The 67,809-nt window shown below is 36.2% G+C and overlaps 6 protein-coding genes across 7 annotated transcripts in view; 3 read left to right on the forward strand and 3 right to left on the reverse strand.

The window, feature by feature from the left end:
- Positions 1–6,136, reverse strand: part of LOC112002312 (oligopeptide transporter 4) — a 6,472-nt gene extending 336 nt beyond the window's left edge. Inside the window, exons 1-6 of one of the 2 annotated variants that reach the window (XM_065765234.1) lie at positions 5,566–6,136; positions 4,723–4,820; positions 2,122–2,685; positions 1,544–1,796; positions 948–1,130; positions 1–425 (exon numbers count right to left, since the gene is read on the reverse strand). The exon at positions 1–425 is cut by the window's left edge and continues 336 nt beyond it. In XM_065765234.1, the coding sequence (XP_065621306.1) occupies positions 1–425; positions 948–1,130; positions 1,544–1,796; positions 2,122–2,685; positions 4,723–4,820; positions 5,566–6,087 (2,045 nt within the window). In that variant the 5' untranslated portion in view covers positions 6,088–6,136. Of the gene's footprint in view, positions 426–947; positions 1,131–1,543; positions 1,797–2,121; positions 2,686–4,722; positions 4,835–5,565 lie in introns of both variants that reach the window. The other variant, XM_065765235.1, reaches the window with a different exon arrangement.
- A 22,177-nt stretch (positions 6,137–28,313) lies between these two features.
- LOC136064062 (uncharacterized) lies at positions 28,314–29,348 on the reverse strand. Its single transcript, XM_065765232.1, has one exon. It carries the CDS (start codon positions 29,346–29,348, stop codon positions 28,314–28,316), a length of 1,035 nt encoding a protein of 344 aa, XP_065621304.1.
- Positions 29,349–35,112: 5,764 nt separating this feature from the next.
- LOC112006025 (J protein JJJ2) lies at positions 35,113–37,176 on the forward strand. The gene is made up of 4 exons (XM_024038337.2): positions 35,113–35,402; positions 35,523–35,574; positions 35,658–35,725; positions 36,447–37,176. The coding sequence occupies exons 1-4, from the start codon at positions 35,256–35,258 to the stop codon at positions 36,975–36,977; spliced, it is 798 nt and encodes a 265-aa protein (XP_023894105.2). The 5' UTR covers positions 35,113–35,255; the 3' UTR covers positions 36,978–37,176.
- Positions 37,170–46,131, reverse strand: LOC112006024 (pumilio homolog 24). Its single transcript, XM_065765233.1, has 18 exons — positions 45,975–46,131; positions 43,535–43,605; positions 43,382–43,435; positions 42,933–42,994; positions 42,750–42,831; positions 42,534–42,657; positions 42,324–42,407; positions 41,715–41,829; positions 40,820–40,970; positions 40,579–40,692; positions 40,356–40,427; positions 39,471–39,521; positions 39,326–39,376; positions 38,844–38,951; positions 38,556–38,750; positions 38,270–38,344; positions 37,743–37,987; positions 37,170–37,645 (listed from the first exon to the last, which is right to left on the reverse strand). The coding sequence occupies exons 1-18, from the start codon at positions 46,129–46,131 to the stop codon at positions 37,510–37,512; spliced, it is 1,947 nt and encodes a 648-aa protein (XP_065621305.1). The 3' UTR covers positions 37,170–37,509.
- A 5,276-nt stretch (positions 46,132–51,407) lies between these two features.
- Positions 51,408–60,285, forward strand: LOC112005985 (topless-related protein 2). The gene is made up of 25 exons (XM_024038281.2): positions 51,408–51,853; positions 52,006–52,185; positions 52,327–52,440; positions 52,564–52,722; positions 52,951–53,125; positions 53,235–53,364; positions 53,741–53,856; positions 53,980–54,115; positions 54,274–54,383; positions 55,423–55,492; positions 55,569–55,642; positions 55,726–55,821; positions 55,912–56,004; positions 56,402–56,529; positions 56,637–56,871; positions 56,954–57,112; positions 57,212–57,307; positions 57,608–57,760; positions 57,873–57,983; positions 58,180–58,356; positions 58,492–58,620; positions 58,713–58,808; positions 59,257–59,439; positions 59,523–59,698; positions 59,875–60,285. The coding sequence occupies exons 1-25, from the start codon at positions 51,774–51,776 to the stop codon at positions 60,086–60,088; spliced, it is 3,390 nt and encodes a 1,129-aa protein (XP_023894049.2). The 5' UTR covers positions 51,408–51,773; the 3' UTR covers positions 60,089–60,285.
- Positions 60,286–65,884: 5,599 nt separating this feature from the next.
- On the forward strand, positions 65,885–67,482 carry LOC112006075 (probable polygalacturonase; the record flags this gene model as incomplete). Its single annotated transcript, XM_065765236.1, is given in 2 exon segments — positions 65,885–66,348; positions 67,168–67,482. Coding segments are annotated over 2 exon segments (327 nt in total), but the record flags the coding sequence as incomplete, so codon positions are not given.
- Positions 67,483–67,809: the final 327 nt, after the last annotated feature.

Raw genomic sequence — 67,809 nt, forward strand, 5'->3', positions numbered from 1 at the left:
CACCACTCTTTGCGGTATCGATATACAAAATAATTAAAGATTGTTCCAACTACAACCCAGGCATTGTAGTTCAAGGCTGTTGCTGGAGGCATATTTCCTGTTGCTCCTAGGAGAACTGGAAGGTTAATGAGTGGAATCCAAGTTTGCTTTGGGAATGCCTTATGCAACAGCCAAACAATAATAGGTCCTATTGCACCTCCAAGGAAGAACCAATTTATTGCCTCATAGCTTCCAAGTCTTCCAAAGATCCGTTTAGGTCCCACCAAACCCCATATAACAGATGCATCAAAGAAGACTCGATCGCTAGGGCATGTCCAAGGACTATTAACAGGAAGGAGTTCTGGTTGGCATATGTTCTGAATTGAGTTTAACAACCACCATGCCACTCCAATGTTGATGGTTCCAGCAAGAATTGTTCCTATGAACTATGCATACACATGCAAAAGCAGCAGAGTAGATAATAAATTGAGTAATTGTACAAAATATGTGAAAACTAGCAATATGTGAGTGAGTCATGAATTTATGGCAGGTTCCATTTTAATAACATTAGACCAATACTTGCATCACATAGTTGCTCTCGTGATAAGTCTAGACTTAGTACATACGCAAATTCTTATGTGATGTTTCCATCAGTATCATGATTTTGGAGGTACGTCTTGCTATGTAACATGAATGTGATAGCTCGGAGAGTGAAAAAATGGTATTAGCATAAAACCACATAGGCTAAAAAATTAGAGGTATATCATTGGCTATGAGCTTTGGTATTTTTTGAAGATGATTATTGCTTATATGTATCATGATTTCTTTTAATTTGACTCGAAAATCTGGATGATCATAAATTGATATTTTGACTCACGTTAATTTCAGTTGTTAAATTGATTGTAGTTAAGAAGTGTGTTTTTTTAAAAGGTTGGGAATGAGGGGGGAGCAAGTAAAGAAGTGTTTACCTGAACTAAGAACATTGATCTTGGAGGAATCTTCATGTAATGTCCTAGCTTGAAGTCATTGAGGAAAGAGACAGCTTGAGCCATGCTCATATAGCCATAGACTTTAAAACTTACATTGGCTATTGGTCTTCCTGGATATATGAGACCCATCATGTACTCCGTTATTATGTTTAGCCCTGGTGTCTGCAGATTAGATAGAGTATCACAACAATGGTGGAAAAGTACTAGATAGTTTACGTTGATGGTGACCAGGTAAACTATGTAAATTCTTATTAAGGTACTCTGACAAAACTATAATAATAACTAACATCAATCAAAATTCACAAAATGTGATCAAATAACTCAATTTAATGGGAGCTGGTTTGATCACATATAACCTGTTATTTATAGCCATTTTAAAATGTATTAGACTATTGGTGTTGTATATTTTCGAATTTTCAGTGGGACATGAAAAGTTGTGACTGATATAGCTATAGCCAACAAATTAAGAAAATATATTGTAATCAATGAGAGGAAAAACAATTTCAAGTTTTTTTTATTATATCAATCTTTTGTTGCAAGAATAAGGTGAGGTGAGAGAAATTTAGCCCAATAACCTGGTTTGTTGTGGCAGTTATGATACTTATTGGAAGGGTGAAAGAAAAAGCTATGACACATGCAAAGAGCAGTCCCCACCATGGCATCTGGACTTGATTATTCAAAACGGTACAGAGTACAAAGGAAATTGCAATTGTCACAACTAGCAATAAGTAAAACCACCACGAAGGTATGTCCTTGTATTTCCTCATCAATTTTGTATGAATATCCTCCCTGCCCTTGTAAGAAGCTTGGAATCTCTCATAAATTTCTCTGTGAATTAAATTTGTATCAAAATGTGAATGTTTGGGTATAAATTTGAGTTTTAGGATATAAGCACCAGGAAATTAGCATTCAAGCTTACGAAATTTGAGATAGTAAATATATGTACCATGCACAAATTTAGCATTTACATTATTATTATTTTTTTCAAAAAAACAAATAACAAACCCTAAAACATACCACATTTAACATATCTTAGTATATTTACCTAAATTTTGTTCTTTGTTGCATGTTTTACTTGTAGGATTTCTTGCTCATCTAATTTATGGTATTCACATTGAAAACTCATATAAAAAGCATTTTGATAATACATTACCTGCCATAGAAGAGTGTCACATGTGAAAGGGTGGCAGCAATAGTGGCAAAGCCAAAGCCATAAGAGAGAGCGAAAAACATGCTTAAATGAATTGGTCCTTGCTCCTCATACTTGGCTAGATCTAACTCAAACTTGCTATTGACAATGGATGATATGTTGTATTGTTGACCTTGGGATGTAAACAACTGAGAAGAGAAAATGGGAAATCTACTTGCATTGTATAAGTCAAATCCCCAATATGCTATAGGGGTTGCAATGAAGACTATCAATACATAGCCTGCAAAAACGTTCATAATGGAGAAGAAGGGGCTAATGAGGGGGCTAAATAGGAAGGATGACACTGCAGCCCAATCGAGTGTCACTGCTCCTAGTCCAAGTCCCTGCATGCCTGAGCCAATTTGTTGGGCAGTGACTGATTTAGAGAATGCCCAACAGATCCATGAGATGTTTGTTAATGTTGAAAAGAGGTACCCTGGTATTGTGTACCATGTAAAACTGCAAATTAGTGCAATTAGGAAGAACTTTGCCCGTGAGAACCGCTTCTCTTCTTTCTCATGCAAAGCCCTGCATAATTCATATCAAAATTTTATGTTAAAACTAAGTAGTTTATTGTTATTCATTTATGGAACATAGAGACATTGGTAGCTGTTTATGTTGATCCAGTTTTGGATTGCTTGGAAGTGATGACTCAAAATATTACTTTAAAAAATGGAGTTAGTTTGACATAATAATGTTGAGAGTGATGAGTCTTTAAAATATGAGTTAGCAATGGAAGTAAAATTTTATGAGCCATCAGGAAAATGTGTGATGACAGGACGACTTTGTATGCGACACCAATTGATAGTAATGAGGTTTTTTCAAGTTGATTTGCATAACTGGATTTTGTTTTTAGTCATTCCACCACTGTTTAAGTTCTTTGTGTAGAAAATACCACTGTGGTTTAAAACTAAAATGCTATGATATGAAGGATGTGGATTAATTACCAAACAAGAAGTAGCCTATTTCATGCTTAAGGATGAAGAGTGATCTAGAATTTTATTTGCGTTTCAATATATATTTTTGTAAGAGTATTTCTTTTGTCCTTTCAAAATTAAAATCAAACCAATAATAAAATTAATTATTATTACTCCATATTTTAATATTCATGGGACTTATCTAATTTTTATCAAGAAGTTCACATGAATTTTCATGTAGAGAATATTGGACTTCCAGAGACTATTTGAACCAGAATCTGGTATAAGGCTAGGAGCATGGTAAAGGGTGGAAAGACTGTGGTAGATCTTGGATTAAAAAAAAAATGCCAGTTTGGTCTAAAAGTTGGTCTGCAACACATTATTGCAGAATATGGATGTGGCACTCTAATTATGATGCTTAATTCTGACACTCTTTGTTTTATAGAGTTAAGTTTGATAGTAGATCCATTATATATAAAAAAAGGTTTGATAGTAGATGACAATGGATAGATGGCTTTGGCCTTTTGAGAGGTTAGATTTAGTGACACCAGTGAGCTTTGTAATAGAGCTTCCAACATTTTAGCCATGGTAACTCAATACAGGGAGGGGTTTAAAGTTTAGTTGAAGAACTGACTTAGTTTTATTCTATCCATTATACATGTTGATATTAGAATTGAATAATAATGAAACTATCATCCCCCCCTCCCCAAAAAAAAAAAATTCTATTTTTTTTGAGACCAGAATTTTTTTATTTTTTTTATTTTTTTTTATTTTAATAAAACTATCACTTGAGATGGCAATTGAAAGACTGATGGCGTTTGTTGCCACCACCATTACACCCCAATTGGTTGAGGTGATTTAGGGGGATGGAAAATGGGGAGGGAAAAATATGGGAGAATTTGGGTGGTAAGTTGTTTGGTTGGGGGAAGGGAGGGGATTTTGGTGGGACCTGGCCCACCAAATTCTTATCCCCTTGATTAGGGGAGAAATGAAGGAATGAAAGGTGGCTTGATGGGAAATTATCGATCCATCCCCATCTCCCTCAACTTTGTGTCGTACGTTTTTTTTTTTTTTTCTTGTAAACTTTTTTTTTTAATGTAATAGGGGAATGAAAATAAATTTATACAAACTACATTTTATACTATCTCATTTTTCTTCTCATTCAAATAAAAAAGATTTGCATCCCTCTATTTTTTTCATTCTTTAAACCAAATAAGAAAAATTAAATATTTTCTATTCCCTAAGCCCCAAACAAACAAAAGGTCAAAGATAAACTTGGTAACAGGTCAAGTTTTGGTTTGACCCATTCTAGATAAGGTTTTAATGTTTGAGTCAAAATTTCTTGGATTTAAACAAGCCATTATTCTACCACAATATTCCTTTCATGCGTTAGTCACTCCACAAGTATAAGTGCTTGTGGGGTGTGAAGGAAAAGAGCCGAGTTTCAAGTCTTCAGGAGAAAGACTCACACACATATATATGATTAGGATAGATTAGAAATTCTATTTTTCTCGTAAATAATATAAAAATAAATTAAGCAGTTAATTAATAACGTTAAGGGAGTGGATGAAGGAGGCAGATCAAACCCGTGACATAAAAGATAGAGAGAGGTAGATGCCAATTGGCTATAAGCTCATTGGTTACATACCGAAAAAGTGAGACTTGAACGAGAGTTGATGGCCACCACATGTGGGCTGGCTCCACCACGTATTTCCTCAGTAGTCCAGCCCAACCATAGCCTAATACCTGAATTAATCAAACTTCAAAAAAAAATATTACTAATATATATTTTTTTATACAAGTAAGAATATTACTATATTTTTTATAAGTAACAATTTGATGTCTTGTAGTCACGATCTTTACATTTTTTTAAAAAATATATATACAATACAATATAATTTTATGTAAGTTTTCGCGTGTATATGTGTAATGTGTGTGGAAATTGATTTGACAAATTACAAAAATTGGGTGAATTTCCATGTCATCCTAGAAACTACTCGTATTTCTTATCAAGTTAGTCATTATGTTTGTTCTTAATGAGTCAATTTATAGTGTCTTGACATAGTGGCGCCACATTTTGTTATAACAAAAGCTGATATACACGAAATTTATATCACTTGGCTCATGATAAGCTATATATCTTGCTATTTAGAAGGGGAAAATAAATATAAATAGACGGGATGTAAAGAATTTTTATGGAATGTCTTATTCATTCCTCTGTTTGAGAGTATAGTGAGAATGAATGAAAAGAGTCAAAAGACCATTCAAGAAAGAATAATACTTATAAAAAGGACAGTTTATAATAGTGCCCAAAAAAAAAAAAAAAAGAAAAGAATTTACCTTGTTACACTTCTCAATGTTAAAATGAAAACCAACTCTTGCTTCTAAAGTTTCTCAACCAAAAAAAAAAAAAAAAATTGCTTCTAAAAAAGTAAAATACTTGTTAAATTTTTTATTTTTTTTAAAAGGCCATAAAAAAGGAGAACATTACCTGAGTAGTGACAATAAGAAGCCAACCAGCAAGAAAGGAAATTTTCCGGTGATAAAAGGCTTTGATTATATCAATAATAGAAACACCATAAGCTGGTCCATTTCCGAAAGCAGTTCCAGCATTAGCAAAGATGGTAATGAGTACATGCTCCTTCATGTTAAACGGACCCGGGTTAAGAGAGAACAACCCGGATCCAAACCCGGGTATTCGGAACTTGGTTGTGGGGAGAGTGGCAGCCATGAAGCGGCCAATGGGGAGAGAGGCCACTAAGACAGTGATTTGGGATACAAGAAGGGGCTCAGTCCTGTAGGAGAAGAATTGGTTTAGGAAGGAAAGGATTGCACATGAGAGTAAGCCTAAGGTCCACATTCGAAAGGTCCATACAGGTTGGGTCGGGTCGTCGGTGTTGGGCACGGTTAGCCTGACTTGTTCGATGGGCGAGAGCTCGTCTTCGTCGACATCATTAGGAGCTTTGGTGGTGGTGTTGTTAGGGTATGTTGTTTGTACCTCTAGGGCGGCCATGGGTCAAGGGAGTAGAGAGGCTTGGCTGGAATGTTGGTTTTGGAATGAGTTAGGCAACCTTGGCTTGATGTTTATGCATATGGGGTTTTGATTGTTTACACATCCAATTTTCACACTTTTATATAATATGATCCACATCACACGTGAAAATGAAATATTAGACATCTGATGTAAAAATATGAAAATTTAATTAACAATAATTAGCCCTTTGGAATGACTTATTAGTTGAGTGTTTGACACTTATTAGAGTGGACTGGTCACTAGTGAGGAAAAGTAGACAGATTGTGTTGGGAGAATGTGGGGGAAATATGATCTTATAGTCTCCAAAGTGAATTGACAAGGCATATGAAAGGTTTGCGCACAGCCTCACGGCAATCACTGCTGGTCGAGTGGGGAAGGTTTGGTCTGGGGATTTGATATTCAAGATAGCCAAGTTGTCTACGGTTTTGAGATAGGTTTCTTCCACTGACACACGCACTTTAGAGTGAATAAGAAATTAATATTTTTTTATGTTCATTTAGATGTTATTAAAAATAGTAAAAATCCTGAGACCCACATAAGAAAAGAAATAGATAATAAAGAGTTTATATACTTATGAGTTAGACATTGAGTTGAATTTTTAGTATATGTGAACTGGGCTTATTTGTTCAAATAATAATATTTTATTATAAAAATGCCTATTTGTCTAAATAATAATATTTTATTATAAAACTCTCCTAGAGTGATAATATTTTTGTACATGTGTGTTGTTCTTTTTACTTTATCACACAAATAATATCCAACAGTCTTAAAGCATATTTATATTTTAATTTATTTTGTGATTCACGGTGAAAGGAATTTTGTGATGGTTGAAAAACGATAAGTACTCATTTAGATTCAAATTATTGTGGCGTTTGCATTTTTGTTCTGTTTTTTTTTTTTTTTTTTTTTTTTGTTCAGCCCGTATTTGTTGACTTTTTCACGGTAAATAGTACATTTATGCACTGTTTACGGACCCATATATTTTACTTTTCAATAATTTTTTATTAAAAATAAGTCTCACGATACTATTTACATGTTAAAATAAATATTTTTAATTTTCAGTTCAACTGTGTCTAAATATCCTTAAATCGCGGTTGTATAATGCTGCGGAAAACTTGGAAAAACTGGGGTTGTGCTTACCGCTTAGCATGAATATCTACTTGTTTATATTATAAATTAATTGGTGATCTGCAAAAGTTGATTACGTGTTTGACTGTGCTGGTCATATTGATTTTTTTCATGGCTATCTATCTTCTTTAATTATATTATATAATATTAGGATATTTGTCTCTTTGGATTTTTAATTGGCTGGGCATGGTGTAGAGTCATGTGTGTAGACTGTATGATTAATGTTTGCTTTGTTTCTAGCCTTTCACGTGTATCAGTTTCAATTCTGACGCCAGTGCTATGTGTTCTGCTTTCGTAAACCGTATTTGTGTGAAACATGTATTTGATTTACGGTTATTAAATTCTGGTTTTGTAATTCTCTTTTGGCATTGATTCGAAGACGGTTCACTTTGTTGATCTCTGGTATCATGATTTTGTGTGAGTTTGACGTTAATCAGACAAAAGTAACAAAACGAAAGACTGCATTTGACCTGAATTCGGTGATGAAGTCAAAGCAAATGTTTTATTTGCATCTCTTTGTAAGCGGTGATTGGTCATTGTAGGACATACACTCGTATATGGAAAGGAATTGAGTAAGACCATCCACAGCAGTGGATGCAAAATCATGTAAAATAGAAAAAGATTTAATTTTTACATATTTTATCTTAAAAATGCATTATATCAGTACTTCTAAAAGTGTGTAAAAATGTGTATATCTTTACATGAGCTACAGTAACCGTGTAATTTTACACGGTTACTGTAGCTCATGTAAAGATTATTCTATTAATTTTCGTTAGCTCATTTTTTTTTTCTCTTTTACGTGCTTAACAAACTCAGTAGCTTCTCCTCTTCTTCTTTTTCCTCAGATGCACACAAACACACCCACACACAAACACATCAACACTACAAATCAACACAAAGATTCACTTGCTCAAAAAAAAAAAAAAAAACACAAGAGATACACAAACACACCCACACACAGACAAACCCACACAGACAAACAACAAAGAGACAGATTAGAGCCTGATCAGAGCTTGACTGGAACGATCAGAGCTCGTGGGTCTTGCTTGTGGAGATCTGGTCGATGCTTGTGGATCAGAGCTCGTGGGTCTCGCTTGATTGGAGCTCGTGGGTATGGGTCTTGCCTGATCGGAGTTGGGGAGATCTCGGATTTGATCAGAGCTATGAGAGAGAGTTGATATGTGGATCGGAGTTGTGAGGGAGAGTTGATGTGTGGGTATGGAGATGGATGAGATCAGAGCTGAGGGAGAGTTGGTGTGAGATCGGAGCTGAGGGAGAGTTGATGTGTGGGTATGAAGATGGGTGAGATCGGAGTTGTGAGGGAGAGTTGATGTGTGGGTATGGAGATGGATAGAGAGATGGGTTTAGAGAGAGAGCAAGAAATCAAAAAAATGAGTAGACAGAGAGAGATGGCGCGTATGTAAAGTGGTAGTTGAGAGAAATAATAAAAAAATTGATTATTTAAATAAAAGAGAAAATAGAATAGATAAACTGATGTGAGTGTTTTGTAAAAGTGGATGTGTAAAATAGAAAAAGTAGATTTTTAATGTAAAAATAAGTGTGTAATGCATGAACTGATGTAGTTGCTCTACCTACTTTAATTTGTGAACCTGTGCTATCAATTGCCTAGTTTAATTGCCTAGTAAACTGAGATTTTGATAATATTTATAGAATGGTAATTTAATCTTGCAATGTTTTTTACGTTGCTTGTTTTCATCACGTGGGACCCTGCTATTATGCCAATATCAGGTGTGACCTGTGATATACGAATTGCACGTGAGGTTTTGACCTATGACTTCAGTGGAAGATTGTAATGGCAGTAGGTCTATGGTATTTAACCTATGAGTAATAGATAAATGTAGATACAACGGTGTGACTGCCTTCTTATATTTGGTTTGATGAACAAAGAAAATTTGGTTAGAGTCAAATATTTTGAATCTATTTTAATATACTCAATTTTGATGTGGCTGCCACTGTTATTATCGGTTAGCATTTTTTATTAATTCATCAAGGGACTCATAAATTCAAAAGTAACCAATATTTGTTAGCGTCAAACTTGAAAAAGAGTGAGAAGAATTGCACATTAATGGGGCTGTAATTATGAGAGTGAAGGGGCTGTAATTATGAGGGTTTTACTCGTAGTTAGAGAATGTACTGTTAACCTCTTAGCAAAAGGTGTTATTAAATTATAAAGTTTATGGCACAATTATTTGTATTGATATGAAGGACACATGATTGTTGTATTTGAGCACATATAGCCTTATTTAATTACTTACATGTATATTGTACGTGCCAAAAATGAGGTTGATGGGTTGGCCTTCACTTGGGCTCACAATCTATTTGTAGTGTGGGTTTTGGATTTCCTATTTTGGGTAATCCGTGACATAGAGACCCAACAAAGCAACTTCTCTTTATGAATTCTACTACTCCCACTCTTACTACTCTCCTGTTGTTCTCTCACTCCCTCTATTCTCAGTTTCTTATGGAGCCTTTTCCAACCCCCTTTTCTTCCTTAGCTTCTCATATTTACAGCTCAGAATTAGTGGGGAGTTATGATTACTCTTGTGGTTAGTGGGAGAGGAGGTCTAATGTTGTTATCGCTAAGTGGGTATTTAGTTGGGAGTGGGGTGTGGTGAGAGTGGCATTGGGACTGGTTCCCGCCTTAAGGGGATGTTTGGCAACGATACTTTTCAAGACGGTACTAGGTGTCCGGGATACGGTGTTCCCAAGCAATCACACTCTCATTCAAGGTGTAATCTGCTAGGTAACCCCAGGCTATGAACTATTATAATATATATATTATAATGGCCCGCCCAATGGGTTTTGTGCCAGGCACAATAACATGAGTCCCGAGCCTATGGCCTCAACAGGCCTAGAGCCTAGCTATGGACAAGAGGGTTGGGCCCATGGGTCATACTGTAGGGTTGGAGTCTAAGGCCCAAGTCCAAAAGTTGTACCTGTATGGTCCACAATTTTTAAGTAAAGAGTTATGAAAATTGAGATATGAGTGATGATTTTTAGTAAACCAAACATCTCCTTAAGTTTTCTACCGGCTTTTGGAACTTGATTCCACTAGAACTTTAAGGCTGAGAAGAATATTATAATGAATGCTCTTCAATTAGTTAGAGCTTCAATTCTTTTTCCAAAATCCCATTTGAAATTAAAATCCTTTCCTCTTTGATTAGAGAATGAATTTGATAGACTTTACAATGAAAGTATGATGAATCTCTAGCTATACATTTGTCAGAGGCTCCTTGTTCTTTGTGTTTTTTTTGAATTTTCTTCATATTTGAAGGCTTATAGGTGGAGTTTTTAGGGCTTTGGAGAATTGGATCTGATAGAGTTTTAACAATTTAAGTATTTTGACATTTCTGCAGACTTTTGGAACTTGATTCCGCTAGAACTTTGAGGCTCAGAAGAATGACTCGAATAAATGCTCTTCAAATGTGTTGAAACTCCTACTTTAGAACTTTTTTGCTTAAATTTGTTAGAGCTTTAATGTTTTTTTTTTTTTGAAAATCTCATTTGAATGAGCTAGGGGTGCCTCTATTTATAATGGTTTCTTAGGATGCATCCTACTTTAGATCAATCTATTTGAAGCCAGGTAATCAATTTTTTATTAACCCACAATTAAATAAGGTGGCAAGTTATAATCCATGCATGATAAGAGTGATGTTAATGGTGGTCCTATGATAAGAGTGATTAAATATTTAACCCATCTGTCACAAATCAAACATTTTGTTTTTTGATGATTATATTCGTTTTGTTTCCATGTCTTCTTTCTTTATCCTTTAAAAGCTAATAGTTAATTAATGAGTTATATGTACACTTTCAGACCCCAAAAAAAAAAAAAAAAAAAAAAAAAATTTATGACTTTCAGCAAAGAAGGGTTAATTTCCTGTATCAAACTTCTTACAAAGTGAAAAAAGTGGCAGCCATGAAGCGGCCAATGGGGAGAGAGGCCACTAAGACAGTGATTTGGGATACAAGAAGGGGCTCAGTCCTGTAGGAGAAGAATTGGTTTAGGAAGGAAAGGATTGCACATGAGAGTAAGCCTAAGGTCCACATTCGAAAGGTCCATACAGGTTGGGTCGGGTCGTCGGTGTTGGGCACGGTTAGCCTGACTTGTTCGATGGGCGAGAGCTCGTCTTCGTCGACATCATTAGGAGCTTTGGTGGTGGTGTTGTTAGGGTATGTTGTTTGTACCTCTAGGGCGGCCATGGGTCAAGGGAGTAGAGAGGCTTGGGTGGAAATGTTGGTTTTGGAATGAGTTAGGCAACCTTGGCTTGACGTTTATGCATATGGGGTTTTTGATTGTTTACACATCCAATTTTCACACTTTTTATATAATATGATCCACATCACACGTGAAAATGAAATATTAGACATCTGATATAAAAATATGAAAATTTAATTAAACAATAATTAGCCCTTTGGAATGACTTATTAGTTGAGTGTTTGACACTTATTAGAGTGTACTAGTCACTAGTGAGGAAAAGTAGACAGATTGTGTTGGGAGAATGTGGGGGAAATATGATCTAGTCTCCCAAAGTGAATTGACAAGGGCATATGAAAGGTTTGCGCACAGCCTCACGGCAATCGCTGCTGGTCGAGTGGGGAAGGTTTGGTCTGGGGATTTGATATTCAAGATAGCCAAGTTGTCTACGGTTTTGAAATAGGTTTCTTCCACTGACACACGCACACAGATATATATGGTTGAAAAAATAGTATAAAGTGAATAAGAAATTGATATTTTTTATGTTCATTTAGATGTTATTAAAAATAGTAAAAATTCTAAGACCTACATAAGAAAATAAATAGATAATATAAGAGTTTATATGCTCATGAGTTAGACATTGAATTGAGCTTGTAGCATATGTGAACTGGGCTTATTTGTTCAAATAATAATATTTTATTATAAAAATACCTATTTGTCTAAATAATAATATTTTATTATAAAAACTCTCCTAGAGTGATAATATTTTTGTACATGTGTGTTGTTCTTTTTACTTTGTCACACAAATAATATCCAACAGTCTTAAAGCATATTTATATTTTAATTTATTTTGTGATTCACGGTAAAAGGAATTTTGTGATGGTTGAAAAACGAGAAGTACTCGTTTGGATTCAAATTATTGTGGCATTTGCATTTTTGTTCTGCGTTTTTCTCTTTTTCTTTTTTTTGGTTCAGTCTGCATTTGTTGACTTTTTCATGATGAATAGTATATTTGTGCACTGCTTATGGACTCATATATTTCACATTTTAACAATTTTTTATTAAAAATAAATCTCACAATACTATTTACATATTTAAAAATTATTTTATTACAGTATTTTTAATTTTTAGTTTCCACCAATATTCAAATCACAGTTGTTTATACGCTGTTCAAAAGTTGATTACGCGTTTGACTGTGCTGGTGATGGTGATTTTTCATGGCTGTCCAGTATCCATCTTCTTTAATTATATTATATAATATTAGGATATTTGTCTCTTTGGATTTTTAATTGGCTGGGCATGGTGTAGAGTCATGTGTGTAGACTGTATGATTAATGTTTGCTTTGTTTCTAGCCTTTCACGTGTATCAGTTTCAATTCTGACGCCACTGCTATGTGTTCTGCTTTCGTAAACCGTATTTGTGTGAAACATGTATTTGATTTACGGTTATTAAATTCTGGCTTTGTAACTCTTTTTTGGCATTGATTCGAAGACGGTTCACTTTGTTGATCTCTGGTATCATGATTTTGTGTGAGTTTGACTTATATCAGACAAAAGTAACAAAACGAAAGACTGCATTTGACCTGAATTCGGTGATGAAGTCAAAGCAAATGTTTTATTTGCATCTCTTTGTAAGTAGTGATTGGCCATTGTAGGACATACACTCGTATATGGAAAGGAATTGAGTAAGACCATCCACAGCAGTGGATGCAAAATTATGTAAAATAGAAAAAGATCACATTTTTACACATTTTATTTCAAAAATGCATTACATCAGTGCTTCTAAAAGTGTGTAAAAATGTGTATAAACAGTAACTGTGTAAAATTATACGGTTACTGTAACTCATGTAAAGATTATTTTATTAATTTTTGTTTGCTCATTTTTTTTTTCTCTCTTCTCCGTGCTTAACAAACTCAGTAGCTTCTCAGATGCACACAAACACACCCACACATAAACAAACCCACACGGACAAACAACAAAGAAACAAATTGGAGCCTGATCGGAGCTTGACTGGAACGATTGGAGCTTGTGGGTCTTGCTTGTGGAGATCTGGTCGATGCTTGTGGATCGGAGCTCGTGGGTCTCGCTTGATCGGAGCTTGTGGGTATAGGTCTTGCATGATCGGAGCTAGGGAGATCTCGGATTTGATCGGAGTTGTGAGAGAGAGTTGATATGTGGATCGGAGCTAGGTGAGATTGGAGTTGTGAGGGAGAGTTGATGTGTGGGTATGGAGATGGGTGAGATCGGAGCTGCGAGGGAGAGTTGATGTGTGGGTATGGAGATGGGTAGAGAGATGGGTATAGAGAGAGAGCAAGAAATCAGAAAAATGAGTAGACAGAGAGAGATCGCGCGTATGTAAAGTGGTAGTTGAGAGAAATAATAAAAAAATTGATAAAATTGATTATTTAAATAAAAGAGGGAATAGAATAGATAAATTGATGTGGGTGTTTTGTAAAAGTGGATGTATAAAATAGAAAAAGTAGGTTTTTAATGTAAAAATAAGTGTGTATATTACATGAACTGATGTGGTTGCTCTAACTGCTTTAATTTGTGAACCTGTGCTATCAATTGCCTAGTTTAATTGCCTAGTAAGCTGAGATTTTGATAATATTTATAGAATGGTAATTTAATCTTGCAATGTTTTTTACATTGCTTGTTTTCATCACGTGGGACCCTGCTATTATGCCAATATCAGGTGTGACCTGTGATATATGAATTGCTCGTGAGGTTTTGACCTATGACTTCAGTGCAAGATTGTAATGGCAGTAGGTCTATGGTATTTAATCTATGAGTAATAGATAAATGTAGAGACAACGGTGTGACTGCCATCTTATATTTGGTTTGATGAACAAAGAAAATTTGGTTAGAGTCAAATATTTTGAATCTATTTTAATAGACTCAATTTTGATGTGGCTGCCACTGTTATTATCGGTTAGCATTTTTTATTAATTCATCAAGGGACTCATAAATTCAAAAGTAACCAATATTTGTTAGCGTCAGACTTGAAAAAGAGTGAGACGAATTGCACATTAATGGGGCTGTAATTATGAGGGTTTCACTCGTAGTTAGAGAATGTACTGTTAAACTCTTAGCAAAAGGTGTTATTAAATTATAACATTTATGGCACAATTATTTGTATTGATATGAAGGACACATGATTGTTGTATTTGAGCACATATAGCCTTATTTAATTACTTACATGTATATTGTGCGTGCCAATAATGAGGTTGATGGGCTGGCCTTCACTTGGGCTCACAATCTATTTGTAGTGTGGGTTTTGGATTTCCTACTTTGGGTAATCCGTGATATAGAGACCCAACAAAGCAACCTCTCTTTATGAATTCTACTACTCCCACTCTTACTACTCTTCTGTTGTTCTCTCACTCCCTCTATTCTCAGTTTCTTATGGAGCCTTTTCCAACCCCCTTTTCTTCTTTAGCTTCCCATATTTACAGCTCAAAATTAGTGGGGAGTTATGATTACTCTTGTGGTTAGTGGGAGAGGAGGTCCAAAATTGTTATCGCTAAGTGGGTATTTAGTTGGGAGTGGGGTGTGGTGAGAGTGGCATTGGGACTGGTTCCCTCCTTAAGGGGATGTTCGGCAGCGATACTTTTCAAGACGGTACTGGGTGTCCGGGATACGGCGTTCCCAAGCAATCACGCTCTCATTCAAGGTGTAATTTGCTAGGAAACCCCAGGCTATGAACTATTATAATATATATATTATAATGGCCCGCCTAACGGGTTTTGTGCCGGGCACAATAACATGAGTCCCTAACCTATGGCCTCAACAGGCCTAGAGCCTAGCTATGGACAAGAGGGTTGGGCCCATGGGTCATATTGTAGGGTTGGAGTCTAAGGCCCAAGTCCAAAATTGGCTTGGGAGTCTCGTATCGTACATTAGCCCCCCCTTGATTTGTGCTCGACACTTGGGGACGAATCAAGGAAGCCAAAGGATAGAAACTACCCGGGAAGCTCAACAGGTAGATATTGGATGGTTAGGAGACCCATTAATGCACCCTAAAAAGGTGTGTTGTATTTGATTGTTGGTTTAGTCGTTATCATTGTTTGACGGTTTGCGAACTGAGGCAGTGTGCTTATGGCAGTTGAGGTGGGATTCGTAGAGTTTCCCGTTCCTCATTTATTAAGTGGCATTTATTCCCCCTTTTTGGCTCTTATAAATAGTTCATTTTGGATCACTCTTTTCCTCTTTGCCGTGTATACCTCTTTGTGCTCTCATCCTCCAGCCCAGAGTACCCTTCTTTTCTAGAGCCCAAAGTAAGTTTTTCTACCTCTTTCTCTTGTTTTAGTTTCTTCCTTCAATTTTAGAGTTTAGGATGGGTTATGCTCACCTTTAAAACACTAAGGTGTCCTTAGCCACCTTTAGGCAAACATTCAGTATCCTTAAGGATGTGAATGTGGCATACTGCCATAAGAGCGAGATTGCTCTCCACAGACGCTCTAGGTCAAGTACCCATTTCTCCCCCTTGATGGCAATTTTGGAGGGTGGGGTTAGGTTTCCCATGGACCTACTCCTACTCAATACCCTTAGATTTTATGGTTTGTATCCTGACCAACTTTCCCCCAATTTTTACTAGGTAGTTAGTTGTGTTAGTAGGTTGAACCAGATATATGGTTTGTAGTTGAACCATCATGATATAAACTTCATGTTCAGCCTGTGTGGAAATAAAAAGACCAATTATTACTTAAAAGTTTGAGATTTTCGGGTACGGCTAATTTCATGCCTGCCCGATTCTAACAAAAACTCAGTCGGGGAGTTTGTCCGGGTGAGTGGTAACTGGTTTGCCGATGAGCTCCCCTGCCCACTCTCACCGTGTGAAGTTGGTTTATACAACACCCTTATCTATTTTCTTTTTGTTTACTTACGATTTTTTTGCTTATCCGGATCCGGGCGCTAACTTACTGTGTTCCTTTGTTGCAAAAGGCAAAAGATTCAATCCAGACCTTAGAGTGGTGCATGTAAGGGACTTGAATTTTGTGCTCATGTCCCAAATATTCGTTCACACTAACGGGCAGCTTCGAGCGTTGCATCTTATACTCGGTTATGCCCCTGTATACAAGACTTGGCAACCCTTCAGTCAAGCCTTATTAGTAGACAGCCTTTTGCTGTCTTATATTGACGTAGAGCACGCAAACTTTCTCCCCTCCAAACTAACCACCGGCGAAGCCCGAAACCTCGATCCTCGCTATACAATTGTAGATGAACTTGCCCCGATCAAAGACGAGTTGGTCGAGCATGTCTCTTAAAGCCGCAAGGAACACATTCCCGTTGAGGAACCGGCAGATCCTGCCCCGCCAACTGAGCAAGAAGTAGACGAGGTCGGACAAGACCCTAAGATGGTGACGAGGCAAAAAATGTCGATTGACTGATTCCTACCCAGCACTCATTCTCTTGCCCAGTCTTAATAGCCTCAGGGCAAGGGTCGGACTCCTCCTCCCCTCTCTTCTAATCGCACCAAAAAGAAGTAGCGCCTTGATGACCAACGACCCCAGGTTCCTAGCGATGCCCCTTCCAAGACCCCAATTCAGCCGTCTGACGAGATCATGATCCGGGAGTCGGTGGGTGAATCTCAGCTTACAGCCCAAGTTGGTGTAAATGTAGCATCTTCCTCCCGGCCCAAGGTCCATTGGTAGCCTACCTTTAAGTTCGGTAGTGGGCCTCTGTTAGCTACGGCCAGTGTAAGGGTTTAAGATAAGGGCGAAGGGGGAAGGGTGGCCCAATGCTTAGTGCAAGGCCTTTTATTGCCTGAGGACATTCGGTTTTTTACTAAGGGGGATGAGGATTTGTTAGAACGGTGGCTATAGTGGCACACCGTAGCGGTAATTTTCCTCTCTTTTTTTTTTTGTGTTTATTTTAATGCATGAATAATTTCTCTAACCTTATATTCGTTGTTTTTGTGTTACCAGTTTGCGCAGATGACATATGTCCTCAGTGAGAGACTAAAGGAGCTCGTCGAGGATGCTAATTGGGAGAAAGCGTTGAAGGATGTCGTCAATGCCATAGCGAAGGAAAAGGGAAAGGCTGCCGAGGCTGCTAAGAAGAAGGCTCAATCCTCAGAGAAAGCCCAGCTATTGGTAAAGGAGAAATTGGTCGAGAATGACCTTCTAGGGGTATCGAGCTTAAATTAGCAGAGGCAGCCAGCCTTAATTTAGCCCAGACCGATCAAATAGTTGATCTGAAAGTGGCCCAAGAAGCTTGTGAAAACAAATGGTATGACGAAGGTTTCGCGGATGCCGAGAAATTTGCGGAGCTTGTTGTCCATCAGGCGCGGCTTCATGGGTTCGGGGAGGGGTTGTTGGCGACCTTTCAGGCGATGGGAATGGCCGAGGACTCCCCCTTGAGGAACTTAGATCAAATCCCTTACCTGGCTCCTCTACCCCCCACCCAGAGTCAGGCCGATGCTGCAGACGAGGAAAAGACCACCAGCATAAGGGAGCTAGTCCAAGCGATTGACGCCCATGTGGATGCCGTTGATCTCGAGGTTTCCAGCAACCTTAATGTTGCTAATAATGCACAAGCCTAGTAGCCACCGACCGAGGACATCCCTAGCTAGCTAGCCGATGAAGTAGCCTGACTCCCACCCATCGATCCAGCCGCTTAATTCTTACGTTTAACTAGCCTTTTATCCATGTTCGCTTTTCCTTCATTGTTGTTTTTTCAGTTTGCCCAGGGTCGTCGGGCTGTGGCGACAGAATAATAACTTTATTTCTTTTATTTTCGGGTTTATTTTCCTATGGTCACTGGGCTATGGTGACCGAACAATGGTTTGGTTTTATTTGCTTCTGTTTGCTTTAATTGCTTTATTTCTCAGCTTTGGAGACCAAGCATTCTATGAATGATTGTCTTAAAATTGCTAGGCTGTCTTGTTTTAACACGTTTGAGTGATTATTTTTGCTTTTTGGCAGGGCAATTTAGTCATGGTATGCCCTTGACTTTGCATAGGGACGGGTACATTTGTACCTTTAGAGTGGTTCGAGATAGGCCCGATATAATTTCCTATGTTAAAAGAATAACTCGTTAGAAGTTGTAATTTTCGTGTCCTATCCAATTTAGGGAAAATGAAAGCTAGATAATTAAGCCAAATCGAGTACGAAGTTCACCGAGCACAAAATCTTGCCTTGTGCGGAACTTTAATTGTAAGAGCATCGTTAGGAATGCTTAATGCGAGGTCTTAATCTGTCCAATGATGGAAATCAAACTGTGGTTAGGTTTTTATACCTGGGTAATTTTAGTGCAAGGTTTCTATTTACTCAGTAATTTAACGTAAGGCTTCCTCTTGCTCGACGATGGTGATCGAACCGGGAACAGGTTTTAGTCCTTAGGGTGATTTAATATAAGGTTTCCACCTGCCCGGTGATGATGATCGAACCGAGGACAGGCTTCTGTCCTTAGAGTGATTTAATATAAGATTTTCACCTGCCCGGTGATGATGATCGAACCGGGGACAGGTTTTAGTCCTTAGAGTGATTTGAGTTGGATTTTCCTCGGATTGAATAATAAGTTAGTAGTAATAAAAATTGCAAGTGTGAGAATGCCAACATGAATAAACGTCATTCTTGCATTATTTTACGCTACCCAATATGCATGTGTGCCAACATTTCATTGATAAAATTTCTTTAGATTGTGGACGTTCCATGGTCGGGGAAGCGGTCTCTTGTCTAAATCCTCCAAGTAGTATGCTCCTACACCTACGATGGCAGTTACCCTATAAGACCCTTCCTAGGTCGGGGCCAGCTTCCCTACATTCGTGTCTCGCATGTTCCTTATTGCTTTCAGTAACACTAGGTCCCCCGCACTGAATTCCCTTGTCTTTACATCTCGATTATATCGCCGAGTGAGCTTTTGTTGATACTTGGCGAACCCTATAGTCACTGCTTCTTGGTACTTTTCCAGTAAATCCAAACGCTCCACCAGCAATTTATCATTCTGGGTAGGGGAAATTTTGTAACCCATGCACTACATAAATTTACCTCAGCCGGTATTATGACTTCCGCCCCATACATGAGAGAGAACAGAGTTTCCCAGTAGACCTTCGAGGAGTTGTTTGGTAACCCATTAAACATTGGGCAGCTCCTTGGCCTACCTACTTTTTGCATCGTCTAATCTTTTCTTCAACTCGTTCACGATTGCCTTGTTAGTGGCTTCTGCTTGGCCATTGCTCTGAGAATAAATTGGGGTGAAGTACCTGTTCTTGATGCCAAGATCACTGCAAAACTCGCGAAAAGCCCTACTATCGAATTGCAATCCATTATCAGATATAAGAGAATCCAGCACCCTAAATCTTGTGACTATGTTTTTCAACACAAACTTTTTAACATCCACATCCCGAATATTAGCTAAAGCCTCCGCCTCCGCCCACTTGGTGAAGTAATCAACGGCTACCAAAACGAAGCTTCAATTGCTAGTTGCCCGGGGAAATGGGCCAATAATATCCAACCCCTACTATGCAAAAGGCCAAGGGCTGTTGACCGGGTTCAGATGGCCTGCTAGTTGTTGGATCAAGGGGGTATGCTTCTAGCACCGTTCACACTTCCACACATACTTGGCGGTATCCTTTTGTATCTACGGCCACCAAAACCCCTGAGTCATCGCTCGGTGTGCCAAAAAATGTCCCTTACATGACTGTCGCACACCCCACCGTGTAGCTCAGTTAAGAGTTTGTTAACTTTCTCAAGGTGTAGGCACAAAAGGTACGGCCCCCCAAAAGACCTCTGGTGCAGTTTACAATCCGCCGACAACCAATATCGAGCAGCTACCTGGCAAACCCTATTTGCTTCCTTCTCATCATCCGGGACTCGATCCTTGGCTAAAAAGTCGATGATTGGGTTTGATAAGTCCGATAAGACTAGTGGGCTGAAAAGTCTCCGGATGCACTTGATCTTGGGTAATGAATCCTGAAAAACCAAAGAAAGTTAGCAGAGAAGACCGGTGGAAGCCGGCCTTTAATTCTCCGATGGTAAAGTTAGTAAATTGAAGGAGAGTAGAGCCCTCAATACTTAACTTATCTAGAATTTTTACCAAAAAAGAAAAGTCCCTTTACCTCTGCACAGAAAGGCCTTTATATAGCGTTAAAAAACGGTTATTTCTCTTAATCGTCGTAGAGTTTGGAGGATTTAGAGGGTAACTTCCTTAACTGTCATAAAGGTCACCCTTCGGGAACTGCGTTGAGATTCGAGTGATACAACTTTTGGTTGGAAGTGTGCTTAGTCTAGCTCTTTATGAATTCACCTCGTTCGTCACTAATGAAGGACGAGGTTCACAGCCCGCTCGTCCTTCATTGGACGAATGTGTAGAAGGAGAAAAATGGTGGTAATGGAGGGACGAAGGTACTAAACACTCGCTCTTAGCTCTGAACATTGCTATGGACGACCATAAGGACGAGTGATCGAACTTGGTGTTTTTCTTGCACCATCAGTTGCCCCCTTTGTCCATGTGTCGTCCATGGACATGTTGTAATTTATTCTGGACGCATGACTCCTTTTTTTTTTTTTTTAATAATCAGAGATGCCACGTGTCACGATGCAATTGGTGATTCATTTCGTCGGTTCATTTTTTCGAGACGAATGCCACGTGTCAGTGTCTGATTGGTCATGTCGTTTCATATGCTCAGGTCAACCATCTATAAATAGTGGAATGCCCCCATTACCCTTTTACTTCTGAGATTTTTCCTCCTTGACATCCCTCGTCTAGAGCCTCGTCTAAGACTTTCCTGCGTCCATAGTTTCAGTGCGTCCTAGATCCAGGTATTCCCTCTCTCCTCGTCTTTTAGGTTTTTTTTAAGAATTTCCTTTTTAGAAAATGTCAGGAATCACCATTTCCTCGTCTAGCGATAGTACAGTAAGAGCCATAGACGAGTATTACGACGGGAGTAGTAATAACTCTAGTGATACTAGTAGTAGTAGCAGTGGGGGAAACACTACTGATGAGGAGTATGTCTCAGGGGTCCCTGGGGTTCCTTTAGAAGAAATACAAAAACAACTTAGGAAAACTGTAGGGTCCCAGGTAGGTACCACGTCCTCCATCCCTCCGTCCAATCCTTCGGACGAGACAGAGGTAACTGTATATAGCTGTGCTGTAGATATCCCCTCGAAGACGGACGAGGAAAGATTAAACAACCTTAGGGAGTGGTACCAAATCCCAGATGAGTTTAATCCTAGATTACTCGTCCGAGGAGAGTGGTGCTGCAACCCTCATTTTGGAATAGGTGTATACGAGGCCTACCTTCTTGGGGGTCTTAGATTTCCTTTAAATTCTTTTACCAGAGAACTGCTGTTTAGGTTAGGTTTAGGGGTGTGTCAGTTCAACCCAAATGCATGGAGGTTAATCGTCTCTATGCAAATTTTGTGGAGGGAAGTGTTTGGAGGGGATCGTCCTATTACTGTGGACGAGTTCCTCTATTGCTATAAACCTTCCGAGATTCATCAATCTCCTGGATTTTATCAATTCACAGCCAGGAGTAAAGACTGAAGATTGGTGAAATCCCTGGCCTCGTCTGACAGAAAGTGGAAGACGGAGTTTTTCTTCGTCTTTGGATTCTGGGCTGGAAATCCTATAGACGTTGGCCGAGATTCTTTTGGTCGTTTCAGTGGGGACCTAGGAAACCTTCGTCCTGAGGGTAAGTCCCTTAGCTTTCCCCTTCTTTTTACTTGCTTTTCACTTATTAACTCATTTAATCTTGATTTATTTTATTACAGCTATTGGACGACCTACTTTGAGCAAGTTACACCGTGACCGCGTCCACAGGGCTCGTCTACACGTAGACAGGGATTTCCACTCTTTGGTCACCCTTAGACGACTAGCAAAGTGGGGTTTTGGTCCTAACCCATCTGATATTGCCCTTGCACATGAGATCATAGTGAGAAAAAGTAAGTAAATGGTTCTCGCATTCCTTAGATTTTTTATCTTCATTTTTCTAAGTAAATCCTCTTCATCCCTTTACAGGAATGGCAACCATGAGAGGTAACACAGGGAAAGAAGTTGGTGTAGAAGGGAACCGTCCTGAGTTTGAACGCCAGGCTCGTCCCACTGCTGGGGAGAAAAGAAAAACTATCTCCAAAAACTTGGACCTGGAGAACCTCCCCAGCAGGCGAGGTAAAAAAGTTAGACATGGCTCGTCCCAGGTGATCAAGCCCACCCCGTCCTCTCAGCAACCTACCAAAGTTTATGAGGTTGACTCATCCACTCCTGTGGAGTTTACTCCATCCAAGACCCCTCCGTCCAAAACTGCGCCTTCCTCGTCTCAACTATCCCAAAGGGCCCTCTCTAATATTATTGAAAATGAAGACTTGGCCTGGGAGCGTTTCAAAAGTGCTGTGACGGACGAGGACATCAACGTTTGCTATGACATGTCCTTGAAGGATTTTGAACACTCTGGTGTTCACGACCTCTTCAAGGTAAAACTTTTTCCCTCGTCTTGACTAAATGTACACTTTTCTTCTTTTTCTTTTAGTTTAATCTAAACCTGTTTTGTTGTTGAATTCTTCCAGGGCATGTCTAAGTTCATAGCTGCGTCCAGACAGGCCACTGGGTTGGACAAGACGAGGATTTTACTGGAGACGAGGATACAGGAGCTAAGGGAAGAGTCTAGGCAATGGGCTGAGGTAGCTGCCAAGACGACTGAGGAGGCTAAGGAGCTTAAAACTTTGGTTGAAGAGTTGAAGGCCAATGCTGTAGAGAAGGATGCTCATCTTGAAGATTTACAAAGAAAGAACGACGAGCAGAGCATTCTCCTTTCCAGAGCCAAGGAAGATGCAGTGGCTGAATTTAAAGCGTCTAAGCAATACACAGATGCCTTAGACACCAATTATGCAGCAGGGTTTGAAGACTTTAGGATAGATGCTGCTGAGAGATTTCCTGATGTGGACTTCAGCTCTATCATGCTTAATTTGAACCCTGCCACCACTAGCTCTCTCCTTGGCCTTGACTCTGAGGACGCCAACATTGAGGACGATGCTACAACTCAGCCTCAGGATGACCCCAATCCAGATGCCTCCACTTAGAAAATATATTGATGACTTAGTTGTTTGTTTTTGCTTCTTTTTTTTTTTTAAAGGAAATATATGTAACTCAAGTACATTTGATTCGTCCATGTTTAAGGACGAATCTTAACAAAACAGTTAAAAGGGTGTTTAGGACATTTCTAGTTCGCCCTTGAAAAACAATTAAATGTGTACTGTTTGTTTTATGGACGAGTGTTTATATTCTATACTTGATTTGTTTTACTCGTCTATATTTCATACACCAACTCAAACCATTTTTACTGGAATTCTCACCTGCAATTTATCCATGTAAAATGATAACAAAAACTTCACTCGAAATGGTTTTAAGTGAATAGGCACTACTCATCCTCAGACTTGCCTGTGCTTTCATCTCGTCCATGAGATACCCTCTCCTTTGAAGTAGGTGATTTATACAAGTTCAAAACGCCCATGTTGTCCCTCGTCCATGGTATGATTAGGTTGTTTATTTTCTATCCTCCCTCATTTTATGGACGAGCATGCTCTGGTTTTGCTTGTGATTTGATGTGCCAGCTCTATCTCGTCCTTAGCTTTGGACGAGTGCCAGCGCTATCTCGTCCTTAGCTTTGGACGAGAGTGGTTTATTTCATCCTTAGAAGGAAAACTTGAGATTACATCTCTGCGTCCAGAGAATTTTCTTGTTTTGAGCTTTTCAGCTGTTTTCAAGTTATCATGAACAAAAAGCAATGCTTGAATCATGGATTTACACAACATTATGTACATTCCACAAATATTGTTCACAATACATTGTTCATAGACGAGGCATGTTTTAAGAAACTAATGCCTGCCTCAAAAGAAAACCAAACACAAATCAAACCATAAACTTGTCCTTAACACAATAATAAGACAAATTAAATAAGCAGTCTTTTATGTAGAACAGTTTTTTATGTAGTCTCTAGACTCGTCCGAAGTCATATGCATCTGAGCTTGCGTTTTATTGATAGTACTTCCTCAAGTGCTCCATATTCCAAGGATGCTCTAACTTCCTCCCATCAAGTGCTTCCAAGTAATAGGATCCTTGTCTTTTGCAGTTGACGACTCTGTAGGGGCCTTCCCAATTTGGTCCCAACTTCCCGTGAGCTGGGTTCTTTGTTGCTAGGGAAACCCTCTTCAGAACGAGGTCTCCTATGCTGAAACGCCTTGGCTTCACCATTGCATCATACTGCCTAGCCATAAGGTTTTTGTACCTTGCCATCCTTTGTTCAGTGTCCATCCTTACCTCGTCTATGAGATCAAGGTTCAAACGGAGTTGCTCCTCATTATCTCTGTCTTGATACGCCGCCACTCTATGATTAGCCATATGCACTTCTGCAGGTATGACCGCTTCTGCTCCATAGGCTAGCTTGAAAGGAGTCTCCCCTGTAGGAGTTCTCGCGGTCGTCCTATATGCCTACAAAACACCTGGTGCCCACAAAACACCTGGTAGCTCATCTGGCCATACTCCCTTAGCCCCCTCAAGCCGAGTCTTGATCAACTTTAGCAAGGATCGATTCGCAACCTCTGCTTGGCCGTTAGCTTGTGGGTGGGCTGGTGAGGAGTAGTGATTTTGAATTCTAAAATGTAGGCAAAAATCTCTAAAAAGTGCATTATCAAATTGTCGTCCGTTGTCCGATATCAGCACTCTGGGTACTCCAAATCTGCACATAATGTTCTTCCACACGAAGTTTTTGACATTTTGTTGCGTAATGTTAGCTAAGGATTCTGCTTCTACCCACTTGGTAAAATAATCAATACCAGCCACAAGGAACTTCATTTGTCTCACGCCCAGTGGGAATGGACCCAGAATGTCCAGCCCCCATTGTAAAAGGGCCAGGGGGCCGTCATTGGAGTTAAATACTCTGATGGTTGTCTGGGGACGTTGCTGAACCTTTGGCATTGGTCGCAGACCTTGACGTAGGCCTTAGCATCAGCTTGCATGCTAGGCCAATAATACCCTGCACGGACGATTTTGTGGACGAGTGATCTGGCTCCTGAGTGATTGCCACATGCTCCTTCGTGGATTTCCCTTATTATGTAGTTTGCTTCGTCCGGTGCCAAACACCTTAGATAAGGCTGGGAAAAACCTCTTTTATAAAGAATCTCATCCATTAGAATGTACCTGGCTGCCCTTACCCTTAGCTTTCTTGCTTCGTCCTTCTCTTCTGGGAGTCGTCCGTCTTTCAGGTACGACACAATTGGAGTCATCCAACTCGCCCTGCCTTCTACCTGTTGTACTTCTGGAATGTCTATACTTGGCATATATTGAATTTCATCTACCTCGTCTACGGCTTCACTTGCTGAGGCTTCTTTCGCCAAAGCATCAGCTTTCATGTTTTCTTCCCTTGGGATCTGAACGAAGTTCACTTTCTCAAACTTTTTAACAAGATGCATCACTCTGTTTAGATACTTCCTCATTCGCTCTTCCTTGGCTTCAAATACGCCATTCACTTGGCCTATGATTAGCTGAGAATCTCCCAAGACGAAGAGTGACTCTGCTTCAACGGACTTGGCCAATTCTATCCCTTTGAGGAGAGCTTCATACTCAGCTTCATTATCGGTTGTCTGGTACTGCAAACGAACCTTGTGTTTTAATTTGTCTCCCTCTGGAGATTGTAATACCACACCTACCCCTCCTGCATATTGCGTAGACGAGCCATCCACGTAAACTACCCACTTAACGCTTTCCTTCTCACCCACCTCGTCACAATCCAAAGTAAATTCTGCAATGAAATCTGCCAGAGCTTGAGCTTTTATGGCATGCCTCGGTTGATACTCTATGTCAAACTCACTGAGCTCGACGGCCCATTGGATTAGACGTCCTGCAGCCTCTAGTTTATTCATTGCTTTCTTGAGTGGGTGATCTGTCATGACATTAATAATGTGAGCCTAAAAGTAATGCTTTAGCTTTCTAGAGGCTGTTATCAACGCAAAAGCCATTTTCTCTATCAACGGATATCGTCCTTCTGCTCCCCTCAATGCTCTGCTGGTATAGTACACAGGCCTTTGTACCTTGTCTTCCCCTCTTATTAATGCTGAACTTACAGCGTGTGGGGTGACTGCCAGGTATAAATACAACTCTTCCCCTTGCACGGACGGGCTTAACAAAGGGGTCTTGGTGAGGTATGTCTTCAAATCTTCAAATGCTTTCTGACACTCATCAGTCCATTCAAATGCTTTTTTTAAGAACCTTAAAAAATGGCAGGCACTTGTCAGTTGCTTTGGAAACAAATCTATTGAGTGCAGCGACTCGTTCGGTAAGTGATTGGACTTTTTTAACGCTGCTCGGAGGCTTCATATTCAATATTGCTTGGATTTTATCAGGGTTTGCTTCAATTCCTCTGTAAGAGACCATAAACCCCAGGAATTTTCCTGATGACACCCCAAAAGCACATTTGCTAGGGTTTAACTTCATGTGATAATGCCTCAATGTATTGAACGTTTCCTGCAAGTCGTCCAGATGCTTGTCTTCATCCTGAGTTTTTACCAACATGTCGTCTATATAAACTTCCATATTCCGCCCGATCTGTGGATGAAACATATGATTGACCAACCGTTGGTACGTTGCTCCAGCATTTTTCAAACCGAAAGGCATCACTTCATAACAAAATAATCCCTGACTGGTGACAAAGGATGTTTTCTCTTGATCTGCTTCGTCTATCCGAATCTGATTATACCCAGAGAAAGCGTCCAAGAAACTGAGTAACTTGTGGCCCGCAGTAGAATCTACCAACTGATCGATGCGGGGTAACGGGTAACTATCCTTTGGGCAAGCCTTGTTTAGGTCAGTGAAATCAACACACATTCTCTATTTGCCATTTGCCTTTTTGACCATAACTATGTTGGCCAACCACTCAGGATAGTATACCTCTCGAATGAACTTCGCCGTAATCAGCTTCTGAACTTCTTCCTTAACAGCATTGTCTCTCTCTGGGGCAAACACCCTCTTCTTTTGTCGCACTGACTTGAAGGAGGGGCATACACTCAGACGGTGGGTAATGACATTGGGATTTATACCCGGCATATCTTCGTGACTCCATGCAAACACATCCATATTTCTTCTCAACAAACAAACGATATCCTTCTTGATTTTTGATTCCAAATTTGCCCCAATCCTAGTACACCTCTCCGGGTTATTATCATCTAAAGGAACATCTTCCAATGCTTCAACAGGTTCTGCCGTAACTCTCTTTTCTTCAATAGTCATTGTTTGAACTTGTTCATCCGTAGCCAACATGGCCAGGTAACACTCTCTTGCCGTTAGTTGGTCTCCCTGTACTTGGCCTATCCCATGCTCCGTCGGGAATTTAACTGACAGGTGGTAGGTAGATGTTATGGCCTTCCACCTATTTAGAGTTGGCCTCCCAATTATAGCATTGTAAGAGGACGAACAATCAACCACAAGGAAGTTCACCTCCTTGGTAACTTGCTGCGGATATGCCCCTACTGTCACTGGTAATAAAATGCTGCCCACAGGTTGTATCTTCATTCCACCAAACCCCACTAGAGGGGAACTTGCTTGTCGCAGCCGATCTCATCCTAACCTCATTTGTTGAAAAGCTGGATAATACAAAATATCAGCCGAGCTTCCGTTGTCCACCAACACCCTTCTGGTCTTGTAATCAGCAATAAGGAGAGTGATGACTATAGCGTCGTCATGGGGTTGGTGGATTCTCTCTGCATCCTCGTCTGTGAAGGTAATCGTCTGCTCGTCCGTAGTTTTCTCACCTGGTATTCGTCCAGAGAGTTGAACGTTCTGTACTGCTTTCAAATATGCCTTCTTTGATTTGGACGACTGTCCTGTGGGACTTCCCCCTAGGATGATCCTTATTTCTCCAAGCGGTGGTCATGATGTCTTCTCTACCTTTGCTTTCAATTTCTCATCCTTGTGGTCTCGTCCAAGGAAATTCCTCAATTTTCCTTGCCTGATGAGATTTTCAATTTGCTGTTTCAAATCAACACATTCATCTGTATCATGCCCATGATCCCTATGAAAACGACAATACTTGTTGCGATTGCGTTTGTTGGGATCCCCCTTCATCTTTTCCAGCCACTTCAAAGAAGGCTCGTCTTTAATTTGCATAAGAACTTGCTCAAGTGGCACGTTCAAGGGGGTATACTGTTGATTTCGTGCTGAAAGGCCTGCTTTCTTTTCTCGATCCCTCTTATCTTCCGTCCGTCCCTTCTTGGGACGAGGACCTTGTTTTGACTGACGCGGTGGGTTGGCTTCAGCCTTCTCAACTCTCTTCCTCTTTTTGGCTATGATAGCATCCTTTGCATTCATGAAGTTCTGGACTGAATGAACTAGCTCAGCCATAGTTTGAGGAGCCTGCTCATATAACTTATGAATAAATAGATCAGAATGAACGCCGTTATAAAATGCTGCCAAGAGGAGTTTATCATCCACCTCGTCCACCGCTAGAGCATCCCTGTTGAAACGCGTGATGAAGGACTGCAAGCTTTCATTCTCCCCTTGCTCTATGGTTAACAAACTGGACGAAGAACGTTTGTGCCTCTGCCCTCCAATGAAATTTTTGACGAAAAGCTTGCTCAGCTCCTCAAAGGATGCCACTGTATTAGGAGGTATTTTGCTGAACCACATTCGTGCTGGTCCTTTCAAGGTAGTAGGAAAAGCTCTGCACATTATTTCGTCTGGAACTCCTTGAAGATGCATAGTAGTTTTAAAGGTGGCAATATGGTCAAAAGGATCTCTCGTTCCGTCATACGAATCTAAAGGAGGCATCTTGAACTTGGGTGGCAAAGGATGAGCATTGATGGACGCCACAAAGGGGGAATCAGTCCTGTGAACCAAGTCTTCCACAGGGTTTGTTTTCCTCATGTTTTCCCTCATCTCGTCCATGACCCTTCTCATTTGATCCATTTCCCTTTCTAAGTGAGGTACCCTCCGTGAAAACTATAGAACTTAATAAATTAAGTCCAACGACAACAGATTTTTACGTTTCAAGTTTCTACCGTTTCCCACAGACGGCGCCAACTGATAAGTCCAATAAGACTAGTGGGCTGAAAAATCTCCGGATGCACTTGATCTTGAGTAATGAATCCTGGAAAACCAAGAAAATCAGCAGAGAAGACCGGTGGAAGCCGCCTTAATTCTCCGATGGTAAAGTTAGTAAATGAAGGAGAGAAGAGCCCTCAATACTTAACTTATCTAGAATTTTTTTACCAAAAAAGAAAAAGTCCTTTTACCTCTGCGCAGAAAGGCCTTTATATAGCGTTAAAAAACGGTTATTTCTCTTAATCGTCGTAGAGTTTGGAGGATTCAGAGGGTAACTTCCTTAACTGTCACAAAGGTCACCTCTTCGGGAACTGCGTTGAGATTCGAGCGATACATACAACTTTTGGTTGGAAGTGTGCTTAGTCTAGCTCTTTATGAATTAACCTCGTCCGTCACTAATGAAGGACGAGGTCTAGCTGTTTATGAATTCACCTCGTTCGTCACTAATGAAGGACGAGGTTCACAGCCCGCTCGTCCTTCATTGGACGAACGTGTAGAAGGAGAAAAATGGTGGTAATGGAGGGACGAAGGTACTAAACACTCGCTCTCAACTCTGAACATTGCTATGGACGACCATAAGGACGAGTGATCGAACTTGGTGTTTTTCTTGCACCATCACCCTCAATCCAAACGAGTCATAAAGTTTTAAATCTCTCTCTCCCAACTATTAAATTGTAAAAAAATTAAAATTAAAGTAATATTTGAACCTAAGTAATATTATTTAGCATCAAAGTATAATAACGAATATTAATATCAAGTGGTTTAGTAGTTAAGTCTTGGGTCAGCAATACTTTGGTCTTTAATTTGAATTCTTCTTTTCTTTACTAGTGAATGCATGAATATCCATTTCCTTTCATGTTGTCTCGAGCATATAAAGCTTGCCACTCTACTTTTTTTTTCTCCCAAAAATAATAATAATAACAATAAAGTTAAGTTGACAATATGAAGTAAATCCAAATTAAAAATATATATTAATACAATGAACCATAAATTAAAAATAATAATCTTTTACAAGTTAGGTTGACAGGAAAAGATGAAGTAAATCCAAATGACATGCAGGTAATTAAATATATATTTTATTTATATTATTTTATAATTCATGCGGTGGTAATGTGGGTGGGGGGATTGGGGAAGAAAAGGACAAGAGGAGAGAGAGAGAGAGAGAGAGAGAGAGAGAAGGCGCGTTGCTTGCTGGATCCAACCGTCCAGTATCATATAAAGTATAGTATAGTATAGTATAGTATGTAGGCATTGGAGATTTTAGACAAAGTTATAATAGAGTGGACCCTGGTGGGTCAACTAAGAAATAAGAATGATTGGACTATCTATATTAGAGGCTCAACTTTGTTGGGTCTGCTCACCCAATTTATCCTTTTGTGTGGTACCAACTAGGGAAATGTCCTGCACAACTTTCATGTACCCCATCTCTAAATTAAAGATCAAATATAGTGGTCCACCTTCCTCTCTCTCTCTCTCTCTCTCTTGTTGTAAGCAGGTGGTCCATTATGTTGGACATTACAATTATGGATAGATAAGCTATATAAGTCATTTGATCACAAGCTTTTTGAGAAAATTAGGATGCTGTATAGAGATTCTTGCGCATCCAAAATCTTATAAAGTGGTAATCATTAGCTATAATTTAGGCTCTCTTTGTCAAAATTGTATTTTGATTTGACACATGTCATGATGAACTTATATGTATTAAATATCCACAGTTTTCTCAAAAAAAAAAAAAAATCTATTGAGCTAAATTTTTAGCTTTTTAGCTCCACAAAAAGTTACTTTATCTATCTTACATTCTCACATCTTACAGTAGTGGAGCTATTTTAGCTTTTAACACAATAAACACTACAATAAAATAATATTTCATTCAACCACCAACTCACAACCACAATCACAATCACCATCAAACTCATAAAAATCACTTCACAATCACAACCCTGCCGTGCCCATCAAAACCAGTGAAGAAGAACAAAAAAGAAAGCAGAAAAATCAGCACAGCCAAACCGAAACCCATGCCCGAAACAAAAACCCAACCTGAAACACAAATTCGAAATATAAGCACAGCTCAAAACACAAAGCCGAAACACAAGCACAGCCTAAAACAAAAGCCGAAACACAAGCTGAAATGCCAAAAATAAAGAAGAGAGGCCGAGATGGGTCAGGTTGGCGGCCAAGCGTGGGTCGGCGACGATGGGTCTGTGGCAGCTGGGTTTATGCAGATTGGCAATGGGTCTGTGGAGGAAGAAAGAAGAGATGGAGAGGTAGTGAGGAGAGAGACGCGGAGAAAGAAGAATGAAATGCAGCAAGAATAAAAAATAAAAATAAAAAAGTAGTGTGAACACAAAATAATTTTTTTTTTTTTTTTTAACTCTCAGCTATAGTGCACAGCCATACATAGCTATGCACTGTAGTAATGAAGGTAAAAATTTTACCTTTTGTTCCACTGTTGTAGTATGAACTTTTGTGTTTTGGTGAAATTAAAATAGCTATATAGCTATTTAGTTTCACTGCTGTAAGTGCTCTTACTATTTTGATACATTTTAAGTAGGATGGGAATATTTGAATACTTGATTTCTCAATAAAAACATGAGAGATTCTGTTTGAGCACGGTAGGCTTTAGACCTAAAGGCCACTTAGGCCTTTAACTAAGCTCCCATGAATAATGTCCAAATTTAAGGGATAATTTAAAAAAAAAAAATTTAAATAAATGGTTGGGTTGTACATGCTTTTTATTTTTAAGAAAATTCTCATAATTGTAACTTAAAACAACATTTTTCTAATATTTTCAATGGAACAATCCAATGCTTAAATCTTCTCTCCTTATTGTAATTATCGATTTATCAAAAAAAAAAAAATCCCCATTATTATAGGCCAAGAGAAATCCAACCATTAAACCTTAAACTATTTCACCCAAAAAATGCTATTAGTATACCGAATCAATCATTGATGATCAATTTCTACATGGTACATTATCAACATTAACTGCCTAATCTTTCTTAGGGCCACACACAAAAACAATCTTTCTCTATCTCTCAATACCGTAATCAAAATTAAATAGTAGGTCTAATATTTTTTTCACCATGCATCACTCTACTCAAGATAAAGTAAAACTCTTTTAACAATTTTTCATCTATTTTTATTAAATTTTACACTTGAATATTGATATTACTATTTTGGTACTCCAGCGAAAATGGGTGGTGAATTAAGCAACGTAAATGCCTTGAATAATACTGTACTGCACCAGCACAATCATTTTCTACAGTAATTGCAATGCTCTTTGCTTCAACATGAATGCCTTGAATATAGTCATATACCACCCAGAAATAAAGTAGCACAATAAAGTAGCACAACATGAATGCCTCGAATATAAGTAGCACACAATAAAGTGTATCTCAGTTTAAAAAAAAAAAAAAAGTACACAATAAAGTGTAGCCTAGGCCTTGGTAGTCGAGCCCATCTACCTATTCCGCAAAACCTGCATTGGATTTTGAATTCCAACAACTTCAATTTGACCATTTCATATAATTGAACATTATAAAAATGTGAATTTCCCTAGTCCCATAGGAACTTGTCCCTCTATAAACAAAAGCTACATTGATGCAAAACAAGCCCCTGCCAATCTCGAAAACAAGTTCAAATATCCAATGGCAATGCCTTGCCAATGTCATTTTCTCAAGGGCCAAGGCCTAGATTGTCAACTTGATGATTGGAGAAAGTGGAAAACATTGGGTTAGGAGACACAAGTTTGCTCAATAATAGTAACAAATAAAGGTTTAAAATTGGTAAAAAATTAAGCCCTATTTGGTAGATGTTGTACATTAGATTTTTTTAAGTGAATCGAATTATGTGATCTTGAAAGTTGTTAGTTGTTGTAACTTTACAAAAGACAATGCATTAACCAATAAATTACATGATTGTGCTGCTCTTACCTACAGGTAAAGACAATCACAAAGCCCAATTCCCTGACTGAAACACAATTTTTGTTTTCATTTTGAACAAAATGTTGCCAATGCAAGTCATTCAAGAAGTCTTGAGTAGGGGCCATTCAATTCAGCGATGGCAAATTGAATTTTCAACTTCAAGTTCTTCTTCTGTTTCATGAAAAGAAACTAATTAATTAGGCAATAAGAGCTTTCCAAAAGAGGACCCATGGTAGGGGCCAATTTGATTAATTTCACCTACTCTGAATCACCTTTTCAGGCTTGGGTTTCAACTAGGCATTATATGCGTGGGACACACCTGCCATAGGCTCTAAAATTCACGAGTAATTTCACTTCTAGATTCAATATGGTACCTGCTGAAATTAGAGAGAACCTAACAAAAATTTTAATTCTTGCTGGTCGGTTGGTCCTCACCACCACTCTTTCCACACAACCCTCACTTTAGTTTTCATTTGGATGAGCAGTTAGGTGAAAGAAATTAGGCTGCTTTTTCGGTTTATTTAATTCATGTCCAACCTTTGAAAAAAAAAAATTCCTAGTGAGTTTTCTAGCTTATTTTTTATATCCAATGAATCAATGAAAATAAGCTCTTCTAGAGGGAGTACAGATGGATTTGTTTAGAAATACAAAGAATTTCACAACTTTTTTCACAATCGTCAACGTGACTTGTTGTGATTGATACATAATACAAGTTGTGTCGATAGTGAAAGTGATATTTCTTAAATCACAACTTGTTATCTTAAGTTTTTAGCAAGTTTTGAAAAGAGATTGTAAAACCAAGAGTGTTGTATCTCAATTGGTTGATATTTCATGGTTTTATAATGAGACATTCAGGGTTCAAATCATTCTCTCTCTATTATAACTATCGAATTGTCCCAAAAAATAAAAATTTTGAAAAAAGTGGTCTCCCTAATATTGATCTTTTTTTTAATTAATAATTAAATAGTTCTTGTGATTTATGAGAGTGAAGATTTGAAAATTGGATGTTTCTATTAGAAACACCAAGAGAGCTAATTTTTCCAAATAGCATAATTTTAGTAAACAATTAGGAGAAATGCATTTGAACAAACTTATTTAGTTATGTAGCACTTTTTGGAACTTGAGTTTATCAAACTCGAGTTTGAAGTGAAATTCGAGTTTATCAAACTTGAGTACCAAGCATTATATTTAATTAGATTGTTACGTGTGCCCATAATGCTTGAAAACTAAAATTCCAAAAAATTGTTACATTACTAAATAAATCTGATCGAATGTGTTTCCCCTAAAATTTTCCTCAAATTATGCTATTTGGCAAAAAAGGCCTACCAAGAGTTGCTAATACAGCAACAAGAGTCTTGACTAATCATTGCTCAACAAATAACAGCAATCACATTTGTCAATCATAAATGATGATTATTTTCAAGCAAAACAAGAATAGAAGCACATTCATGACCTTTATGACAAATTGACAATTCTGATTTTAATAATTATATTTTAAAGTTTCGGTTCAAATTCAATTAAGGTTTTTAAACTTTAAACAATTTGAGGTTAAATCAAAACGGAAAGACCAAATGCTCCTAGACCTTCTCATGTAGCGCCATGTGGCATGATTAACGTTAACTTCTCCTAAGAGCTTTTCACTTGCTCTCTTCTTCATTCCCACCAACTGATCCACTTTTCAAAATTCTATCCCCGCAAAGGTTGCTCTTTTTTCTTAACCGCTCCACCTTGTATTCACTGCATCTCTCTCTTAAGACCAACGAAAAGGCTCTGCACACACAAATATTTGCAACCCATTTCACATTTTCTCATTCTCTTCCAATATTTTCTCTCACATTGTTCTCTTCCAATGGCTAGAGTGGGACAAGAATCTGATTTCAAAGCCTGTTTAGCCACACAAATTTGCTCCATTTCAACACGTTCCATTGCTTGCACTCATAGACAAGGTTGCAGCCTTGTTAAATCACCTTTCATCGATTGGTATCACATTCTTGGAGTATGTTTTTCTTTTTTGTTTGTGAGCTTTCTTGATGTTATTCTTTAAGCAGTCTCTTCTTTTTTTGAGGTTCTTGTATTTGATGATTAGCAACTTTTTGTTCATGGATTTTATGTATAGGTGGAAGAAAATGCTGGAACAGAAGTTTTGCGCAAGCAATACCATAAGCTTGGTGGGTTGGTTCCATTGATGGAAAGTATTTTTTCCCATCTGCATTTTGCTTTTTCTGTTTTGTGAGGATTGCTTTTTGTGCAGCTTTGCAACTTCATCCAGATAAGAACAAGCACCCCAAGGCTGAAACTGCTTTCAAGCTTGTCTCAGAGGTTAGATTGGTTCTTTTCCATATCTTTGTCAATCTTGCTAAATTTTTACATGCTTAAAGATTGAAAAAAAATTGCTAAACTAGTCGAAATCAAACTACTTAGAATAGGATATTGAGTTAAAGTTAGAACCAGATACAATCATTCATTCATTGTTGCAATTTTTAGAGAAGTTGCCACAGCTAAAATACTTTCTTATTCTTCTTCTTTCTTTTTTTATGCTAACGCGGGTGTCTAAGACTCTTAGCTTCTTATTGAAATACCGGCATGAGGCATCCCATAAAACCTCCCTAACCACAATAATGAAAATGGACTTTTTAACACATGTGCCTCGTAATTTTATTAACAAGGGTAGTTGACTTTCCTGTGAGAATCATTATTAGACTAGTTTATAGATAGTGAACTCATGCAATATGGATGAACTACTAGGAGACAGGGAATTATATCTGGTTGCCCCCACCTGACAGAGTCATAAATAGGAATTATACACCATTCAGTTTGGCAACAGAATTTGTTATTAAAGATCCCACATTGCACCAACAGCATCTGCATGTTAGGTATGATGAGTTGATTGTCTTCGTTTGCAATGCATTCATGGTGTCTTGTCATCACACTAAAGCCAACAAAGTTTCTTTTTTATTTTTTGTCTTTTTGTTAATCAGTATTTTCCTTCAGAATTCTCATATCAAACATAAATAAATAAATAAATCTCCGCACTCTGCAGGCATATGCACGTCTCTCTGACAGTGCAAAGAGAAAAGCCTTTGATTTAGAGAGATGGAATTACTCCTGCCTTGAGTGCAATACAATTCCCTATACGGCTAGAAATTCCAGTGCTTCAAAACCCAAGGGGGGGAATCATACAAGCCAGTCAAGGTCTCACAAAATTCTGAGAGGCCTGAAAGACATTAGAGAAAGATTCAGAGAGGAGGCCAGGGTGATACAGAACTGTTTGAAGACTACTGCAACGTCAAGGAAAGAATCCCCTCTCTTCAATCCACCCAACCATTTATTCCCAAGCAACCAAAAAACCCAAAAAGAATCCCCAGTTTTCAATCCATCAGACTACTCATTCCAAGGAGGCTATCCTCATCTTCGGACCCGACTTTGCAGGAAACCTGAGAACCATTGGTACTTGCAGACAGGGAATGTTATGAATTGTGAAAAAGGAAGCTGGAGGTATGACATCCCAATTTTTGAAGTAAGATCAGAAGCTGCAATGTTTAGAAGCAAATCTGCTTGTGTGCGTTCCTAGTCTTAGGAAAATAGGTGTGATGTTGCCTTGGCAAAAATACAATGTATTGTCTAATAAGGATCTTTCAAGTATCCGGTTTTGAATTTTCAAAGTGCCAAAATTTTGACTGACAAACACTTGTTGTAAATCACTTTGTATGTAATTTAAACAACAGAATCTAACACATCTTTCAATATCAAAAGGATAGAAAACTTTGCAAGGGAAAGTGTCAACCATCAGTAGCTTTTCTTTTCATTGTCAATGTACAGGCATTTTCGCTGCTTTTTAGATTGTTAACTGAGATTCTTTCATCATCAAAACCATAAAGATAATACATGAAAGGACACCCTGTATTCAAAATTTAACTCTGCCTTAAGATACCTCTATCTGTCAAAAATTCTTACAGGTACTCTTTACATAACATTAAACCATTTCTTTTTGCTAGATAAATAAAGGACCCAGTGCCCAACCACCACAAGAGGTGCTGGAACAATGCCCCAGAATTCATTTCTGCTCCATCAAGTAACAACCTCATCCATCCACCACAGGTGACTTAACCTTCATTTGCTGAATGCTTGGTCTCAGGTATCTTGATAATGCCACCATCTATCAAGAGCTGCAGCTCTTTTTTTGCCAGTCCACGTACCTTAGAATCAGAGGATTCCAAGAATGCACAAATTACCTTACAGCTGCAATCAAAAGAATAGGACCGAAAAGTTAACATGAGAGGTCATCTCTTTTTATGCTAGGTTAATAAATGAGATTTGAAAGCATGTGTAGCCTAACCTGTGATCTTTGGCCCACAACTCACACTTTCCTTTCAGAGCTTTCTTCCATAAAGTACAAGCAAATGTGGGGCAATCCAAGACAAGTTTTCTAATTGCCCGACTGGAATGGAAATTTTTGAGGACGTGCTCCTCCTCTGATTCTTCTGATGACTTTGCTGCCAGAGATGCTATTTCTGCATGAAGGGTATTCAGCTTGTCATCCAAAGTTGGGTGGAGAATGCCATCAGAGCCTCCAGTCGCAACCTGCACGAATGAATTGGTCCAAGCCAATGATGGGATGGTTAAGTTTTAGAAAGGGCGGCTATATTAAGAATCGACATGTGATTTTTGAAGAAAGTGATGCTCACAGCGTATAAATTTATTGTGCCTAATTTTCAGAAAAAAAAAAAATACATATATACGATTGTCCAATAGGACCTGTACAAGTTATCAAACATATATATTAAAGAAAAGTAGGATTGAGGAAACTTAAACAAAAGTAGAACTCCAATGACATAATAAATCAATAGAAAACAAATTTACTACCTCGTATATGACTTCTTTGCCAAAATTTGATCTAAGTAGTTCTCCTGCACTCTCGATACATATATCAATTAGACCCTGCAAGCATTCCAGCATTGAAGTTACCTACTAACGTTAGAGGTTAAAAATCTCATCAATAATGACTAAGATATATATATGAAGCATTACATGCAGTATGTCTTAATTAATTAACAAAATGATTAGAAAAGTAACAATGACACATATTTAAACCAAAAAGTCAAATAAAAACGAAATGCAAGTAAGGATTCCAGAACGTAAAGTAACAGACCTCAGCAAGACCACTATTGACCAAAAGCTCTTGCCTCCTTAAGAAAGGATCTTTTTTTCCTCCCTCAACTAGGTGAAGTTCGTCACCAGAAGTATTTTCATTGCCCTCCACTTCAGTCACTTCTGTGTCTGTGTCATCTTTGGTATCTGTCTTATTGGATTCTTCATTCTTTGATGATTTTGCTTCTGACTCACCCTGCCAGTGGACAATAAAATAGAGTTAAATCCAAAATAGCTGCATAATCATTCACAGATGGTTCTACAAAAAGGAAAACAGTTTCAAAATCACCTTGGCACTGAGAGAAGGAATAGATAAATTGAGAGAAGTCAGATCATCAGGACTGAAATAGCGTGAACAATTTGGATGAAGTAGCTGCAGTAACGGAAGCCTTCCGTTCTAATTACAAATGATCAAGAATAACTTAGTGATACAAATATATAAAGAGTAAGGTTAAAACCAAACAACCATATAAATGGTCGAAAAACATAAGTCAAGTTTGTAGATCAATCTCTAAGTACATTCTACAATTATTTCCAAAAGAAAATTAACATATCCACAAACTACCCGATCCAAGATAAATAAGTCTTGTGCGATAAATAAGAGTCCTGTGTCCACTTCAAGAATCACTATAATTTTTTAACACAAGAAATGGCTATGGGCCACATTTAAATAAATGCTCATTAGCCATCCATATTAGTTGAGAATACCATGTTACTATATTTGAAATCATTTTATCAAAACAATTAAAAATGTGCAGGAAGGGTTTAAACCTTATCAAAAACAAGCTCCTTCAAAATCTTTCGAATCTCGCGAATCACAACCTGTAATCAGGACAGTTTGGTGTCGAGTCTCCATTAGAAAATTATATTGCATTAGACATGCACAATTTATGACAAAATTGAAATAAGACCCAACCTTTGTTATAAGCTTCGTGTCATCAACAGTTGAAACAATGCAGACAAGCACCTGAAATCAATGGGAGAGAGTGAAGCTTCCAATAAAAATCTAGCATATATTTGATTAAATATAATGTAAAGAAATTATCACAAACAAGTAAAAGGATAGAAAATTCATGGAAATACTTGCTGGCAAGGGGTGATCAGAATACTCAGATGATTCCTTTACAGAGATATTTGAAATTATAAATCTTTTAGCCACTGTTCATAGCATTAGGAAATAAATAGTCCTACTTTTACAATTAGATAAGTAGACTAAGAAATCTGAAGGGGAAGGAAAATATATTAAGTTAAAACATGTATCCCTTTTTTCTTGGTCAGTAATTTTGTGCTTGGAGGTCTTGTTTTCTGAAATGGCGTTTTCCAGGAAGTAAGCTGCTAGTTCAACTCAGTAGCATACCAAACTTTACATCATGAACAACCCCTTTTATCAACATATTTTCACTTTCCACACCAATAAATGGATGCTTAAAAGTTGCAATCAGAGTAAGTCAAACCATTCTATACGTCTCTTAAAAGTATTTGAACTTTTCAAGATACTACATATCGGCTATATGACTGTCAATGTAATTTCAAAACATGACAACATTTACATCTTGAACATTCTTTTTATAAGTAACTGAAAATTTTATTCAAAAGAAAAGAAAAACATCTCAACCCATAAACTTTGGAAATGGATTTAGCAAGACACCGCAGACTGACAAAAACAATAGATCACTAATTGATATTTTCAATCAAACCTAGGAGATATGAGTTGGAAGACGAAGCATGGAAGCTATACATGTAAATTTTTCTGGAATAATAAAAGTTCAGTTGACAGAACCCTGAAGGTTGAAGTCCTTACCAAACTCCCACCATGATCATGAGCTATCTTGCCTATGAGGCCTTTCATTCCTTTGATGATTTTCTTTCTTTCCTAAAATAAAACACAGAATTGAAGAACAAATCACAAGTCAACAACAATCAAATCTTAAGAGTATGGAAAGATGAATAAATAACAAGATTATTTTCTCTTTTTAATCATTATTAAGATAAAAACTTAAGATTAGTCATCAATAATGACAAACCTTTGCACTCCCATGCTTGACACAGAGCATTGCAATCCTGGATCCATCCTTGGATTCGATCATCCGAATAAGGAGTGGACTTGACAACTGCTGAATTACATCCGTGGCAGAGGGCTTTCAACAAACTTAAGTTAGAAAACAGGAGAAAAACTACAAGCAGAAGCCAAAAAGGCAGGCAATAAAACTGTCTTAATTTTTTTTTTTTTTAAATGAATAGTGCATCTTGAAAATTTGAAAACACCTGATCAGCTATGCTGAAGTACTCCATTAACACCCTGTGTATGATAGAGTGGTCAACTATTCCCTTTTCTAGAATTGGTTGAACAACTTTGTTCATGTGTCGTAAGACTGAAGCTTTCTGTAGGTTTAGCTTCGAGATTACATCTACTAACCTGAAATATATAAAAAAAAATAATAATAATAATAATAATAATAATAAAATTATGAAGAAAAAAATACAGCACCAAGACAACCAGCATGATTTTGGAAGAGTCATAGCCTCATAGGTGTCCAAAACTAGGCCAAAAAAAAAAAAGTAGTGCAAGTGAATCTAGTGTAGTAAAAAGGTAAGCAACTCACACAATTGGTTGCTGGTTGCCAGCTTTCATAAGTGATGATACCTTTCAACCAATTACCCAAAATCCTAGGTAACATATTCAATTTAAGTACTTCTATATATACTACAATCCAGAGGGTATACTACCCCAATCCATTATTTGGCAAATCACAAGATTATCATATCAAATAAATTATATGACTAAAGGTACATGCGGATGTTCATTTGAATTGTCATGTACTAGGTTGGCAGGACATTGCTCCAAACCAATTTTTTCCATTAAGATCTACCGTTTTTTATCTATCACTTTTCTTTCCTACGCATGTGTGTGCGTGGGAAAAATTGGATTAGCAACTATCTAGAGATCTGAAAATGTAAATTTTGAAAAGAAGCAAGATTGTAGTGCCCAATGTTGAACATGTCACTTTGATGAATATATAGATGCTAGAGAAGGGCACATATTGCAGAAATTTTATTTGAATAAATCATTTTTCAGTCTGATCAATGGTAGTAAGAAAATGTAAACAAACACCCTCCCAACAGCAAAGATTGAAGGGAAAAATAAAGACTGAAACTTTACCTGCTCTCTTTCAATGAGACCAGATCCTTGAACAACTGAAGCTCTGCAGAATATAGTTCCATTACAAGCTCCTGCTTTTGTGTTGCATTTGCTAACCCGTATGCATGCTCAATAACTGCCAAAAAAAAAGCATGCAAATAAGAACTGAAATATTTAGAACCTTAAACATCTCTAGGGTTTGAGAAAAATGTGGATGACAACCTACTGGAAATACATACATTGACATAATTATCTAGAATTATGTCAATTGTTTAATAAATAATGCTAGTGCCACAAGAAATTGATGTACATTATGACTATACTTCTACTCCCTCCCCTTTATGGGTCTAAAACTCCCTACATACTAATGTTATCGTTCTATGTTGCAGGGGAAGAGAGAGAAGGTGATGATATCCTTTATTAAGGATCGAGTAATTGCAAAATGAGAATATATACAATTTAAATCGAGCAAACTTAAGTGATTACAAAGGAGTCAAAAACTGAAATTGTAAAAAATGACAATCTTTCTAGTTATAACCTTGGCAATTTCCTTCCATTCTTGATAATCCAAGTACTAGGAAGAAAACCCAAGAAAGGAGCATAACTGAAACCAAAATATTTAAAACATACCAATCGATCCAACCTTTTGCCGAAGAAGAGAAGCCACATGTCCATGAAGGGAGGAGATAAACCCTGCCAGCTGTGTTTTGGAGGCTGCAAAAAGAGAGAAAAAGAGAGTAGTTTAACATATGACAAGAAAAACAGAGGTCTTGTGGCAGATAAAAAGCAAATGAACCATTCCTGTCCAGTTTGTAAATTGATTTTCAAGCTGACCCATACCATTGTCTAACATTTTCTTCACCACATGAACTGCATATGTGTTGCCTGCTAGAGTAAGAAAATGTGGTTGAAGCTCTTCAAATACCACATCCTTTTCAGCTTGTGAACAGTACTTTACACAAGTCTATGGTAAAGAAACAGATTAACAGCATGCAACTCCAATTAAAAAGGAACTTGAAACTCAATACCATTGCAAAGAAAAGGCCAAAAAGATACCTGCAGAACACGAGAAGAGATATGGGATCCTGCAATTTCAGAAATTTGTCCCCTCATCTTTTGAAGAGCTTCAGTTACCAACCTTAATATAATTGAAATAGAAAACAAAAGGTGAAAAAGATAGATAAAAGACAAAGGAAGATTCACGCTCTTAATATTTGTAAAATGTAACAAAATACATACTTGGATCTGTCTTCTTTCTTAATATTGCGATGCCTCATCTTTTCCCATAGAGATGCAAGTTCCTATAAAATTGTGAGAGATGAGCTTAGCCAAATTCTGTTACGAAATACTGCAAAAGAAACCCATGCTACAATATGTACTGGATTTTGAACCCACCACATTTGACATAACCCTCCACCCATTCTCGTGGGTAAAGGATATGCCATTCGAGCATTAGAGCTATAGCTCATTGGCCATAAGAACCAAAGTTCAATTCATTGCTATCCTCTATGCTACAACAAAGATTGTATCCATTTAATTAACAAAAACCTCGATATGAGACATTATTAATTCCTACCAGACTAATCTGATTCCATAAATCACTCTTTCTAACTGAATAGGAAATGCATACTGATTACTGTTTAGTTCAACAAATCTATAACAAACATAACCAAGTAAACAAAACCCACATGCTCAAGCTCGTAATATGGCTTCCTCTTCTTCTTCCTAGCCTCTGCCAATTCCTGCAATATACAATAACTCCAGAAAAATCAGAACCCCAAAAAAAAAAAAAAAAAAAAACCTTACCTTCTATTGAGCTCGTTCCCACTCCACCAAATAACCCAAGCTGTGGTGCAAAGCATTGCTATGTCCAGCTCTTCTCGTGTCTCAAAAATCTTGTACACCAGCTTCACTAAAAGTTTAAAACATGTTTGAGAGTTCAAAATCTCACCAATGTATGTACATTACTCAAATCTTATGTATGTTTTCTTAGATGTAGCTTAGGTCCTCTATTTATATTCAATCATATGCTTATATTGTCCAATGCAATACAAATGGTATTATCTTCTCCTAATTAAAGATAATTAAATTTTATTCACTTTAATCCCTCATTTTGTAAAATTAATTCTATTCAATTATGTTTACAAATTTATTAACAAACAACCACCATTTGAAGACATTCATGTGAAGCCTCGTTTAGTAGATTTTCTTGTATGATGAGTGCTATTTAAATTTTTATAAAATTAAGCAGCTTCATTTTGTTTAATGTATTTGAACGGAAGGAGTGAGTTTCAGTTAACTCAACTGGTAAAGTCACTAATGGTTGGATAAGAGATCTGGGGTTTAATCTCCGTCTACACCAAAAATCGATTAGTTTCTTGATTTGATAATAAAAAGTTATCATCAGAAGCGAACACCATAGATTGAAACAAATATTTTTTTAACTGGAATTTCCTTTTGTTTTAATGAGAAACTGCCACATCATTCACTAACTAAATAAAAAGTAGATATTAAAACTCACTACCACTTACTATTGTGTATTTAAAACAAAAAAAATACATTTAATTAAAAAAATATTGGAGGTAAGTATGTGGTCCTTCCGAAGGACCAGAGTAATTCATTCTGATAATGTGAATGATTAAAATGAATATATATATATATATTATATATTAAGGATTTATTTGACAAAAATATTAAAGGATTAAATTTAATTTTAAAAAAGTTCTATTAATAAGTGTCTTTGGGCTATTTGTTAATAAATCATTTTGTAAAAGTTTAACGTTACTTTCATGAGAAATATTAAAAATAAAATGTAAAAAAATTAATTATTATTTTTCTATAAAAAATTTAAAAAATAATTCATAATCCAATATCTTTAAAACATTAGTTAGTATTTTCTATAAATAAAAAAAAAAAAATATAAAACCAAAAATATAAAACTATAAACCTCACACTTTACATTAACACATACGCCACATAACTAAAGTATAAACCCTAAACAATTTACTCAAAAAAAAGAAAGAAATAAGAAATAAAGTATAAACAATAAACCCTAAACCCCAAAAACTCAAACAACACAGAGTAAAACCATCCAGACCTAGCTAGAGCTACACACCCAGTCTCCAATGGCGCCGAAGAACCAGCAGAGCAACAAGACCAATAAGCGAAAGCATGTTCCAGCAGCTAAGCCCGACGCACCAGACCGCCCCACCTCCAAAAGACCCAAACTCGCCCCCCAAAACGTTCAGGTCCTCCCACCACAACCAAGCGCTCCGACAAACCCTTCAAACCGAAATTCCAGAAATCGGAACCCGATACGGTCAAAAAGCTCCGTTGTCGAAGCGAGAACGTCGTATCAATGCCAAGGTCAATCCCTCTCACTCTTTTTTTTTTTTTTTTTGGGTTTCCGTTGTTTCATGAAATTTTTTTATTAACCAGAATTTGAGGAAAAAAAAAAGAAGAAGTTTATTTTTTAGTGTTGTTAATTTCAGTTATTGTAGAACAATACGTTGATGTAATTTGGTGAATGGGAATTGAATTTGGACTGTTAAAGGTTGATTTTTTTTTTTTTTTTTGGGGTTCTGATNAAAGCACTCCAAAAGCATTTAAGGCCACAACATTATTTGTCCTAAATCAACGGGAAATTATTAAATCAACAATACTCTCCTAATACAATAGTAAAATCCAACAGACAACAGTAATGGAGAGAGAGACTATATATGATTTTATGAGTTTCTAAATTACATCAACTGGTTGTTAGTTGGAAAGTGTGAATTTTTGCAACCCCAATTAATTGATAATGGGTCCAAATTATTGTGTAGTTTTGTGCTAACAATTTTGATTAATATGCATTAATCGTTATTTTATAGTTTAGGAAGATAATTTATTTTTTGAAGGCTACAAGAAAAGGCAAGATTTTGCCAAGTACAATGCTTCCATGGTGGTGAATGAAACTAGAACCTTCACAAATGACTTAAGCTTACACCAAATTCTAGGACAAAACTTGTGGGTTGTAGCTTTCACTACCACTTAGGCCTTTGCTTCCTCATTATATATGAAGCCCCCTTTTGTAGTTGCTTACATAAACCCACTAATCTGATTCTTTTGAGTTTTATAAAATCTTTTGTATTTTTTTTTTTTTGAACAGTTTAAAGGTAAAGCAGTCCACAAAGACAAAACAACATCGTTGTTAAGCTTTTCTTTATTGATAAGTTGGATTTCCATAAATTCGAAGCATATTCGGCTTCTTTCCTTTCCAACACTGCTTCCAATAAACCTTACCTCTATTGAGCTCGTTCCCACTCCACCAAATAACCCAAGCTGTGGTGCAAAGCATTGCTATGTCCAGCTCTTCTCGTGTCTCAAAAATCTTGTAAACCAGCTTCACTAAAAGTTTAAAACATGTTTGAGAGTTCAAAATCTCACAATGTATGTACATTACTCAAATCTTATGTATGTTTTCTTAGATGTAGCTTAGGTCCTCTATTTATATTCAATCATATGCTTATATTGTCCAATGCAATACAAATGGTATTATCTTCTCCTAATTAAAGATAATTAAATTTTATTCACTTTAATCCCTCATTTTGTAAAATTAATTCTATTCAATTATTTTTACAATTTATTAACAAACAACCACCATTTGAAGACATTCATGTGAAGCCTCGTTTAGTAGATTTTCTTGTATGATGAGGCTATTTAAATTTTTATAAAATTAAGCAGCTTCATTTTGTTTAATGTATTTGAACGGAAGGAGTGAGTTTCAGTTAACTCAACTGGTAAAGTCACTAATGGTTGGATAAGAGATCTGGGGTTTAATCTCCGTCTACACCAAAAATCGATTAGTTTCTTGATTTGATAATAAAAAGTTATCATCAGAAGGAACACATAGATTGAAACAAATATTTTTTAACTGGAATTTCCTTTTGTTTTAATGAGAAACTGCCACATCATTCACTAACTAAATAAAAAGTAGATATTAAAACTCACTACCACTTACTATTGGTATTTAAAACAAAAAAAATACATTTAATTAAAAAAATATTGGAGGTAAGTATGTGGTCCTTCCGAAGGACCAGAGTAATTCATTCTGATTATGTGAATGATTAAAATGTATATATATATATATATATATTAAGGATTTATTTACAAAAATATTAAAGAATTAAATTTAATTTTAAAAAAGTTCTATTAATAAGTGTCTTTGGGCTATTTGTTAATAAATCATTTTGTAAAAGTTTAACGTTACTTTCATGAGAAATATTAAAAATAAAATGTAAAAAAATTAATTATTATTTTTCTATAAAAAATTTAAAAAATAATTCATAATCCAATATCTTTAAAACATTAGTTAGTATTTTCTATAAAAAAAAAAAAATATAAAACCAAAAATATAAAACTATAAACCTCACACTTTACATTAACACATACGCCACATAACTAAAGTATAAACCCTAAACAATTTACTCAAAAAAAAGAAAGAAATAAGAAATAAAGTATAAACAATAAACCTAAACCCAAAAACTCAAACAACACAGAGTAAAACCATCCAGACCTAGCTAGAGCTACACACCCAGTCTCCAATGGCGCCGAAGAACCAGCAGAGCAACAAGACCAATAAGCGAAAGCATGTTCCAGCAGCTAAGCCCGACGCACCAGACCGCCCCACCTCCAAAAGACCCAAACTCGCCCCCCCAAAACGTTCAGGTCCTCCCACCACAACCAAGCGCTCCGACAAACCCTTCAAACCGAAATTCCAGAAATCGGAACCCGATACGGTCAAAAAGCTCCGTTGTCGAAGCGAGAACGTCGTATCAATGCCAAGGTCAATCCCTCTCACTCTTTTTTTTTTTTTTTTTGGGTTTCGTTGTTTCATGAAATTTTTTTATTAACCAGAATTTGAGGAAAAAAAATAAGAAGATATGTACCTGCTACTATACTTGTCTTTTGGCTGATTATGCTTAGTAATAATAGCCAAATAATATTGGGTAAACATGGGAGAAACAACCAATACTTTGTTAGTATTGTTATTACTCCAAGTGAGATTATATCATAATTCATAAGATGGCTAATTTCATTCATTTTTTTCAGACTATCGGAGTCACCAAAGTTACTAAACATTTGGCCTTATCCTCGCAAAACACTGGTTCGGATTGATTGGTAGTGCCATTGCGAGGGGCATGCATTGTTATTAAATTGATACCCTATTATAAGAATCGGTAGGATGGCCCCCAAATCAGATTAAGAACTACAATATCATGCTTAAAAAAAAAAAAAAAAAATCTTCAACATAGGTTATAAAATATTCTATAATAGAAAATAAAATTGATAATATATAATTATGTAAGTAAATATCATATAATAAATATAAATAAGTTTTTATTTTATAGAATATTATATAAGTTTATAACAACAGCATCGACATGAGTTTTGATTTAAAAGCATTAATTCAATTAAGTATATAAGTTAACCAATCATTAGTGGATTCGAGTTAGCTTAACTAGTAAAGTCTCTGATAGTTGAATAAAAGATCTCAGGTTTAATTCTCATCTACACCAAAAACCGTTTGGTGTCTTAGTCTGATGATTAAGAGTTATCATCTAGAGTGGACGTTATAGGTTGAAACTTTTTTTTTATAAAAAGTTAATCAATCATTACATTATATTGCCTTCATTTTTATTTTGTGCTTTCAATATATGTGTGTGTGAGAGAGAGAGAGATTATATATTAATTCAACATATGATAACAAAAATTCTAATACATATGATGATAGTTAGGGCTATGGGTTTTATCTGGGAGAATTGATGAATTTGTTTCCAATTTTTTCCCCCTCTAATTTTACTTAAAATGTCCAAATAATAAGTTATAAACGTGTGAAAGGATTGGGTGAGATTGTTACCCTACTAATCCCATGATTTAGATTTAAAATTTTATCTTGATCATATTAGTTAAACATTGTAGCACTATCCAATCATTAAAATAGTAGGATCTTAATCTAAATTAGGATTCAGCAACCTTGAAGGCATGCCAATACATGCCCAACTTTGCACCGTGGAAATTAATATGGCCAACGGTTTTTTTTTTTTTGGGTGAAGGATTATTAGACATGCTTCTCTAGGCTTTATACATTTGATTTCTACTTAACTCAGCTAAAGATTATCTTTCTCAATATGAGCTTGTCAAACCTTGCAAATCTTGAGTTTAGGGTTAATTTTGCATATAGATAGCAACGAGGTAGGATGAAGTTGGATCAAGAGTGCCCCATCACCTTTTAGGGGGGAAACAATACGTGCAAGGCAAGAGCGGGGCAAGTTGGGGTCAAGGTGGGTTTAAGGTGTTTTTTTTAATCCCTAACGAGATTATTTTAGCATTAATGAGGTATAGATGAAAGTGAAAGGGGGAGGGGGTGGTCACAAAGTGCCAAATGAGAGGAAAAAACAAGTGTTTACAGGGATGATAATATAATATATACATGAATTATAATATAGGATATGTATTAAATTTTAAATTGTTTATTTTATAGATAATTAAAATAAAAGAAATTATTTATAGATATGCAGTGCTAGATGTGCACAACTCAACCATCATCTCTTTGGGATTCGGAAAACTCATTTGAGGCAAAACAAGACAATACGGGAAAATTTTGTCACCCTTATTTTTGCTTTAGGTGGAGGCTCATGCTATAAAGTCATTGGTAACATATTGAATAGTGGATGACACACATACATAAACTTCATACAATATTAGTTAGTGGGTTACACGCACATTTTATACCCTTTATTTCATAGATAGTTTCAAAATAAGCTATAGTTTCAAAAGCGTTATTAAACCTAAAATTTTAAAATTGTTACAAGTATCACCACGCACATTTGGTGCGATGGTCACTCTATAAATACAAAGTTCTTGTGTGTGAGGAGGGGTAAGGGTCGAGGTTTAAGTTCCAAGAAGGAGTTTTACACAAATATACACTTAGATTATGTTGAATAGAATTTAAATCTGTTAGGAACCCATGGATAGAATTCACCCTTGAAAACTAACTTCCAATGGAGGGCCCTCAAGAGCTGATAAACACATGATTAATTTTATACTTAATCTATGTGGACACTAGGATCATAACACTATCTTGTATTTTTTTTTCAAAATCGTTATAAGTTAAACTTTATAGTTTTACCAATTTAAAATTGAATCATGGACTTTTAACATTGTAATAATTTAAACCCTAAGCATTAGTTTGATTTCAGGGTCTATATTGATACAATTTTTAAAAATACTGGTTCACTTTGAAATTAATGAAATTATAGGGTTTATTTCATAATAGCCTTAAGTGTTGAAATTAATTTGAAAATTTTGAAACTATGTAATTTAATTTGCAATTACCTCTAGTGTACAAGGCTTTAAATGTAATTTACCAATTTTGTTTAGACCCCCACCCGCCTCACCTCAAAATGATGGGGCATAACTTTGCATGTCATTTTGTTAGGGTCCCAAAAGGCATGTTTTTGTCGTATCTCTTTGCGATTGCAACTTATTTTAAATTTATTAAAACTTGGTAACAAAGTTTTATATAGAGCGTAATAGAAAAAAGGATCATATTTTAGCTAATCAATGCCGAAGTTCATCTATACTAGTCCATATATAGTTGTGTAAAAATAATGGTTGCTATAGTTATTTTTACATTTGTTGGCTAAAATGTGGTTATTCTTCTGTTATAAAAGCCAAAAAAAAAAAAAAAAGCGCACTAATGCAAGTTCTTTAAGCTTAATGCAAGTCCTTCCTCGTATTTTGTTTGGTTTGATTGCTTGCTGCTTGTGGTGGCTGAACTGTTAGCCCTTGATAAGGAGGGTGTTCTTTGCTAAAAAGTAATGCTACAGTTCCAAACTATTTTACAATATTTTTACAAACTGTTGATATATCAAACTTCTTATTACTCACCATTAACATAACTTTTTTTCATTTATCAATAACCACTTATCAAATTAGCAATTTGTAATTTAAAAAAAAAAAAATATATATATATATATATGTATATATCTCTCTCTCTAGCATTACTCCCTTGCTAAAACACCAAAAATTCTAAAATCACATAAAATGTCACAATTTGTGCCACTATTGTTCATGTAATAGGCTGTGAGTGGTAAAAATAATAATAATAAATTCATGTGAAAGTGACAGTAACCCATCATAATTTAACATATAGAATAATTTTGGTAAAAGCTGTAATACTTGCTATAATTACCCCCTAAAACATAAAGCTTATCTTGTTACCTACTCTTTTTCAAAAAAAAAAAAAAAACTTGTTACCGACTTTATAAAAAAAATAAATAAATAAATAAAAAACTTGTTACCTACTCTTTCTCCGAAAAAAAAGAAAAAGAAAAAAGAAAAAGTTGTTACCTACTAGTGATTAAAAATGTAATTTTACAAAAAAGAAAAAAAGAAAAAAAAATCTATTGCGGCTTATTCTATGACAAAAAGCGATACAATAAATAACTGCTCCTAGTTTTAAGTTTTTATTTATTTATTTATTTTTTTTAGGAACCGATTACCGAGAATCACTGAATCAAACCCGAACCACCATACTTTTAATGCACTTTAAAAAGCATCGATAACCAAATCTACATATCACCTCGTATAATCAATAACCACTCGTACATATCACTGATAAGTCGGTGTGCAATAAAAACTGAAACCCTGCAAAAAATGCATCGAATAAAGTGTTATATAGATAGAGAGAGATAGAGAGAGGGAGAGAGAAAACTGAGAAAAGAAAAGAAAAGAAAGAACAAGTCGTATCTCTTTCTGTTTGTCTGTCTATAAATACAAATCTAAATTTTCGCTAAGCAGCTTTTTCATTCTTAAACACACAAAACACATACACACACACACTGTTCTCGTTGAAACGACACACAATCAAAAGTATGGAAAAAACACAAACCCTAGAAACCAGTCCATCAAGTACGACCGTTTTTCCACCGTAAAATAAAAACCCCTAAAAAAAAACGCCGTCGTTTTTTTTTTCTTCTTTCTCTCTCAAATTCACAAACCCTAGCACTCAAATCTTGAATTTTTTTCGCATCAGAGATGACATCTTTAAGCAGAGAATTGGTGTTCCTGATTCTTCAATTTCTCGAGGAAGAGAAATTCAAGGAGACTGTTCACAAGTAAGCTACTTTTTGTTTTTGTTTTGTTAATTTTTTTTTGGTGTTTTTTTTTTTTTTGTTTCTGGGTTTTATGTTTTGTTTTTTGTTTTTTTTTTTTTTTTGATGTGGGTTTTGAAAACGGCATGTCGTTTTTTTGTTGTTGTTGTGGGTAGGCTGGAGCAAGAGTCGGGGTTCTTATTCAACATGAAGTACTTTGAAGAGAAAGCTTTGGCTGGTGAGTGGGATGAGGTGGAGAAGTACCTCTCTGGATTTACCAAAGTCGATGATAATCGATACTCCATGAAGATTTTCTTCGAGATTAGAAAGCAAAAGTATCTTGAAGCTCTTGACAGGTACTTTAATTTACTTTTTTTTTTGTATGTGTGTATGTTTGTTTATGTTTAATTGTTTATTATGTTATGTTGTGCTATGTATTTTTTTGGGTTTTTGTTTGTTTGTTTGTATTGAGAATTAAATTATAAGAATGTGTTCAGGAATGACAGAGCGAAGGCTGTAGAGATATTGGTGAAGGATTTGAAAGTTTTTTCTACATTTAATGAAGAACTGTTCAAAGAAATTACTCAGCTTTTGACTCTTGAGAACTTCAGGTATTTGAATAATTTTAGATCACGTATTATAAAGGGTAGATTTCATGGTTTTTAATTAAGGGGAAAAAAAAAAAGAAGAATGGAAATTGAGAAGTAACTTAATTGGGGTTTTGGTTAATGCAGGGAAAATGAGCAGTTATCCAAGTATGGTGATACTAAGTCGGCTCGAAGCATAATGTTGGTAGAGCTTAAAAAACTTATAGAATCAAATCCTCTGTTTCGAGAGAAGCTCGTTTTTCCCACTTTGAAGGCATCCCGCTTGCGTACTCTAATCAATCAAAGGTGATTTTACTTTTTCTATGCTCACATTAATGAATTTTATCTATCTATCTGGAGAGAGAGAGAGAGAGAGATGGATGAATAAATTGGTGTACGTCTATCTATCTGTCTACACACATATTTATGTATGTATTTATACATGTTTGTGTGTATAATATTATGGTGTTTTGCGGCGTTGAGTCTGATTAATTTATTTTTGGGTCCTGAAGTGTTCGGTTATGGTTTATGCAGCTTAAACTGGCAGCATCAGCTGTGCAAGAACCCAAGGCCAAATCCTGACATCAAGACCTTGTTCACAGACCATGCATGTTCTCCACAGAATGGGGCCCGTGCACCTACTCCAGTTACTCTTCCAGTTGCAGCCATTGCAAAGCCTTCAACTTATGTTCCTCTTGGAGTACATGGGGTACGAATATGATCATAGCTTTCCAAATGGTTTTAAATTATCAATTTTAATGACTTCTGTAATCTGGTTCTAACCATAGGATGCCTTTTGTCTTGTTATATATGTGTAGGCTTTTCCACCAGCTGCAGCGTCTGCCAATGCTAGTGCTTTAGCAGGATGGATGGCAAATGCCAATCCCCCCTCATCTGTTCAATCTGCTGTTGTAGCTGCTTCATCATTATCTGTTCCATCCAATCAAGGTTAGGTCTTAACTGTCATTGGAGCTACCACTGTAGCACTTGCAAATATGCTGATAATTATGACACTGGTTCACCAAGATTCATAATACTTGTCTCCATGTTTTTAAATTTTGGGACACAATGTCAATTTCTGTTGAAGTTTCTACTTATTTGGATCTCCCTCCAACACCTCTGCCTTTTGAGTTGGGGTGGATTGGCTATTTGGGTTCTTGGTCATCTTCATTTTTGTCCAGCACTTGATACAAACAGAGCTGCAGCTGTTGAAATGACTGGGCATCTTTTTTTGGATGATCAGACAACAGAACCTAGTTCTAGTTCTTTGCATTTCTTCATTGGAATTTCTCACCTCTTTTTTTTTTTCTTTCCCTCTTAACAGTTTCCGTTTTGAAGCATCCAAGACCATCTTCAACTGCTCTTGGAATGATAGATTATCAAAACTCTGATCATGAACAACTAATCAAACGTCTGCGGACTGCACAATCTGTTGATGATGTATTGTGATAAGTGGCTTGAATTTGTTTATATGCAGTTCTGGATTCTTTTATGGGGTTTGTGGTTGTGTTTCTAAATATTCTCATTACATCTAATGACAAGGTCTTTAATTTGTGCATTCAGGGCACGTATCCTGCTCCCCCCCTACATTTTTCCTGGTCACCTGATGACCTACCAAGAACCGTTGCTTGCACCATCCATCAGGGGTCGTCTGTGACAAGCATGGATTTTCACCCTTCTCATCAGACATTACTTGCTGGTAAGATAAATGTTAGCCACCATTTATCAAAAACATAAATGTTAACAGTACAGAAAATTTGTATGTCAAGTTAATATAAATTTGGAGTCCTGTTTGTATCATTTAGTTTTGATGTAGGTTCAATCCCTTATCTGACTTGATAGATATGTTTTGAGTAGTTGGTTGCAGCAATGGTGAAATTGCGCTATGGGATGTTGGACTGCGAGAAAAACTGGTATCAAAGGCATTCAAGATATGTGATTACAATGCTTGTTCTCAGCATTGTCAGGTCTATATCTCATCCTTGAATCAATAAGTTTAAACTCTGATTCTTGATTTCCTTTTTTTAGCACGTGGTTTGTGAGTGCCTGAACATCACCTTTTTTATATATAATTTTTTTAAGTTCTGATCTTAAGGTAGGCCAGACTATATATATTGTAACAGGCTAATACTTTTCCCACCATGACTAGGATAAATTTATCTTAATTTTTGGCTAATACTAATTTTTAATGCATGCTTAATAATACTGCGAGTACATTTTCTGGTGCTAGTTATGTTATTGCTGTTGCTTCTGTTGCAAGTATTCTTAGCCCCAGTATGACCATTGCTGCTGCTGCTGCTCCTCCAAGCCTTTACTATTATCACTGCTGCTATTTTGAATTCAAGATGTATGTAAAAATTATTGGGTAGTCAACTTAAGTCCAATTTTTCTCAAAATAGGTGCTCAATGAAGCTTGAACTTTGGCCCCCATTTTTCTTTTATATATATATTTGAAAGAGGGGAGGGGCAATCACAACTATTTCAGCCATTGCCTCATCTACTGCTTAATCAACTAAGAGAAATCGAGATGATTTGAGTGCCACTTTTCCCTTAGTTTTCCACCATATACAACTTGTTTCCCCTCTCTCCCAATCTTTGTCGATTGAGAACTTTTTTGTGTTTTTTGGTAACTAACAACATTAGTTTGGCTGTGTCATAGGGTATGTATTATTATTTTTGGAAGGTATCCAGAATGAACGAAGCCTGTTTTAGACCTTTCAGGTTGAAATTACCTGAATCCTTTCCTCTCATGATCTGTTCATTTAGGTTATGAGGATTTTTGACTACTTATTCTTCTTGAGTAGCCTTTCTCCCTTGGCAACCACTAGTTCTGACACTACCACTAGTACTACTATATAAATATTACTCAATGAATGTTGTTCCAAACTTTAGGAGGTTGTTTAGATCATTTGTTTCATTTGATGTTTCTGCTTGTTAATTCTTAACTTTTACTCAAGGAATTTGAATCAATTACATGATGGATTTGTAATTGAGATTTCCTTACAGGCTGCCTTTGCCAGAGATTCATCAATATCTGTCAGCCGTGTTTCATGGAGTCCTGATGGAAATTTGATTGGTATGTCCAGTGATAAATATTGCATCAATTGGGTGCATATTTGTGCTTCTCTAAAGTGCTTCTATTATTGTTGCAGGGGTTGCATTTACAAAACATTTGGTACATTTGTTTGCTTACCAGGGGCCTAATGATCTACGCCAGCATTTGGAGGCATGTTTCAATTCGTTTTTGATATTTATCCAACAACATTATTTGCAATGGCAGCCTGATGTTTGCGCTCTGCTTTCTTGCAGATTGATGCTCATTTTGGTAATGTAAATGATTTAGCATTCTCACACCCAAATAAGCAATTATGTGTTGTAACTTGTGGAAATGATAAGTTAGTCAAGGTAAGAGCAAGAAAAAGCGGCTAGTGTATTTAATTTTGGTTAAGCTTGATGAGTTTTTCCTTTTTTCTGAAATTGTAAGAAATTTAACAGGTATGGGATTTGGCTGGAAGAATTCTTTTTCGCTTTGAAGGTCATGAAGCACCTGTTTATTCTATTTGTCCTCACCACAAGGAAAATATTCAGGTTAGACACATCATCTGTCAATGTTTGGATAGAAACTACTATAACATGCAAAGTATAAGAGATCATTTTTAAGGGATGAGCTTAATTTTTTCTTCTATTCAATAATAAATTTTACTGCAATAATAGTGATTGGTTGAGGAAATACTGGTGGTGCGTTGATATTGCTTTAGAGTCCATAATTTCAGAAGCCAACTTTGTTACAACAACTTAAGTGAACTCCTGGGTACAGCATGAAAGATAATGGAATAAAAGTGTTGTAATTTTGATTTTGATCCATGTCTTGAATTCTGTCTATATTATTATTAGAACTAAGTAAGACTGCGAAAATAATTTTCTGCTCAAATTTGAAGTTTGATGCACCCTCCTCATGTCATTGTCTCCATCCAAATCTTTGCAGTTTATATTTTCGACCGCTGTTGATGGGAAAATTAAGGCTTGGTTGTACGACAATGTGGGCTCAAGAGTTGACTATGATGCTCCTGGACAGTGGTGCACCAGAATGCTCTACAGTGCTGATGGAAGCAGGTAAGTAATTAAAGAGCAACATTGTGGAGGTAGTAAGTTATCCTGTTTTATTTGTGCATTTATCGTAACTGATATATGAATTATATCTATCTCCTCTCAAATCTCAGATTGTTCTCTTGTGGGACGAGTAAAGATGGGGACTCTTTCCTAGTTGAATGGAATGAGAGTGAAGGAGCAATAAAGAGGACATATTCTGGGTTTAGAAAGAAGTCTAATGGTGTTGTGCAATTTGACACAACACGAAATCACTTTTTGGCTGCTGGCGAAGATAACCAGATAAAGTTTTGGGATATGGACAGCACTAATGTTATCACTAGTATAGATGCTGATGGCGGGCTTCCCGTGAGTTTTGCAGATAGTTTTCATTTGAAGATACATTTAGTTTGAAGTCCATTTTTTGACGTTGTTGTTGGGATACATGCAGGGTCTTCCTTGCTTGAGATTCAATAAGGATGGAAATCTGCTTGTTGTTACTACGGCAGACAATGGGTTCAAGATTCTTGCAAATGCAGATGGTATCAGAACCTTGAGAGCAATTGAAGCTCGATCTTATGAAGCATCCAGAGTACCTACTGAGATGAAGGTCATTATCTTCCACTCCCAAACAACACCCCCCAAAATAAATAAAATTGCTTGATGTATATTTGGTCAGAACTTGGTTTGTTGTATGTTCATGGATCAGGTATTTAGTTCTGCAATGGTTGGAAACTTCAATCCGGTCATTACTAAAGTGGAATGCGTAGACAGAAGCTCTCCTGCAAGGCCTACTCCCATCCTTGTATGCTATGTTAATGACTTACATTAAAGATTGGGGTTCTCTTCTGAAATATTAATTAGTGACAACAATGACTGAATGACTATTGATTGGCTGGAATGAGCTCAAAATATTCAACATAGTTTTTTTTACAGGGGACAAGATGCCGTTTGGTCCAAAGACCAAATCTACAGCCATTGCCTTTTAGTGAAGTGATGTGATGTGATAGCCATAGTTGAATGTTGCCAGTTTAATTAAGTTGTCTTCTAGGATTTTGAATAATTTTGTTGTATTTGCATTAAATCTGTTCATTGTTTGTTGTAGAATGGAGTTGATCCGATCAGTAGAAGCGCAGAGAGGCAAAAAAGTTTAGATGATGTATCTGATAAAACCAAAGCTTGGGAGCTCGTTGAAATTGTTGAACCTGTTCAGTGTCGAGCAGTTACCATGCCAGATAGTACAGATCCTGATAACAAGGTTAGTTATTCTTTTATTTCTAACTTTTATATTGATTTTAATTTCATATCTTGATATAATAGATCTCATGCTATCAAGTTTATAATTTAAAAAAGGCCTCATTTGTTTTTAGGTTGCTCGACTTCTTTACACAAATTCTGGTTTTGGCATTCTTGCACTTGGTTTTAATGGAGTCCAGAAGCTATGGAAGTGGAGCCGTAATGAACAAAACCCAAGTGGAAAGGTGATGGACATATGCTTACAAATATCTAAACATAGGTGTAAATGTAAATGATGCATGATTGCATATATTTTCCCGTTAAGCTGTGAAAGGAACACTGTACATTTATGTACGTATTATATGATTATATTTGCATAGTTTATGCAGTATACTTATGGCAAATTACCATGATAATCTTTCTGACTCTTTGGGTTTGTAGGCTACTGCCAGCATTGTTCCACAACATTGGCTACCAAACACCGGTCTTGTTATGAGTAATGATGTCCCAGAGAATTATGAAGAGGCAGTTCCGTGCATAGCACTCTCAAAGAATGATTCCTATGTAATGTCTGCCTGTGGGGGAAAAGTTTCACTGTTCAATATGATGACTTTTAAGGTAAATTAATTGTAATATGACACAATTATGCATGTAATACTGTGATCTTTTGTGCAATCTGTAGGTGTTGTGAATTTTGTTAGCATTAACTCAGTATGTATTTGGGTTGGAACTTGAAATTATGTTGATTTGCAGGTAATGACTACTTTTATGGCACCTCCACCAGCCTCAACCTTCCTTGCTTTTCATCCCCAAGATAATAACATCTTAGCAATTGGAATGGAAGACTCAACCATTCACATCTACAATGTTAGGGTGGATGAGGTAATTAATTTAAGCTTCATCTTATGTCTCATGTTATGGATCTGAACTGCTGTGTTGATCATCAGTTACAAGTTGACTGCTCTTTCTGTTAGGTCAAAACAAAATTGAAAGGTCACCAGAAGCGTATTACTGGTTTAGCTTTTTCCTCCAACCTTAATGTCCTGGTTTCAACAGGTGCTGATGCCCAGGTATGTTGCACCATGATTCTTCTGTTTTATTCCATCTTTATCATTGTTACTTTTGTTGTTTATGATTTTTGTTGCTTGCAAATGGGGGTGAGGTCTGATGTGTCTTGAAACAATAAGACCAAGCTGTGTAGATCAATGTCTGTTTGTGCTTAGAGACATGGTTCTTTTTTTCTTCTAACTTTCTTTTGTCCTGGATATATCTTGATATTCTTAAGACTAGTCTGATTATCAATACATTCTCTGAGACATCTAAGATTTAGACTGTTCAAATATTTCTTGCATCTCCATGTGCTTATCTCAGTGCGAGTCTTTATAGAATATTTTTTTTCTTATGTCTTTTCAAAGATCTTACTGGTATGAAAACAAATTTCACCAGTGGTTCTTATGCCTTTTGATATGTTCCACCCCTTTTATTGTTGGTACTATTTCAATGAATTATTTTTTGCAGATTTGCTTTTGGAACACTGAATCTTGGGAGAAGAGGAAATCAGTTACAATTCAACTACCTGCTGGAAGGATGCCTGTTGGTGACACTCGTGTGCAGTTCCACTCTGATCAAGTCCGCATGTTGGTGTGCCATGAGACTCAGCTAGCAGTCTATGATGCTTCCAAGATGGAACGAATTCGGCAGGTAAAAGCTGTTATTTAGAATAACAATCTATTTTTATGGGTGATTGGGCAACAAATTCACTAAAATGATTTTTTTTACTGCAGTGGGTACCACAAGATGTATTATCTGCACCCATATCGTGTGCCACATATTCCTGCAACAGCCAACTAGTTTATGCTTCTTTTGCTGATGGTAACATTGGAGTATTTGATGCTGATAATCTGAGATTAAGATGTCGTATTGCCCCATCCGCATACCTATCCCAGGCATCGTCCAACAGGTATTTTTATACATTTAAAAGTCGGCTGTTGGCTACAGGTATTATTATACATTTAAAAGTCGGCTGTTGGCTACGGTGAATAGCATACTCATATCCGAACTAACAACAATTCTTAGTTTGAAATCAATATTGGTGTTTAATCCTATATGGTTTTTGTTTTTTTCACCCTGTAACAGCCAAACTCTATCCCCGCTTGTTGTTACTGCACACCCACAGGAGCCAAATCAATTGGCTGTTGGGATGACAGATGGATCTGTTAAAGTTATAGAGCCCTTGGAATCAGAGGGGAAGTGGGGAGTCGCAGTGCCTGTTGATACTGGAATGCAGAATGGCAGGACAGCTTCACCTTCCATCGCCAACAATCCTGCTCCAGAGCAGCTTCAAAGATGAAAAACATGTGCATTACAAAATCTTAATTGATAGTTTATTCGTGTATAATAGATGACTAGTACATTGGCTTTTCATAGATGCCTCACCAAATGCGTGAGCATAGGAAAATGGATTACAGCTAGTTAAATTTGTGAATATTAGATATTATTTTCTCTGACGGTAGTGACATTTATTTATTTCTTGAAAGGTTTAGTTAATTCTCTGCCTCTTCTATTTTATTTAGCAATTTGCTTTTGTTGGTTGTGTATCTTTGGGAGATAGGGATACCTAAACACTCAAATTGCATTTAGTATATTTTACCTCTTTAGGGAATTAATACTCAATGTACAATGGCTGATTTATTGTACTTTAGATTCATGGATGCTAATGCTAGGTTGTCAGAGCTTGGATTGTGTTAAATTTAATTGATAGGAAATTTAAATGTCTTTTTCAAATAATTTTTTTTTTTTAAAGTCTTTCTTCCTATCTTTATCAGTAGTGGGCTAAATTTTTATAGACACCAGTATTGATAGCCAGGGTCTCTTGCAAAATTCAGAGGGCAGGTTGAAGGCGAAGGGTATTTCATAGGCTGAAATTTTTTGTTTGAATCAGAAACCTAAAGGTTCTTCCAAATTCTTGAGGATCCCATATGTGAGTCTAAACAAACCTCAAGAGCTAGCACACTTGGCTGGAGATCACGCCTTATTAAGCGGAGGTCACTAGTTCGAATTTTGCCCTTCCCTTGACCAAAAAACCTACTTATAAAAGAAGCCTAAATAGTCTCAAAATAAATGGGGTTTAAATTTTGATAACCTTTCACATATTTGTCATCCATAACTAAATATTACAAAATATGATCTCAGGATTGGTGAAAGAAGTTAAGATTGGAGGGCAGCTAAGTTGGAATGGTAATGGAATTTAGGATTCAAGTCTTATGTGAACCCAGAATGGAGTTACTAGCTAGTTTGCTGTAAAAGGACTGTGTGGTGAGAGGTTAAAACATTTCTTTTTTCGGTTAAGATTGTTGAAAGCATTCATTTTTCGGTTAGAGTGGTTAAAGCTACCTAAATTTATTCCATGCATAGAATGGTTATATTCTAAAGAACAATATCTACTGCAGTTGTTATCAACTTTTCTTCGAATCCAATATGAGTTGTAATTATAGCATTTTCTTGTGTGCCCAAGAAAAAGGTGTAAAAAGCATGCAGTTAAAAGGACAATTTGTCTGAGAGTTCCACCAAACAACGGCTCCACACTGTAGATGTATAAACAGTTTCTTTCTAGTTTCTAGTCCTTTTTGCTGACACCTATGGCTACACCTATATGGATCTTACTGTTTGAAGAGGGTACACAAGTTCGCTATCCTCATGTCCAGCATAGAAAAAATAAATGAATAAAATAATGATGGTTTTGCTGTGAAAATGAAAATGATTTTTGGGGTCCATTAATATAATATTTATTTTGTTAAAATTACAAATTTATTATTAAAAGTACTGTAAATAAAAGTAAAAGTTAATTAAAATAGTATAGTAAGACTCATGAATAGTGTTAAAAGTGCAGTGGGGGCTATAAATAATAACAAAAATAAGTTAAATAATGAAATAATTTTCATTTTTCATTAGTATCTAAACAGAAGCTGGATGTAACGAATAAAGTTAACTATGGAACGTTTTTCTTAGTCTTTTCTTATAATTATTGACTTCGCTTGTTGTGATTGGAGCCAAATTTTTTTATTTGGTCTATTATTAACATCATTTTTACTATGTATTAACCACAACAAACCATATAAGCGTTTGTGAAAAAAAAGTTGTGAAAAAATCTTGTGTTTCTTCTTTCTTGATTTGTTGAAAAGTAATTGGTCAAGAAGAAAAAAAAACATATACATAACGTAGATGCAATCCAAGAGTCCAAATATGGTAATATTTTGGACGAGTTAAGTTTCAGGTTGGTCAACAATGTTCTATTTGCAGAAGCATGGACTGGTAAAAGCCAGTACCTTTTAACCTGTACACTATTTTGTTAAAGTAAATTGCAAAATGAATAGTACCTTGTGATCAATTAACGTAATGCCAAACCCAATTATTTGGGTGAAGTAGAACAAATCCTTTCCTTATCAATGTCCATTCTTTCAATCTTCACCCGGAACTGCTTTTCCAGCTCCATGGATTGTGATTATTGAAGAAAACAGAAGGTATCCACATGTTGGGGATGTAGGTCTTTAACTTCACAAGGAAACGTTTGGGTAGTGGGGTCCTTCAAAGTTTGATAATGGCTAACAATTAGGAGATAGCATGTGGTCTTGGCTAAGGAAAACGATAACACAAACAAAAGCTGGATTGCAGGGCTGATTTCTTGGTTTTTGCTTCCCCGATGCCTTGCACATGCCTATTCCTATTTAAGTCAATAGTCAAATGCCATGTAGGTATATGAGATATTTGGTGCAACTTATATATATATAGGACACACACACATATATATATTCTTTGACTGTAGAAATGACCCTCTTAATTTATCTTTCCCACACCATGTTAGTATAATCTACTAGATTCTTAGATCTGCAACATTTCATGTTTATGTGTTGGACTAAGCAGATGATACGTATTTATATAAATCCTTAATTTTTATGCAAAAAAAAAAAAAAAAAAAGGAAAGAAGAGGAAGAAGAGGAAGAAGAAGGAAATGTGCATTGTCTTTATGTTCTCTAATTTGGTTAGAAGTGTCTCTCATTCAATTCTTTTCAGAGTCATCTATGTCAAGAATGAGACAATGATAGAGATATACATATTGGTACACATTTTTTCTAAAAGTACTGTAGGATTTAAAATTTATAAAATTAAATTAATGTATGTTATTTGATGTTTGCTTTTTATCATTTAGTCAATACATTAAAAATATAAAGTACTTATTCTAATTCAGCTAACTGGAATCAATGAACATGTTGTTGATGAACTTGATTTTGACCTAAACGTTGGATCACTTAAACATCAAGTCATAAAACTAGACGACTACACGAAGGAAAGGATAATGAGACAGCTCATGTTTACATTGTTTACGTCTAGCTTTTGCTATGGCTTTTCCATAGAACCATTGATAATTTGCCGTTGCATTCAAAAGCTCAAGTCAAGATTATCCTTCTTAAGGTAGGTTTGGTTTGGGGGCCGGTTAATTATGTGCTAAGCCGTTCACACCGACATGACAATGACATTCAAACCAATGTCTTAAGTACTGCCTTTTCTGCCATGCATGTACAAACATTGTTTTCAGCTTTTGGTGATTCAGAAAAAGGGACTGAATCAGTGGACGGGTTATATAAAATTCAGATGTGGAAAGCTAGAAACTTCGACGCTTTTAATTGTTTTTATTTATTTATTTTTATAATCACTGCGAACTAAAATATAATCAAATAATTCATAAAAATTTGGTAAAACTTTGTGCTTCCAAAAGTTGCTTCATATTACATTTTATCTATGGTGGGGTAGTACAAAAAGGTGGTATATATATAGATATTTCCAAGTATCAAATTCAAGGCTCTCTTCTTCACAACCTTCATTTATGAAAATAATTTCCCTTAATATTCAAATATTATTTATTTATTTTTATAAGAAGATAGTAAAATGAAGGAGATAAGGTTCGAATCACAAATTTAGAACATCATAAATGATGTTATTACCGTTAAGCTATCACTTAAACCTTAATATTTTTCTTATTATATTATGGACCGTTGTAAGTTATTTATGTTTGTGACATTCAAGTTCAAAATATAGGATGTTTCTTAAAAAAAAAAAAAAAAAAAGAAGTTCAATATAGAAAATTTAAATTTTTTTATTTCTATTTTATAGAAAACAGATCTTGAGGCAACTATGGTATATAAGTTCAAATTATTTATATTATTATTAATTGCATACCACTTTAAGCCATGCCTGCGGTGTTACTTACCCTAAAATTTTTTGTACTTAAATTTTACCTTAATTAAAATTTTCATTTACATAAAAAGAAAATGACATAATTTTGCTTCAAACACATTCTACATGGCAACTCAATAGGTGGACTTTTAGCCACATGAATCTTCCATTATTTTTAATAAATACAATTGATTTCAATCTATAATGTCTGTTTTATAATTATTTCATTTTTACCATTAGATTAAAGATACTAATTGATTTTTAATATAGGTGGGATTCAAACTCAGGTCCTTATTCAACAACAAAAGACTTCACCAATTGAGAGTCACATGTCTTATTAAATAGTCATGTGATTCGATATGCGATTTAATACATATAAATGATCTTATAAACTTAATTTAGAGAAAATTTTTCAAAAATAAAAATAAAAATAAAAATAGTTGCTACCATTTAGTCTCAAGTCTCAACATAGAATGTCTTCAAAAAACAAAGTCTCAATACAGAATACCTTGACCCCCACTAAAAAAAAGGCATTTTACTTATAAAAAAAATACATAATTTAATAGATTAATAAATTAATTATAAGAAAAGTTAAAAAAAAAAAAAATGCTCTCTGTCTTTTTTGGTTTTGGGGGAGAAACCATTAAAAACTGCTCTAAGAATATTGGTTTAGAAAATATTTTAAAAACTTTTTAAGGTAAAGAAAAAAAATAATTGATTTTTTTTACATTTTTTTTTATATATTTCTCATAAAGAAGGTATTAAACATTTTATACAATAATTTATTAGTAAATACCCCAACAACATCCATTAATCACGCGTTTAATTATTTGGATATATAAGCATAAAGTAGAAGATTATTTTCCTTTTCTTCATAGACCTTATAAGTGGAAAGATTAAAATTCTCAGAAACAGCATTAAATGAGCAGTAATTACATGGAGAAGAGAAATTTTTAATCTTTCTTCTTCTTTATAAAATTACAGTCTTTCTTCTAAAAAAAAAAAAAAAAGAAAGGAAAAAAAAAAAAGTGTATAATTGAGATTTCATCACGGGTCTTTCACGCTTTCCATACTTTTATTCAATGAACATAGCCGTTGATTGGTCCAACCCTGCAAAGAAAATTGTACAACATAAACCCCAAAAGTCCAATGCATAGGATAAAAAATTATAAACTTTTTTTTTTATGAGAAAAAAAAAAATTGACTTGTTACACAGTACTTGGACTATTTTAAAATAAATAAATAAAATTTTTTTTTTTCTGGGTTACTGTGTGTGTGTGTATATATGTATTGTGTTATGTTCTGTCAAGTGATTGAGGCCAGGCTAGCACATTTGCCATGATTGAAGGTGGGTCCCACCCCTCCCATCTGTTCTGTCATCCCACATGCTGTCTCAATGCCCCATGCACTCCACTTATTTTTATTCCCTTTCCTCTCCCATCACCTACAGCTTCACACACTCTTTCATACCACCTCACCATTCTGCCTACGTGTCCAAATGGGTATGCACTAAACAGAACACAAACCATCACTGCCTGACAACTGTCACCAACATTATGTAATTCATTCATATAACAACAATACAAGGGTCTTATTAACGGAACACCGAAAAGTGTTTTTGTTATGAAATCGTTTTTGACTAATTTACAAAGTGTAGACCTAATGGAACTAACTTTCTAAGTTCTCTATATCAATTTATACTAATTTTTATTATATTTTTTTACAACTTATTAAAAATAAATTATGGTGGAGCGATCACTGCTTTCACATACGTTATTTTGAAGAAGAAAAAAAGTGCAGTGTTTATGAGTAGGATACAAAAGTTTGTGCAACTAGGGTGAGTACATCAAATGCATCCTCTCATTTTTGTCCTTGTACTAATGAAATTCTTAACATATGTAAGAAAACAAGTACACTATTCCAACACTGTCACTGGAATTTTGAGTCGCTCTTTTTTTTTTCAATCTCACTAATTGAGGGCCGTTTCAAACAATATTGTCGGCTAGAGACGTTATTAATCATATTGAAGCAGAGAGTAATTACCCATTAGTGGCAATAAATATTATTATTATATTCCATTTGCACTTTGCTGAGCTTGATTTTTGCTTGTATGCATGGAAAGCTGTCATTTTTATCTACTACTATTGTTTTCCTTGCCATATATAAAGCATTGATTTTTAGTGTCTTTTACATAATTAATGCTTATAATAAGCACCCACCTATACTTACAGAGAGCTCCCCTGTTTTTGTGGGTGCTTCCTCTTCTTCTTCTTCTTCTACTTCGTTTCCCTACTGTTTCTCTGCTGCAGTTTGGACTTCAGAACCTGTTCTTGTCTCTTTGGTCACTGCTTCTGAGGCTTTTGTCCCATGAAGATGCTAGTAAGTACGTTTCTTTTTTCTTTTTATTTTTCTGGTTTTGTCATATTTTTGCCCCCCCCCCTTTTTTTTTTAATTGTTGTCTTTTTTCCAAATCTGGAATTTCAGAACTTGATTGTTTGTGTTTGATTTTAATTGCTGTTTTTTTTTTTTTTTTTTTTTGGTTCAAGTTTATTTTTTGGTTGGTGGGTGTTGCAGATATTTGCTATCATCGATGGGAGGGGTGGTGGGATTCGGTGCTAATCACTTTTGTATTCTTTCTATGCGTATTAATGTCTTTGGTTTTGTTCTAATATTGATATTTGAGAATGATTATATTTTATATACCGATTACATGATGTAATCAAATTGGTCATGGACTTGCAGACTTATTTTATTTTATTTTATTTTTTTTAAGTCGAAGTGGAAATTTGCTCATTTGCCTGCTGATTGAATTTCTCAAAGTATCAACTTGTTCCAAAGTTGTCCATTTTATAAGTTCTTTTTTTTTTTTTTTTTTTTCAGTATAGAAATGCACATTACATTTGTTTGCCATCATGACAATACAATGGGCACATATTCTAGTTGCACATACTGGGTGCGTGTGAGTGTTTGTTTTATATATAGGTTTGTGAAAATTTTTAATTCACTTTGGAATTTTGCATTGATACTGTTTTACATAGCAGATTTATATGTTCTTTGAAATTCATTAATGGCATGAGTCTTTTGGTCTTGAAATTCTTCATTTTAGTTGCTCTTATTTTCTGATTCCCTTTCAAAATTTGTATTTGTTGAAAATGTTCTGAAACCAGTGGCTTTCCATTTTTTTTTTCCGCCATGCAGGTGGCGCTGCTCTTGCTACTGACATTGAGCAATGCTGTCAAAATTAATGGTGAAGAGGATGGACAGTGTGATTATAAGCTGACATTGGAACCAAGACCCCATAGTGTGACCATATCTGAGTTTGGTGCTGTGGGAGATGGTAAAACATTGAATACCATTGCCTTCCAGAATGCCATTTTTTATCTCAAGTCCTTTGCTGATAAGGGAGGTGCTCAGCTTTATGTGCCTCCGGGAAGGTGGCTTACAGGAAGCATCAACCTTACCAGCCACCTTACACTCTTCTTAGAAAAAGGTGCTGTCATTCTTGGATCTCAGGTAGTCTTCTACTCCTTGCTTTTCTCCAAATTTTTATTTAGTGCAAAACTTAAGTGTTGTTTGTACCTTAAGTTTTTTTTAATTTCAATAATATGGCTGTATTGAGTATTGACCAATGCAGCATAAAAGATGTTATCTTGCCCCGGTGATAATAAATTCAACTATGTGACTCATTTGCTAATGCAGCCACATGGTTGAATATAATTGAGGAACCTAAGGCACAACACCTAAGGAGTTGTATCTAAGTTTTTCTTTTTTATTTATGGACAAAGTTTTCCTATTATTTTGGTTTCTGCACCATTGTGAAGATATACTGCATGAAATAAT

Source organism: Quercus suber, unplaced genomic scaffold (assembly GCF_002906115.3).
Source record: "Quercus suber isolate HL8 unplaced genomic scaffold, Cork oak 2.0 scaffold_617, whole genome shotgun sequence".
In the NCBI taxonomy this organism is placed as follows: Eukaryota; Viridiplantae; Streptophyta; class Magnoliopsida; order Fagales; family Fagaceae; genus Quercus; species Quercus suber.

Bases quoted from the DNA above. Each gene is read 5' to 3' on its own strand.
- LOC136064062 (XM_065765232.1), bottom strand. From the start codon at position 29,348: ATGGATCAAATGAGAAGGGTCATGGACGAGATGAGGGAAAACATGAGG.
- LOC112005985 (XM_024038281.2), top strand. From the start codon at position 51,774: ATGACATCTTTAAGCAGAGAATTGGTGTTCCTGATTCTTCAATTTCTC. The intron at 53,857-53,979 runs GTATTGTGATAA...TTGTGCATTCAG, and splicing joins CTGCACAATCTGTTGATGAT to GGCACGTATCCTGCTCCCCC. The intron at 57,113-57,211 runs GTCATTATCTTC...TTCATGGATCAG, and splicing joins GAGTACCTACTGAGATGAAG to GTATTTAGTTCTGCAATGGT.
- LOC112006024 (XM_065765233.1), bottom strand. From the start codon at position 46,131: ATGTACATACATTGTGAGATTTTGAACTCTCAAACATGTTTTAAACTT. The intron at 43,606-45,974 runs GTAAGGTTTATT...TTAAACTTTTAG, and splicing joins TGGGAACGAGCTCAATAGAG to TGAAGCTGGTGTACAAGATT. The intron at 43,436-43,534 runs GTTATTTGGTGG...TGTATATTGCAG, and splicing joins TGCTTTGCACCACAGCTTGG to GAATTGGCAGAGGCTAGGAA.
- LOC112006025 (XM_024038337.2), top strand. From the start codon at position 35,256: ATGGCTAGAGTGGGACAAGAATCTGATTTCAAAGCCTGTTTAGCCACA. The intron at 35,403-35,522 runs GTATGTTTTTCT...TTTTATGTATAG, and splicing joins ATTGGTATCACATTCTTGGA to GTGGAAGAAAATGCTGGAAC. The intron at 35,726-36,446 runs GTTAGATTGGTT...CGCACTCTGCAG, and splicing joins CTTTCAAGCTTGTCTCAGAG to GCATATGCACGTCTCTCTGA.